The 60,948-nt window shown below is 43.2% G+C and overlaps 2 protein-coding genes across 4 annotated transcripts; one reads left to right on the top strand and one right to left on the bottom strand.

Annotated features, from left to right (window-relative positions):
* Window positions 1-10,565: 10,565 nt before the first annotated feature.
* LOC115148614 (tubulin-specific chaperone cofactor E-like protein) lies at window positions 10,566-31,714 on the bottom strand. Of its 2 annotated transcripts, none has more exons than XM_029690659.1 (8): window positions 31,580-31,714; window positions 21,392-21,545; window positions 20,377-20,531; window positions 19,733-19,914; window positions 18,915-19,177; window positions 18,211-18,337; window positions 17,725-17,841; window positions 10,566-12,702 (listed from the first exon to the last, which is right to left on the bottom strand). In XM_029690659.1, exons 2-8 carry the CDS (start codon window positions 21,531-21,533, stop codon window positions 12,345-12,347), a joined length of 1,344 nt encoding a protein of 447 aa, XP_029546519.1. In that variant the 5' UTR covers window positions 21,534-21,545; window positions 31,580-31,714; the 3' UTR covers window positions 10,566-12,344. The 2 variants fall into 2 exon arrangements, with proteins under 2 accessions (XP_029546519.1, XP_029546520.1); XM_029690660.1 differs by having other exon boundaries at window positions 20,377-20,516.
* Window positions 31,715-48,694: 16,980 nt separating this feature from the next.
* On the top strand, window positions 48,695-55,388 carry LOC115148612 (H-2 class II histocompatibility antigen, A-Q alpha chain-like). 2 transcript variants are annotated; one of them, XM_029690657.1, is made up of 4 exons: window positions 48,695-49,276; window positions 52,148-52,423; window positions 53,822-54,097; window positions 55,014-55,388. In XM_029690657.1, the coding sequence occupies exons 1-4, from the start codon at window positions 49,207-49,209 to the stop codon at window positions 55,187-55,189; spliced, it is 798 nt and encodes a 265-aa protein (XP_029546517.1). In that variant the 5' UTR covers window positions 48,695-49,206; the 3' UTR covers window positions 55,190-55,388. The 2 variants fall into 2 exon arrangements, with proteins under 2 accessions (XP_029546517.1, XP_029546516.1); XM_029690656.1 differs by having other exon boundaries at window positions 53,798-54,097.
* Window positions 55,389-60,948: the final 5,560 nt, after the last annotated feature.

Raw genomic sequence — 60,948 nt, 5'->3', positions numbered from 1 at the left:
ATTATCCATGGTCCGGAGCCTGTAGGGATAATCCATGGCAAGAAGCCTGTAGGAATGATCCATGGCCCGGAGCCTGTAGAGATGATCCATGGTACGAAGCCTCCAGTGATGATCCATGGCGCGGAACCTGTAGAGATGATCCATGGCATGGAGCCTGCAGCAACGGTCCCTAGTCCGGAACATATAATGACGCTCCTCAGTCCGGAGCCTCCGGCAACGCTCCTCAGTCCGGAGCCTCCGGCGACGCTCCTCAGTCCGGAGCCTCCGGCGGCGGTCTGCAGCCCAGAGTCTTCGGCGGCGGTCTGCAGCCCAGAGTCTTCAGCGGCAGTCTGCAGCCCAGAGATTTCAGCGGCGGCCTTTAGCCTAGAGTCTTCAGCGGCGGTTGGCAGTCCAAAGCTTCCGGCGATAATCCACGGTCTGGTTCCTCCGGACACACAGAAGCGGGGGGGATCAGCGGGCGGTGGGGGTGCTATGCCCCGAACCAGAGCCGCCTCCAAGTACAGATGCCCACCCGGACCCTCCCCTATAGGTTCAGGTTTACGGCCGGGAGTCCGCACCTTTGGGGGGGTACTGTCACGCTATGACCTAAGAGAGCTGTTTTTCTCTGTTTAGTTAGGTCAGGGTGTGATATGGGTGGGCATTCTATGTTTTTTGTTTCTATGTTTTAGTTCTAGTTTTTCTATTTCTATGTTGTTGTTTTTTGGGTTGATCTCCAAATGGAGGCAGCTGGTCCTCGTTACCTCTGCTTGGAGATCATATTTAAGTTGGGGTTTTTCTTCCTGGGTTTTGTGGGTGATTATCTTTTGAGTAGTATTTATTTCTCTCTGCGTCAAGGTTTGTTGTTTTCGTTATTCAAGTTATTTGTGTATTGCAACGTTTCACGGAATAATAAATATGTGGAACTACAACCATGCTGCATTTCGGTCCGATCCTTTCGACAGCCGTGACAAGGGTCCTTCAGCAAGAGTGAATTTTAGGATAATAGCTTACTTGTAAATACTGAAATACTACATTTCTTGTGATGGTTGTATTGTATAAAATACATTCATAATAATATATTTATTTCTACTTTCTGTCTGTCGCTCTCTCTCTCTCGTGTGTGTGGACATGTTTAACTATACCTGTGACCTGACATTTTGTTAGTCCCCACAAGGTCAAATGCTATTTTTAGGGGGTTTAGGTTTAAAGTATAATTAGTGTTAGAATTAGGTTTAGCGTTAGGAGTTAGTGTAACATTATCCTCAACGTGATCTCTGAGGAATGTGATGTGAATTAATTATCTCTTCCAAATCTACATGGTCATCTCTTTAATGCGTGTACAGTATTCAGCCTGATGGTAAATTGTGTTCAGGTGTGCCAAGGTTAGTGGACCCTGGTGAAAGAGGATCATTGTTCAGTCATCGCCCTGTCATCATGCCTTGTCAACACAGAGATTACCACAACCCCTATTTTCACTCCTTCAGTTCCCCCACACGTTGTCTGACAGGCATTTACTCCATAATGTTTCAACAGAACAGTTGAGATAAAGGCTGGGGACTGCACTGAGGGTTGTAACATAAACGGGCTCTTCTAGTGGTGTAAACACAACCCCTCTGGGGTCACAATCCAGTGCCCTAAACTTCTGACTGTATCAGGAGGAGTCTACTCTAGCAACAACAAATAGAACAGAAAACAATTGTAGAAAATCATCCAATTCATGCCAATTACATTTAGCAGAACATTCAAATAATGCAGCATTATTGCCATGCATCTTCAAGACATAAATAGATTAGGGACTGTTGGCTAATGCTCATGAGATACGAAATGACAGACTGATTAACTTCTAAATCACATCTTCATTAGCACATACATGTTGTCAAGTCAAAAACTATAGTGCCAGATGCTCAGCAGTAGGCATTGTTATAACATGCAACATCAAATCCTAATACAGTATTAACTAATGACACAGAGATGACATTATTCTAAGACCAAATGCCAAGGATGGCACTGTCATCTTCCCTGTGCGACATCACCATACACATGTTCATAAAGCAGAATGAAGTCCTCTTTGCTCTCATGTCCTGATTTCCTAAGAGCTGAACTGGGTGAGGCTATAAACTGTCATGAAACCTTAAATACAACAAGGCTACCAGTAACAGGGATAATCCACCATGTTAGGAATTTCTGTATTATCTAAAAAAAAACCCGATGAAATTCCAAGGATAAACGAGTTTGAACACAGACCTGTACGGGAGTCAGATTCAGATGCAGCTCACCTGTCCATCAATCGGTGATGCATGTGTTGAAGGGAGAGAGAGAGAGAGAGAGCTAGAGGACGAGGTAGATAGATGGACCACTCACCTGCCTTCAGAACACGGACACTTAACCCCTCACCACTCTCATCAGGCTTCCTCCAGTACACAGATGTGTTCCATCCAACTGGGAACCATCCACAGAGTTAAAAGAAGTGAAGAGAGGACTGGAGAAAGACGGCGGGGTGGCAGTTGTTATGGTGATAATGGGAGGGGAGGGGAGGGGGGGGGGGGTGGACGTCCAAACAGAGGGGTGCTTCTCGTTCACTTCCAGCAGGATTACCGGTACTGTTAAAACAGGAGTCCCAGAAAACAGCCAAAATCCTTGCCTAGGGCATGCAATGGATATCAAAAGGAGCAGGGAGAAAGAGATTCCTTGTATGAGAGGAGCGGCAAAAATGTAAGCCCCTGCCAAAGCTCTGGAAGGAACTTTACTAAAAAAGGCAGGTGCAAATTTTACCAGGGATAGTGTTCAACTTAATCTGAGATCAGTGTTTGGGGAAAGTAGTAGGTGGGGAGGTGAGGGGGACTTTGAGTGGGCAGAGAGGGAGAGGGAAAGTGAGGGAAAGAGCAAATGAGATATCCTGGAAATGAGGGCAGAAAGACTACACAAGCAAAGGCAAATTATTGAAACCAAACCTTATTTCCCTCCAATCATGGAAGGCAAAACAGTTACATAGATGCCAGCCCCTTGGATTGGGCCCTGATTCCCCCCCTCAGCCCTGTCCGTGTCTCTGTATGGCTAAAGCTTTCCACCTGAGCAGCTCAGACCCAGCCAATTGTATTATTTTATTTGACCTTAATTTAACCAGGTAGGCTAGTTGAGAACAAGTTCTCATTTATAACTGCGACCTGTCCAAGATAAAGCAAAGCAGTGCGACACAAACAACAACATAGAGTTACACATGGGATAAACAAACATACAGTCAATAACACAATAGAAAAAAATATATACAGTGTGTGCAAATGTAGTAAGATTAGGGAGGCAAGGCAATACATAGGCCATAGTGGCGAAATAATTACAATTTAGCATTAACACTGGAGTGATAGATGTGCAGATGATGATGTGCAAATAGAGATACTGGGGTGCAAAACAGCAAAAAAAAGAACAATATGGGGATGAGGTAGTTGAATGGGCAAATTACAGATGGGCTGTGTACAGGTGCAGTGATCGGTAAGCTGCTCTGACAGCTGATGCTGATAGTTAGTGAGGGAGATATGTCTTCAGCTTCAGTGACTTTTGCAATTCGTTCCAGTCATTGGCAGCAGAGAACTGGAAGGAAAGCCGGCCAATGTAGGTATTGGCTTTGGGGATGACCAGTGAAATATACCTGCTGGAGTGCGTGCTATGGGTGGGTGTTGCTATGGTGACCAATGAGCTGAGATAAGGTGGGGCTTTACCTAGCAAATACTTATAGATGACCTGGAGCCAGTGGGTTTGACGACAAATATGAAGCGAGGGCCAGCCAACGAGAGCATACAGGTCGCAGTGGTGGGTAGTATATGGGGCTTTGGTGACAAAACAGATGGCACTGTGATAGACTGCATCCAATTTGCTGAGTAGAGTGTTGGAGGCTATTTTGTAAATGACATCGCCGAAGTCGAGGATCGGTAGGATAGTCAGTTTTACGAGGGTATGTTTGGCAGCATGAGTGAAGGATGCTTTGTTGCGAAATAGGAAGCCAATTCTAGATTTAATTTTAGAATGGAGATGCTTAATGCGAGTCTGGAAGGAGAGTTTACAGTCTAACCAGACACCTAGGTATTTGTAGTTGTCCACATATTCTATGTCAAAACCGTCCAGAGTAGTGATGCTAGTCGGGCGGGCAGGTGCGGGCAGCGATCGGTTGAAGAGCATGCATTTAGTTTTACTGGCATTTAAGAGTGGTTGGAGGCCACGGAAGGAGTGTTGTATGGCATTGAAGCTCGTCTGAAGGTTTGTTAACACAGTTTCCAAAGAAGGGCCAGATGTATACAGAATGGTGTCGTCTGCGTAGAGGTAGATCAGAGAATCACCAGCAGCAAGAGCGACATCATTGATATACACAGAGAAAAGACTCAGCCCGAGAATTGAACCCTGTGGCACCCCCATAGAGACTGCCAGAGGTCCGGACAACAGGCCCTCTGATTTGAACTCTGAGAAGTAGTTGGTGAACCAGGCGAGGCAGTCATTTGAGAAACCAAGGTTATTGAGTCTGCCAATAAGAATGCGGTGATTGACTGAGTCAAAAGCTTTGGCCAGGTCAATGAAGACGGCTGCACAGTACTGTCTTGTATCGATGGCGGTTATGATATCATTTAGGACATTGAGCGTGGCTGAAGTGCACCTATGACAAGCTCGGAAACCAGATTGCATAGCGGAGAAGGTACGGTGGGATTCGAAATGGTCGGTGATCTGTTTGTTAAGTCAGGGCAGGATGGATGGATATAGGTCTGTAACAGTTTGGGTCTAGAGTGTCACCCCCTTTGAAGAGGGGGATGACCGCGGCAGCTTTCCAATCTTTAGGGATCTCAGACGATATGAAAGAGAGGTTGAACAGGCTAGTAATAGGGGTTGCAACAATTTTGGCTGAACATTTTTGAAAGAGAGGTTCCAGATTGTCTCGCCCAGGTGATTTGTCGGGGTCCAGATTTTGCCGCTCTTTCAGAACATCAGCTAAGCGGGGACGGACGGACGGGGGGGGCTTGGGCAAGTTGCTGCGGGGGTGCAGAGCTGTTGGCCGGGGTAGGGGTAGCCAGGTGGAAAGCATGGCCAGCCATAGAAAAATGCTTATTGAAATTCTCGATTATCGTAGATTTATCGGTGGTGACAGTGTTTCCTAGCCTCAGTGCAGTGGGCAGCTGGGAGGAGGTGCTCTTATTCTTCATTCTCCATTTACAGTGTCCCAAAACTTTTTGGAATTAGTGCTACAGGATGCACATTTCTGTTTGAAAAAGCTGGCCTTTGCTTTCCAAACTGACTGTGTATATTGGTTCCTGACTTCCATGAAAAGTTGCATATCGCGGGGGCTAATCGATGCTAATGCAGTACGCCACAGGATGTTTTTGTGCTGGTCAAGCAAGGGCAGTCAAGAGTGAACCAGGGGCTGTATTTGTTCTTAGTTCTACATTTTTGAATGGGGCATGCTTATTTAAGATGGTGAGGAAAGCACTTTTAAAGAACAACCAGCCATCTTCTACTGACAGGATGAGGTCATTTATTTATCTTTATCTTTAATTATCTTTATCGTTTAAGTATTTTAGGGAGCGTTTGACAGTGATGAGGGGTGGTCGTTTGACCGCGGACCCATTACGGACGCAGGCAATGAGGCGGTGATCGCTGAGATCCTGGTTGAAGACAGCAGAGGTGTATTTGGAGGGCAAGTTGGTCAGGATGATATCTATGAGGGTGCCCGTGTTTACGGATTTAGGGTTGTACCTGGTGGGTTCCATGATCATTTGTGTGAGATTGTAGGACGGCCGGGGTGTTAAGCATATCCCAGTTTAGGTCACCTAACAGTACGAGCTCTGAAGATAGATGGGGGGCAATCAATTCACATATGTTGTCCAGGGCACAGCTGGGGGCAGAAGGCAGTCTATAACAAGCGGCAACAGTGAGAGACTTATTTCTGGAAAGGTGGATTTTTAAAAGTAGAAGCTCGAACTGTTTGGGCACAGACCTGGATAGTAAGACAGTACTCTGCAGGCTAACTCTGCCCCCTTTGTCAGTTCTATCTTGACGGAAAATGTTGTAGTTTGGGGTGGAAATTTCTGAATTTTTGGTGGCCTTCCTAAGCCAGGATTCAGACAAGGCTAGGACATCAGTGAATGTGGAGTGTGCTAAAGCAGTGAATTCAACAAACTTAGGGAGGAGGCTTCTGATGTTCACATGCATGAAACCAAGGCTTTTACGGTTACAGAAGTCAACAAATGAGAACGCATGGGGAGTAGGTGTAGTACTGGGGGCTACAGGGCCTGCCAAAGCAGCCATGTCTCGCTTTGGGGTATTTTATGGACAAAAAGAGAGAGAAAAACCACACACAGGCTAAAACCCTGCTTTTTCAAGACCTTGGGTAGTTCTACTTACAGAATTAACATGAGTCACTTTGGACACACTGTGTTCTTCTCTTTAATTAGGAATGGCCTCATTTACATGGGAACACAGCGTACCTCATTTCCATAGATTCTGAAGAGATTAGGCATGAAAGAAATGGCAGGTGGATCTGTTCTGATAGGGTCTGGGAAGGAGAGGTGACTCAGTCGGGTCTTTGTTGCAAGGAGGACAGTGGAGGTAACTGGAGCGAGGGGGAGCATGTCGTGTCAAAGGCTGCAGGACTGAGGGCTGACCTGGGGCTCCCATTGACCAGTGTAGGGGCTCTTTGTGGTGGATTATTTTACTCCTCCCATGCATTGTTGTGTAAATGCATATACTCTTTACCAACCTGTGAAAAGAGAGCGACACACCAAAGGGGACAACAAAAAACCATGATCCCAGTGGGCCGGCCGGTACCGGGATCCTCCTGTGCTAACGGCCGGTGTTTTGGGAAATGTTGAGGATGGGGAGAAGTAGGAGGAATTAAGATGGGGACAATAGGCCTGATTTTCTCACTTAAACTCCCAATCTTGCATGGACTCACTCACTCACTCACTCACTCACTCACACACACACACAATTCATTAGCCAACATGATAGTTGTATTTTTTTTATTTAACCTTTTATTTAACTAAGCAAGTCAATTAAGAGGCAAAAGGCCTCTTGCGGGGACGGGGGCCTGGGATTAAAAAAAATATATATACAATATAAATAAAGGACAAAACACACATCACAACAAGAGAGACAACACAACACTTCCATAAAGAGAGACCTAAGACAACAATTTAGCAAGGCTGCAACACATGACAACACAGCATGGTTAGTGAGAGGGTGAAGGTATTTCACTCCCTCTCCCTCCATTTAGCTCACTGGGAATGGGGACAGCGTTGTATAATCGGTTGTTACATACTGAGCTCAGCTGAGGTGACATTGCATATTTGCCCCATGTAAGGTAGCACACATCTATGCCTCAATGAAGAACATATATTTCCAGGAACAGTCTTGCTGACAAGGAGGTTTACTTCTAAATGGTCTGATTGTAGTTCCAATTGTTAAAACTTGAGAAAATAAAATAGTAATGATTGAAACGGACTGATCAGTTACATCAACAGTTTCTGTGGGACCACCCAGTGACAGGTGAGGGTATTTTGTGGGAATAAAGTCTGGCGCATTGAACATCAAAAGTTCTGGAGAGCCCATCAAGCTTGACCTTCCAAAAAAAGGTCCTAAACTGGATTCCGGGTGAGCTCAGTGCGACAGTCATTCAATCCCCAGAGTGGGCCACTCCATATCAACCCTCTAACCTCCGCCCTATGCCCAGCAGTTAGCCTTGCCTTACCCTCCTCTCCTCTTCTTTCCTCCACAATGTAGAACCTCCTTGTGGTAACCCAAACCTCACATTCCCAAACGACTCCTACTCCTGGGCACACAATGGGCTCCGTTCAGCCCTTACTGCCCTTGCTTCTGCTCCATAATGCAATGGGGGAGATCAGGATACAGCCTCCCCGGGCCAGGTCTTGGGTACGGGACAAGGGCGCGAAGAGGTACCGCAACATCTCGACCCCCACCACCTCCCAACTTCGGCGTGACCCTGCATTAGGGGGACAGCCCTGTTGTCACAGCCTGGTAACCCCAAGCCAGCCCAGTCTTCCCTCTGTAGAGGAACTTGAACTTGTGGCCCTGGTGCTCCAGTCAGAGAAGGCCCAGGCCGAGGGGACCTCAGCCCCATCTGTTGCGTAGTGACAGAGCCTTTGCTGGGACTGGAGGTTGGGATTGGGAGCCGGCGGGCTGGGTGCTTTAAGCAAACACCCAGAATTGGCTGAGTGTGACATCAGCCAAATGTGTCTTGTGTGGTTCACACCCTGCCTGGAAGATGAGGAGGGGAGGAGGAGCTTTCGGCACCTCCAGGCTTGGTGACACCAATTAAGCCTGATTATCTTGTAGCCAAGTTGTTGCAGTGATCTGGGCGGTTGTGATACTGGACTGTCTCGGCTCCAGTTGGAAGACTTGTGCTCCATGGTGGTGACTTCAGTACGTACATTACCGTTCAAAAGTTTGGGGTCACTTAGAAATGTCCTTGTTTTTGAAAGAAAAGCTATTTTTTTGCCTATTAAAATAACATCAAATTGATCAGAAATACAGTGTAGATGTTGAAAATGACTATTGTAGCTGGAAACGGCTGTTTTTTTTAATGGAATATCTACATAGGCGTACAGAGGCCCATTATCAGCAACCATCACTCCTGTGTTCCAATGGCACATTGTGTTAGCTAATCAAAGTTAATAATTTTAAAAGGATAATTGATCATTAGAAAACACTTTTGCAATTATGTTAGCACAGCTGAAAACCGTTGTTCTGATTAAAGAAGCAATAAAACTGGCCTTCCTAAGACTAGTTGAAAATCTGGAGCATCAGCATCTGGCGACAGTTCCCCGTCCAGAGCTTCCGGCGACAGAGACGGCCTCCAGTCCGGAGCCGCCAGAGACGGCCTCCAGTCCGGAGCCGCCAGAGACGGCCACCAGTCCGGAGCCGCCAGAGTCGCCCTCCAGTCCGGAGCTGCCAGAGTGGGTGCTCAGTCCGGAGCTGCCAGAGTCGGTGCCCAATCCTGGGTCGGCGGCGAGGGTCCCCGCTGCAGAGGCGCCACCTAAGTGGGCCGTGCCAGAGGTGGAGCGGGGTCTGCGTCCCTCACCGGAGCCGCCACCACGGAGAAAAGCCCACCCAGACCCTCCCCTATAGGTTCAGGTTTTGCGGCCGGAGTCCGCACCTTTGGGGGGGGGGGGGGTACTGGCACGCCCTGGTCATAGAGAGGTTTTTTATTCTCTATTTTGGGTAGGCCAGGGTGTGACTAGGGTGGGCATTCTATGTTCCTTTTTCTATGTTCTTTATTTTCTATGTTTTGGCCGGGTATGGTTCTCAATTAGGGACAGCTGTCTATCGTTGTCTCTGATTGGGAACCATACTTAGGTAGCCCTTTTCCCTCCTTGTGTTGTGGGAAGTTGACTTTGTTTATGGCCCATAGCCTTTAGCTTCACGGTTTGTTGGGTAGTGTTTATTGTTTTTCTAATAAAAAGAATATGTATGCTCACCACGCTGCACCTTGGTCCTCTCCTTTCAACCGACGTGACAATCAGCATTTGTGGATTCGATTACAGGCTCAAAATGGCCAGAAACAAAGACTGTTCTTCTGAAACTCGTCAGTCTATTCTTGTTCTGAGAAATGAAGACTATTCCATGCGAGAAATTGCCAAGAAACTGAAGATCTAGTACAACGCTGTGTACTACTCCCTTTACAGAACAGCGCAAACTGGCTCTAACCAGAATAGAAAGAGGAGTGGGAGGCCCTGGTGCACAACTGAGCAAGAGGACAATTACATCTTAGTGTCTAGTTAGAGACACAGACGCGTCACAAGTCCTCAACTGGCAGTTTCATTAAATAATACCCGCAAAACAACAGTCTCAACGTCAACAGTGAAGAGGCGACTCCGGGATGCTGGCCTTCTAGGCAGAGTTGCAAAGAAAAAGCCATATCTCAGACTGGCCAATAAGAATAAAAGATTAAGATGGGCAAAAGAACACAGACACTGGACAGAGGAACTCTGCCTAGAAGGCCAGCATCCCGGAGTCGCCTCTTCACTGTTGACGTTGAGACTGGTGTTTTGCGGGTACTATTTAATAAAGATGCCAGAATCCTTCCAGATCCTTGACATCATTCGTCTGCGCTTATGGACTGCCCTCTTCATTTCAAACCACAGGTTTTCAAGTCCGGAGACTGACATGGCCATTGCGTGGCCATAGAGCTTTATTTTCATACTAGTAATTACCAGTTGGAGGGGTGTTCAAGTGGATTTTTACACCTTCCCACTTGGTTATGAACAAAGCACGTATATTAAAAAGTAACGCTTTATTCCTCTTTAGTCTGATATTTACTTGGAAATAATATGAGGCAATCCTAATTATACTGTTTAACATTTTTATCCTGGTTTCTTTGGCATTCACTGATACAAACACCACTACTTACCACCTGGTGGAAGTAACCAACTATGTTGAATTCTTTGAAGTACTGTGTGTGTGTGTACAGTGAGTAGCAGAAAATACCCATTGTTATCCCGTAGGTAAATACCATCTGAAAAGGGGCTGTAAAATAAAGCATTATCAACATAAAGTAAAAGAAACCATTACATTATCACCACAATAAAGCAAAATTAAATGTTTTAAATAGATTTATCCGATAAATGCATTTACATATAGCAAGATTATTTTACAGGGTCTTAGACAGACGTGTATTACAGTGCTATGCATAAAGTCAGATTTAACAACAGTCGGCAGGTAAACATATGTCCATAAATTATCTCTGTGTGTACAGTAAGTTGGATTTTAAGCAAAGATAAAAGGGAAAACATTTCTTCAAACTGGAGGCATTGAAGCTTTCAGAAAAAAATCTGAATCACTTTGATAATTATCAATCTGATCATCTTCCCCCAAAAATATAACATAAAAACAGTATATACACACTATGTACTATAGCATACGCTCTTATCGTAGGTCCCTCAAGTTTAAGTTACAAGTCCATGCAATGCTCCATAGTAAATGACGGATCACTATTAAAAAAATCCAACCACGATCCCAGCCCACATACACTATATTGCATACTTTACCATTACCAACCATGCGAACACAACATGAACGGATCAAGAAACACCTGTGATGTGCCTAAAATAATTCCCAAAAGGTCAAGATCCATCTACTTTTCTAAACAAAGCCTAGTGCTGACAGACTGAGGGCCACGTTCATTTAGCTTTTGCACCGGTATAATACGTAAAGTAAAAAGATCAAAGAGGATTTCAGATTAAAAAGGGAAATATAATTGGTAGGGTGATTGGTAAATAAACACAGTTTCATCGTCACCTTGGTTTACTGATTTCTCCCATGTATAAGAAGAGTAGCTAACCTCTGACGCAAAAGCAGAGTGAAATTGACTTTGGACTGGACAGCATTTCTCACATCTTTCCACCAATTGGAGGTCTCTGAATCTGAAGACACCTATTAGACAACATGAACCAATGGGAGAGCACAAATTCTGGGGCCACATTGGACACTGGTTCCAGTAAGAGGTGTTGGGTGTGTGAGATGGATGTGAGGTGTGGATGACGGGGAGAGAGCAAGAGGTGAGGAAGGCCATAGCCCGTTGGGTGAACCCATTGTAATCCAAGTGACTGTGACACAGCAGCCGGTATGTGGTTACTCAGTGAGGCTGGCCTGGGGTTCCCCCCCTCTCCCTCCAACACCCACTCCCTCTCTCTCTCATCCCCCTCAGCAGGGGAGAGAGCTGGTCCCTTGTGGAATCAGACAGCAGGAAGACCTACAGCAACCTGAGCGCACCTCCCCTTCTCCAGATCCCCCTCTCTCTCCACCTTTAACAGCAACTGCCCACCAACCCCTTCTACTTGGCCTTGTCTTTTCTCTTTCCGCCAGGTCGCCTGAGTGAGTTGGGGTCAGTGATGTTCCGTGTGGTCTCTGTGTGTCACAAGCTCTATCATCCTCAAAGCTCAATGAAGCGTCTCTCTCAGCGCACCACCCCCTGTGATTCTGACTCAGGGGTTATCTTTGGATATCTGAAGCACGTGATTTAATACTGGGGTGAGAGAGGGAGGGTATGCTAATTGTGCTAACATTACTTAAAAACAAATATTTCTGATAAAATACTATTCTGGGCTCTATTTTGACAAACCAAATACAATGGAAAATCTCAGTGGTGTGACGTGCCACCAGCGTCTGACAATAGCAATGCTTCGCACCAAGCCAAAAATAGAGCCCTCAGTGTGATAGCGTGCGTGTAGCATACATGTGTAAATATATATTTATACACAGTAAGGTGCTTTACAATCAATGTAATTGGTAAAAAATTAAATAAAAGCCAGCGTAGACAGTTGGTGTCCAGAAGCTGGTCAGTCTATAAAGTCCTGCACACACACACACACATCTTAGGAGTCCAAGGAGGTGGACGAGATGGTACGGCTCTTAGTCTTGGGCACCACCAGGATCTCATCCCCGTCTTGGATCATGTACGAGTGGAGTGCCCGACTGCCGTACTTCATCTCCTCAGGTCCCAGCGCGGAGCCTAGCTCGCGGGCGATGTAGTACAGTCGCATGCCATTGGCTGGCAGGTCCACCAGAGCCCTGAGCTCCTTCTTGAGCTCCCCGACTGTCTGCTCCAAACGCAAGCTTAGAGTCTCCGTCCGCTCGCCCCAGCGCACCTCCAGCATGGCCATGCAGCGTGGACGCAAGTCTACCTCGGCCAGCGGGGCAAGCCGTCCGTACTTGGACACCAGGACATGGTACCTGTGGAGACGAGACAGAATGGATGGTAGGTTAGGATTTGTCATTTGGTTGAGAAAATGTTGGTTATTGGTCATTTTTGGCAGCCGCTCTTATACATACATTATGGCAGGGATTCCCTAACTTTTTTGGCCCGTGACCCAATTTCTATTTAAAAATACATTTGACCCCACCATGTGAAAAAAGTGATATAATAAATGGCCAATGCTTACTTTTTTAATTGGGGCTATGACACCCTATTAGAGCCTTTTGTAGGCCACCGGATCAATCCCCCACCCACATTTGGAAAGTATTCAGACCCCTTCACTTTTTCCACATTTGTTACATTACAGTCTCATTCTAAAATGGATGAATTAAAAAAAAAAAAAAATTGTCCGGAATTGTCCGTAGAGCTCCGAGACAGGATTGTGTCGAGGCACAGATCTGAGGAAAGGTACCAAAACGTTTCTGCAGCATTGAAGGTCCCCAAGAACACAATGGCCTCTATAATTCCTAAATGGAAGAAGTTTGGAACAACAAAGACTCTTCCGAGAGCAATCAGGGGAGAAGGGCCTTGGTCAGGTAGGTGACCAAGAACGTGATGTAGCGCCAGAGTTCCTCTGTGGAGATGGTAGAAACTTCCAGAAGGACGACCATCTCTGCAGCACTCCACCAATCAGGCCTTTATGGTAGAGCGGCCAGATGGAAGCAACTCCTCAGTAAAAAAGGCACATGACAGCCCGCTTGGAGTTTGCCAAAAGGTACTTAAAGGACTCTCAGACCATGAGAAACAAGATTCTCTGATCTGATGAAACCAAGATTGAACTCTTTGGCCTGAATGCCAAGCGTCACGTCTGGAGGAAACCTGGCACCATCCCTACAGTGAAGCACGGTGGTGGCCATCATGCTGTGGGGATGTTTTTCAGCAGCAGGACTGGGAGAATTGCGTGTAGATTGATGTGGGGATTAAAAAATAATAATAATTATGAGCTGTATTGCCGGTCTTTGTAATTTGTTTATTTTCATTTGCGCTCGTTAGCATATTTAACTAGCAGCCTCCATGTAAATTCGATATTACTTATGCAAATGTTGTTAGCATTCTGGTAATAGACGCCCAATTATGTTTTTGGCTGTTTTTTTGGCGCCCCCTTGTGTACTAAGCTGGTAATACCATAAATCCCAGGGTGAGAGAAGGACAGGCTGACGACATGAAAATCTGGATACCACCCAATCCTACTGTGTACCCATATCTATACCCACACATGCAGTCAGAGCCGGCCCTAGACTTTTGGGGGCCATAAGATAAATGTATTTGCGTTTCAGAGTTAATTTCCTGCAGATCTACACATTTTGCCATTGGGCAGAGAAAAGACCAGGCAATTTTATAACTAATTTCATGCAATTTTACTCATTTTGCGATGGGACAGAGAGAAAAATTTGCAATTTTACAGCTACTTTCCTGACATTTTACACATTTTGCCATTAGGTGGAGAGAAATGTTTGCAGTTTTTAATATGATATCTTATGGAGAGTGACTAACAAAATCAATGGGGCCCCCCGGTTGTTAATTAGACCATGATTACCACAAGTTTACAAGACTAACTTACAATAAAATCAAATAAAAGTCAGCTATGGGCTAATTGAGTGACTGTCAGTGACTGACATACCAAGAGAAACTGCTGACGCACAACCTCACCCCACAGAGGTCCCCCCCACCACACACTTTTTTAAAAAGTATTTGGAAATTGATCTGTGGGCCTATAAAAAGGGAGGCTGCGGGCCACATGTTAGTTTGGTATTTTATTAGGATCCCCATTATCTGTTGCAAAAGCAGCAGCTACACAAAACATAACAGTACAGCTCCCACAATCTTATTATCCTTGGACTAACCGCTATCCAAGAAAACAGCTTTCTCTGACACTGTGGGGGTAAATTGGAACAAATGTGTGTGAGTGTATGAGTGCGTGTGTATATTTGATAAGAGTGGTGTGTGCTCGTTCGGGAAACACAGCGAGCTCTCTACCTCTCTCTCAGCCGTGAGAAAGCGCTCACCCATCTTGAGGGAACGCTGAGTTAGAGAGAAGGAACGATTAAATCAAATCCCAGAGAAAAGCCTATTTTCAAAGCTACTGTAACAGTTGGGCCAATCAAACCAATTTCCCCTTCCCTCGCTGAAAACCCCGCCTGGCCAGGATTTCAGTGTGGGTGTGTGTGTGTGTAGCCAGGGTTTCAGTGTGGGTGTGTGTGTGTAGCCAGGGTTTCAGTGTGGGTGTGTGTGTGTGTAGTCGGGGTTTCAGTGTGGGTGTGTAGCCAGGGAATCAGTGTGGGTGTGTGTGTGTAGCCAGGGTTTCAGTGTGGGTGTGTAGCCAGGGTTTCAGTATGGGTGTGTAGCCAGGGTTTCAGTATGGGTGTGTAGCCAGGGTTTCAGTGTGGGTGTGTGTGTGTAGCCAGGGTTTCAGTATGGGTGTGTAGCCAGGGTTTCAGTATGGGTGTGTAGCCAGGGTTTCGGTGTGGGTGTGTAGCCAGGGTTTCAGTATGGGTGTGTAGCCAGGGTTTCGGTGTGGGTGTGTAGCCAGGGTTTCGGTGTGGGTGTGTGTGTGTAGCCAGGGTTTCAGTATGGGTGTGTAGCCAGGGTTTCAGTATGGGTGTGTAGCCAGGGTTTCAGTGTGGGTGTGTAGCCAGGGTTTCAGTATGGGTGTGTAGCCAGGGTTTTGGTGTGGGTGTGTAGCCAGGGTTTCAGTATGGGTGTGTAGCCAGGGTTTCAGTATGGGTGTGTAGCCAGGGTTTCAGTATGGGTGTGTAGCCAGGGTTTCAGTATGGGTGTGTAGCCAGGGTTTCGGTGTGGGTGTGTAGCCAGGGTTTCAGTATGGGTGTGTAGCCAGGGTTTCAGTATGGGTGTGTAGCCAGGGTTTCAGTATGGGTGTGTAGCCAGGGTTTCAGTATGGGTGTGTAGCCAGGGTTTCAGTGTGGGTGTGTGTGTGTAGCCAGGGTTTCAGTGTGGGTGTGTGTGTGTAGCCAGGGTTTCAGTATGGGTGTGTAGCCAGGGTTTCAGTATGGGTGTGTAGCCAGGGTTTCAGTATGGGTGTGTAGCCAGGGTTTCGGTGTGGGTGTGTAGCCAGGGTTTCAGTGTGGGTGTGTGTGTGTAGCCAGGGTTTCAGTATGGGTGTGTGTGTGTAGCCAGGGTTTCAGTATGGGTGTGTAGCCAGGGTTTCAGTATGGGTGTGTAGCCAGGGTTTCAGTATGGGTGTGTAGCCAGGGTTTCAGTATGGGTGTGTAGCCAGGGTTTCAGTGTGGGTGTGTAGCCAGGGTTTCAGTGTGGGTGTGTGTGTGTGTAGCCAGGGTTTCAGCCTAAAGCGGCAAGCGCCACCACCATGGGAATTCTCCTCTAACCCCTCAGTCAATGCAGAAAGTGCCATTCTGTGAGAAACCCATTTTTCATTCACTCAAAGGTCTTATTTAATGTGGAAACTTGTAGATTGCACCCCTGTAAATTATATTTAGAGAGTGAGGTATGGTAATGCTAAATGCAATTTTTAATGGTCCTAGCTTAGTGTGGTGCCTGAACAAAGTGGTGGCATTAATTTAATACCTATGTTTCTATACACAGCAAAATGTATTGGGTCCAGGGGAGCCTAGTGGGAGAAGTTATAGGAGGACGGGCTTATTGTAATGGCTGGAATGGAATGAAATAAACAGAATGGAGTCAAACACAATTCCCATGTTTGACTCCGTTCCATTAATACCATTCCAGCCATTACAATGAGCCCATCCTCCTATAACTCATGCCACCAGCCTCCTCTGTTTGTGGCTAATACCTTACCTTGTAACTACCCTAGATCTCTGATGTTATATGCCTCTCTCTCTCTCTCTCTCTCTTTAATCCAAATCAGCTGCTTAGTCACTTCCCCGGTATGCCCTCAATTCCTCTTCTCTGTCTCTTACTAATTACCCCACGCCGCATCTCACCCTTCTCTTCACACCATAAGCCCCTTCATCTCTCCCTTCTACCCTTCTCTGTAGCCCCTGCTTTCCTTCTCTCTCCTTATCTCAAGCCCAATCCTCTCCCTTCTATCCTTACCCATCCTCTCTCATAGCACCTCCGCCGAAAGGGGATAGCCCGGCCGCCTAAGTCCTTCCCAGTGCTCACTGACCGCATCCAACACACTCTCACACACGTCCACATGTGTACCCACACACGAGCACACACAAAGAAACGGGCTTAGACCCAAGAGCAAGTAAATGCTTTCTCTCTCTCCTTGCTTTTAAAATGCAAAGAGAAAAAGAAAACCTATAGAGAATGGTCGGTGGCTTTGAGACACTTCCATTGCAGTACCCTTATTCATCTGAGACACTGTGTCGGTTTGGAGTCAAGTTTTGGGCTACATCAGCTCCGGTTACACACGGAATTGAGTCAACCTCTCGATCCCCCCCCTAAGAAAGAAAAAAAAGAAAAAAAAAGAGGGTGAACAAGCGAAGGAGGAGGTCAAAAACATCTACCTGCCACCTTGTGTATCGGTATTCCGATCTGAGTATTCCAAGGCACAAAGAACTCATTGAGCGGGCAGAGACTGGCGCCATTGTCTCGCAAATGTTACTTTCCCCCAGTCAGGGACCACGCTCTTCCCCCGCAAATCCCTCCCTTGCATTCTCCTAAGGTTAAGTGGAATGTGGCTGGCGAAAAGCGTGGGCCAATCAGTTTTCCAGCATTGGCCCAAACCAAACCTACCCCCCCAGCCCCCCGAAATTTCCCATCACCGGAAGTCCTGAGATGACAATATGTTACAGGATATTAGGTGTGTAAGAACACTGGGGGGAGTTAACATAAGGAGAAAGACGTAGGAGGTAGCTGAGAGGTAGTGAATCAAAGTGATTCCCGTACATTGTTAAGGTACAGTAGGTGTCTCAGATGAGGGCTCTTGCTATTATGAACCAGAGATAAGTTTTACATGAGGTTGTTCTTATCAGAAGAAAAACGTGTGTATGCGCCTGTTTTACAGTTCCTCTGACAAAGCTCCACCTCAACAAACTAGCGTGTGTCAACAGTACCTATGAGGCAGCGTCTCTTCAGGAAAGTCCAGGTAGTGTCTGATGAAGAACCTCTCAGCGTCTTCCCTCTCCTCTTCCGTCACCACGCTCCCGTTCAACACAGATACACACGGCAACCTGCAAAAAGGACAAAGAATATGTATGAGTGTGTGTGACGTGTGTCAAATCAAACAGGTGTGTATTCAATTGTGTGTGTGCCTCTTCAAAAGGTATCTTAAATAATCCCACAGCACTTGCCCTCCCCGACCCGATTAAAAAAACGAATAAATAAATCACATCCTACCGTTGTATTTGCACTAACACCAACACATGTCTTTGCTTACTAGCACTGACTTTGCTGATAGCGGCTTTATTGAGGAAAGGTTTTACTTACTATGACTGTGCAATGTGGTTGTCTTACCTAGCTACCTTAAGATTAATGCACTGTCACTTTGGATAAGAGCGTCTGCTAAATGACTAAAATGTAAAATGTGTGTGTGTACTCACTGTGCCACGGTGAGGCTGCGTCTCTCTTTGTTTGTGTAGGGCTGCAGTAAAGGAAGCCCCATCAGCCTCACCTCCTCCAGCTTAGGGAAGAAATTCAGCCTTTCTATGTCCTCCCATCGTTTCAGCCCTTTAAGAAACGCGCACACACGCCCACGAGTTAGGATTTGGAAAATATCAGTACTCATTCTCTATGGAATCCCAGGATACAGTATTGAATATGGTGTATGGAAGTAGTACAATACATCCATTTTCACATATATTTTCTGAGGTGTGTGTGTACATTAATTTAATTTATTTAGCATAAATAACATTTAAAAAAACACTTGAAATGCCAAATATACATTTAAAATACATTGGAATGTAAAAGAACTTAAGCCCTTCTCACTAGACCTACTTATTTTTAAAGGGTTCCCTGTCCGGCAGAGTGGAAAGAGAGAGGTACAGAAGCAGAGGAGTAGTAAGAACCGGAGAAAAGGGAAGAAATCGGGAATGGAAAGAGTATAACTGGGTAGAGGAAAAAGAGGGATATTTGTCTGTATGCTCATGCTGTGTGTGTGTGTGCGAATCATCATGCTGTGTGTGTGTGTGTGCGAATCATCATGCTGTGTACGAGTATGTTTGCGTATGTGTATCTTCGAGCTACGCATGTGTGCATGCTCTATGAGCATGCTTGTGTACATGTGCGCGACCCTCCCTTCGCATACCTGAGTTGTTGAGGTTGATGCTGCGCAGGTTAGGAAACAGGCACTGCAGTGTGTCCTGGGGTGTGTCCTCCTCCACAGAGCCCAGTTTGTTGTTGGACAACACCAGGTTTTGCAGGCCCGGGTACATGGGCCCAAACTTACGCACCTCGTCCCACTCCTGTAGCTGGTTGTCTGTGATCTGAAGCAGGCGCAGGGAGGGGCAGGGAACCGGGGATTCGGCCACTTGGTCGTACTCGTTCAGACAAAGGAAGAGCTCCTCTAACCTACAGGGGCCGATAGTATAAGCATCAAAAAGAGGTAGCTATGTGTAAATGGAATCGAAATACAAGGTATGAGATATGAGTAGGGTGAAGTTGCCTCTAGATGCTGATCTTTGGTCCATTTTACATTTTCCCTAATAATGGGTAAGGTTAGGATTGGGGGAAGGGAAGCTGATCCCCAGAGGTATGAGATACATGGAACTACAGTATCCAGGACATACCTGAACATGATACACGGAAATATAATACATGCCTTAAACCCAAAATGGACTACGCACCACTTGTTTTGGTATACAGCGATGGGACAGGGCTAGGGAAATGTAACCCCTCAAATTCATAGACATGTATATGGCGTTGAAATACATGTTAAATATGGATACAAGTAAATATAATACATGCCTGGACAAGCCTGAACTTGAGAAGATCAAAGGTTTAATGGCAAAAACACACAAAACACATAGACAAATACAAATAGCTAAATACTAAAATACAAAACAGACACATTCATGTATTCACGTGTGCCATGTGATTCGCAGTCCAGTGTCTGTCATGACTTACTCAGGGGTCTGGCGTGTGAGTGTGTGTACCGTGTCCCAAGTGACACGCGTGTTGATGAGAACCAGGCGGCGGACCCGGAAGAACACCTCAGCCAGGCCTGGCTCCAGCTCAATCCCACTCAGAGGGTTCATACTCAGGTTAAGGAAGTCCAGGTTGGGGATGTTAGACACAATCGTGCAGATCTCGCAACCCAAAAAAAACAGATTGGAGCTATCACACTTACTGACTGACTGTACTGGCAACCCAATTGTAGATAGTATACACGATGTTGCATATCTGGCAACCCAAAGACAGAATGGCGCAATTGGAACTGACTGACAGATGAAGGTCTTGTTTGTTGAATGATGTCTCTGGGCAATTGTTTTGGGTGATGTGGTAGGTAGCCGCTAGTGGATACAGTCCATTTCTTTTAGCATTGTTACATGCTTATTTCATGCTAGCCAGGAGATGCTGGACATTACAAAATAATCAACTATTGGACTTTAAAAAAAACTTTCTGGATAAAACAACACCCTAGATGTGTAGAAAATAAGGCAAAACACTGTGTAGTGCCAGCCTTCCTGCTGATAGCTAGCTGCTGATAAATGAATGGTGCATAACATGACAGCCAGGCTGAGGAGGATGAGGAGAACTACAGTACCCACCTCCCCCCAGTCTTGTAGCTGGTTGTGGGACAGGTCCAGCTCCACCACATGGGCACAAAAGGTGGCCACCTCAGCTTCGTCCCCAGCTTTACTGATGCCACAGCCGTCCAGGACCAGCACACTCGGCAGATTCAGACGATCTGGAGAGAGACAATCTTTCTAGCGAATAATTGTTCTTTATTGAAATCACATTCACAATACATGATGGACAAAAGCCTGGTATCACTTATTGTTATTACTCGTTTACATCACTACATAGGCAGTGTCCTTGGGGATAAGCTAAGGCATGAGAGAATGACTCATATATAAGGGATACAAGTAGGCCTACATGCAGTTCGCGGTATTCCTGGGTAACTAGAAGATGATAACTTGTGTGATTACCTTGTATAATGCATATGAGTAGACCTACATATATCTTACCTCTTAATTATGTTTTTCTGAGAAAAAAGGTAAGTAGGTTGTAGTGTGGCCTTTGACTCTTCTGCTTTGAGGAATAACAACTTTTTCAGACATGTTCATCAGACTATAAATCATCTTCCACGCACCAACACAGTTTAGCAGGGAGCGAAACAAATGCAAGAGAGAAATCACTGCCTTCAAAATGGTCATCGGAAGTGGGAAACCTCCCAGTTAGGATGTCGTAAATTCGACATGATTGTGTCGGAATAATTCCTCATCCAATGAGATTAACTCTATGTAGATGAGCTAGCTAACGTTGCTAATGATAAAGTTAATTAGCTTGCTTAACGTTGACAACAGAGTCAAACTAGCTACATGATCCATATTGACAAGTTTGACAATGTCAAAAATGTATTTGCTTCGTCACCTTTTGATTGAAAAGCTGAAAGGTCAGTGACAATATGTCACAACTCAGGTAAAACTATCTCCAACATTCCCACTCGGAAATCCAACTTGGGAGGGCCGTCAAGTGGTTGTTGCCCAATCGGAACCTCGTATTTCCCACTTCTGATGAGCATTTGAAGGCAGCATAAGATATAGCGCCTTGACCGCTCACCTTTAATGGGCGACCCCTGTGGACTGGAAAGCACTACGACGCCCATGCCGTTCCCACGGCAGTATGGGAAATTCTCTGGGTTGTACTTCTCACTGACCACCTGGACGAAGGTGCGCAGCGCCTCTTCATCAGAGGACTCCATGGCCCCAGCTGTCTGATGAGAGAGGGAGAGAAATGAGTGGAAGACATACTTCAAATCAAATATTATTTGTCACATGCTCCGAATACAACAGGTGTATAAAAACAGGGAAAATAAAAAAGTGGTCAGATGAAGCACATGCTAAACTACTGGACTCTTTTGCTAGCACAGACTGGAATATATTCTGGGATTCCTCCGATGGCATTGAGGAATACACCACATCAGTCACTGGCTTCATCAATAAGTGCATCGATGATGTCGTCCCCACAGTGACCGTACATACATACATACCCCAACTAGAAGCCATGGATTACAGGCAACATCCACACTGAGCTAAGGGTAGAGCTGCCGCATTCAAGGAGCGGTACTCTAACACGGAAGGTTATAAGAAATCCCGCTATGCCCTCCGACCAACCATCAAACAGGCAAAGCGTCAATACAGGACTAAGATTGAATCCTACTATACCGGCTCTGACGCTCGTTGGATGTGGCCGGGCTTGCAAACTATTACAGACTACAAAGGGAAGCACAGCCGCGAGCTGCCCAGTGACACGAGCCTACCAGACGAGCTAAATTGCTTCGAGGCAAGCAACAATGAAACATGCATGAGAGCATCAGCAGTTCCGATCGACTATGTGATCACGCTCTCCGTAGCCGATGTGAGTAAGACCTTTAAACAGGTCAACATTCATAAGGCCGCTGGGCCAGACGGATTACCAGGATGTGTACTCCAAGCATGTGCTGACCAACTGGCATGTGTCTTCACTGACATTTTCAACCTGTCCCTGACTGAGTCTGTAATACCAGACCACCATAGTCCCTGTGGCCAAGAACACTAAGGTAACCTGCCTAAATGACTACCGACCCGTATCACTCACGTCTGTAGCCATGAAGTGCTTTGAAAGGTTGGTCATGGCTCACATCAACACCCTTATCCCAGAAACCACTACAGATGGTAGTGTGCACAGCCCAGTACATCACTGGAGCCAAGCTTCCTGCCATCCAGGACCTTTATACCAGGCAGTGTCAGAGGAAGGCCTCCAGCCACCCTAGTCATAGACTGTTCTCTCTACTACCGCACGGCAAGTGATACCGGAGCACCAAGTCTAGGTCAATTACCTTGACTAACCGGTGCCCCCGCACATTGACTCTGTACCGGTACCCCCTGTATATTGCCTCGCTACTGTTATTTTACTTCTGCGCTTTAATTATTAGTTACTTAACACTTATTTTTCTTAAAACTGCATTGTTGGTTAAGGGCGTGTAAGTAAGCATTTCACTGTAAGGTGTTCACTGGCCCTGTTCTATTCGGCGCATGTGACAAATAAAATTTGATTTGTGTAGACTTTACTGTGAACTGCTTACGAGCCCTTTCCCAACAACACAGAGTTAGAAAGTATGAAAAATTTGCTAAATAAAAAGAAATAGTAACACAATAAAATAACAAGGCTATATTAGCTATATATTTTTTAAATATTTTCCAAAGTACTGCCATGCATAATAGAGATAGATATGTGATCGTATACAAATGTAAGCTAGGTTTGAAATGTAAAAACAATTGTCAAATATATCTGTTTGGGCTTCTTGCGGTCCATTTCCAATCTACAAATTATTTGTAAATATGTTAAAGCACATAGCTTTAGTTACATGTCTTTTCTGCTGACTTGTCTGCTGCTAGCCTACATGCTAACAAGTCAAATCTTGTTCATGCTACAACACATTGATTTGAGTTGGTGTGGACCACAGACAGACAGCCCTGGGTTGTAGTGTGGTGAGGACTCTCTCTCTCTCTCAGGCCGACAAGAAAGAAAAAGAGAGCCTGTGTTACATGAGCTAAAAGAGTGACCCAATTATCCTTCCACATTGTGACATGATCTCAATTAAGTAACCATTAAATAGAATTACCTATTTCAGTAGTGACAACGATTCAATCTAGTCTAATGTTCTTCAACATATCCTGTCTGACTCTCATTTGATTTCACTTAACCTGCATAAAGTTTGCCCAACAGTCTATTTGGTGTGGCAAAAGAAAAGCCCATGCACTTTCTCCAACTGTCATGTAGTGCTACTGGGTGCGTAGGCTTTAGTGCCAGCCCAGCACTGTTTCAATTTCAAATAAACAACAAATCATGGTCTTCAGTCGGACTCTGAACCACAATTAGTTGAATCAGGGCCTGGTGTGTTTCTTCTGGGCTGGAACAAAAGTATACATACTCAGTGGCTCTCCAGGTCTGGAGATAGAGAGCTCTCACCCCTGCTGTAAGGACACAGAGTTCTGATTCTTACAGTGCTTCCTAAATTATCAGACTGATCGGTTTCACTATCTGGTTGGGTTAAGTTCTGTCTGCAAACTGATTCTCTGGCCTGGACCCGTCTGAACTCACAATACCCTTTTCACACTACACTGTATAATGCTGACCAGGGCTGGGCGATATATCAAGTTTTTTCATTATATTCGAGTTTATATTTTAGCGCGATATGGAAAATGCCTGTATCGCAAGAATCGAGGTTCTGTTATAATGTTGTAACGTTTTACAAATGCAGCATCTCACTGTCTCTTCTCTGTCAGCCCAATGTCGAATCATGTCCCAATTGCATGACAACACATGCACAGAGGTTATCCACCAATCACAACCCTAGACAGCCTTTCACAAATTGTAACCACGGCGGAGAAGCGGCGGAAAGAGTTCCACCAAAATGGAAAGTGGGGAAGCCAGCTCAGCCTCTCGTGAGGATGAAATCATCCCCAAAAAGAGCAGCAATGTTTTTTCAGTAATATGGAAGTGGTTCGGGTTTAAGAGGTCTGATGTTCAGCAAACGAATGTCCTGTGCAAAATGTGTCGAAAGACAATTGCTACGAAAAGCAGCAGCACAACCAACCTCTTCCATCACCCGCAACTGAAACACACGGTGGAATGGGAGGAACGCGTGAGACTACGCAATGCCGATTCCAGTCGCCCAATTCCCAAAACGTCTGCTAAAAGACAAACTACCATAGCCGCATCCTTTTCAAACGTAATCCCTTATGACAAGAAAAGTTTGAGGTGGAAGGAGATAACGGATGCAGTGACCTATTACATAGCGAAAGATATGGTTCCAATCTTTACAGTAGAAAAGCCAGACTTTAAAAAGCTTCTAGATACAGTTGACCACAAAGATCAGCTGCCAAGCCGCAAGTACTTCACGGAAGAAGCCCTGCCTCGATTATACACTGCCACCTGCGAAAGAGAAGCTGAGAAGTGTGGGGTTATTTTTCGGTTTTATGCTTCTGCAGATATTGAATGTGCAACTATAATTATGGTTTATAATATATCAGAACTTAAACAGGACAGCATAATGGGTAGACAAAGAGAACATTGTGTAACAAGGTGTAGGCAGCTGACTTAGTGATAGGAGGTTGTGAAACCCATCACAAGGGGAGCATGTGAGGAACAGATAGAGTGGAGAAACAACTGTATAAGTAAATCACTGGAAATTGAGTGGTTGCTGACTCTTGAGTATACACTAAGAAGATAAGATCCAACGCCTGGCAACATGTGATGCGCCAGGAGGCTTGGACCAGCTAGTGCGCCTGCGATAGGCTGAGTAAGTCTAAACCACGCTCAGCCTCTACTCTGATAGGCCCACTCTGAGCGGGCCTATCTCTGTCAGAGTATTAAAGAAGAACTTTGTGCTTAAACAGTGAGTTCTCTGTATACCCTGCGAGGTGGTGCAGTGAGCCCGTATATACGAACATCATATTTACCATTTGTACCATCATTCTATTTACTTAAAGATGAATTAAATAATCATTGCAAAACTAAGTTGCATGGTTTGTTTATATCCTAATACCAGATTCGATTGACGCAACCCAACACTAGTGTTTCTTGTTTTTCCACCACAGCCGATCTATGGTCGAGCAGAACGTCAGAGCCATACCTAAGTTTGACAGTCCACTACTTAAATGAAGACTGGAAATTGCAAAATGTCTGCCTCCAGACATCTTACTTATCCAATGATCATACGGGTGAAGTAATAGCACTGGGCCTCAAGGACTCTCTGGCATCGTGGAAGATGAGCGAAGACCGACAGGTGTGCATGACAACTGACAGCGGGAGCAACATGATAAAAGCATTGCGCTTGAAGAACTGGACCTGCCTGCAGTGGTTTGGGCACATGCTTCACCTCGCCATCGGATAATTAAAGTGCATTCAAAACAGTTATGCTCAGGCCAGCTGGAGGCTAATGTTTTAGTAGTTGTGTCATTCTGCCAATCCAATAGCAAATAACCACAGGCTGTTTTAATTATAAAAAATGAACTAAATTAATACATTTTCAATCAAAATGATTATATAAATTAAAATCCATGTGTACGCGTGTGTATGCTGGGTGTGTTATCGTGTGTGTGTGTATGCGTGTGTCTGTGCCATTTGTTTGTCTCTTTACAGTCCCCGCTGTTCCATATGGTATATTTTTATCTGTTCTTTTATCAGATTTTACAGCTTGCATGAGTACCTTGATGTGGAATAGAGATCCTTGTAGTCATGGCTCTATGTAGTACTGTGCGCCTCCCATAGTCTGTTCTGGACTTGGGGAATGTGAAGAGACCTCTGGTGGCATGTCTTGTGGTGTATGCATGGGTGTCTGAGCTGTACGCTAGTAGTTCACACAGACAGCTGGGTGCATTCAGGTAGCTAATAAAATAGCGGCAGGTAGCCTAGTGGTTAGAGCGTTGGGCCAGTAACCGAAAGGTTGCTGGATCAAATCCCCGAGCTGACAAGGTAAAAATCTGTCATTCTGCCCCTGAACAAGGCAGTTAACCCACTGTTCCTCAGTAAGGCATCATTCTAAATAAGAAATTGTTCTTAACTGGCTTGCCTAGTTAAATAAAGGTAAAAAAAAATAATTATTCAATAGGTCAGCCCTTCTCACAAATACAAGTAGTGATGAAGTCAATCACTCCTCTACTTTGAGCCAGGAGAAATTGACATGCATATTCTCTGTATACATTTAAGGGCCAGATGTGCTGCCCTGTTCGGGGCTAATTTAAATGTTACTAAGTCCCTCTTTGTGACAAGGTCCGACAAAACTAGGGCCTGTAGGACCTGCCTTGTTGATAGTGTTTTAAGAAGGCAGAGCATGGCCGATTACTTCGGGCCAATTTCAAGTTTTCATAACAATCGATAATCTGCATTTTTGGACGCTGATTATGGCCGATTACATTGCACTCCACGAGGAGACTGCGTGGCAGGCTGACAACCTGTTACGCGAGTGCAGCAGGGGCCAAGTTAAGTTGCTAGCCAGCATTAAACTTTCTTATAAAAAAAAACAATCAATCTTAACATAATCACTAGTTCACTACACATGGTTGATGATATTACTAGTTTAACTAGCGTGTCCTGGTTGCAAATAATCAATGCGGTGCCTGTTAATTTATCATCGAATCACAGCCTACTTCGCCAAACGGGTGATGATTTAATAAGCGCATTCGCGAAAAAAGCACTGTCGTTGCACCAATGTACCTAACCATAAACATCAATGCCTTTCTTAAAATCAATACACGAGTATATTTTTTTAAACCTGCATATTTAGTTATGGATGCCACCCGTTCGATAAAATATGAAACGGTTCCGTATTCACTGAAAGAATAAACGTTTTGTTTTCGAAATTATAGTTTCCGGATTTGACCATATTGATGACCTAAGGCTGGTATTTCAGTGTGTTTATTATATTATAATTAAGTCTATGATTTGATATTTCATAGAGCAGTCTGACTGAGAGGTGGTAGCCAGCAGCAGGCTCGTAAGCATTCATTCAAGCAGCACTTTCCTGCGTTTGCCAGCAGCTCTCCGCAATGCTTGAAGCAAAGCGCTGTTTATGACTTCAAGCCTATCAACTCCCGAGATTAGGCTGGCAATACTATAGTGCCTATAAGAACATCCAATAGTCAAAGGTATATGAAATACAAATGGTATAGAGAGAAAAAGTCCTATAATAACTACAACCTAAAACTTCTTAACAGGGAATTTTGAAGACTCATGTTAAAAGGAACCACCAGCTTTCATATGTTCTCATGTTCTGAGCAAGGAACTTAAACGTTAGCTTTTTTTTACATGGCACATATTGCACTTTTACCTTCTTCTCCAACACTTTGTTTTTGCATTATTTAAACATGTTTCATTTTTTATTTGAGATTAAATTTATTTTCATTTATGTATTATATTAAGTTAAAATAAAAGTGTTCATTTAGTATTGTTGTAATTGTCATTATTACAAATATATATATACACACATGTAATAGTGGCAATTACAACAATACTGAATGAACACTTTTATTTTAACTTAATATAATACATAAATGAAAATTAATTTAGTCTCAAATAAAAAATGAAACATGTTCAATTTGGTTTAAATAATACAAAAACACAGTGTTGGAGAGGAAAGTCGGCCGATATAGATATATATATATATAAAAAAGAAAAACATTTTTTAAATAAATAAAATAGGCCGATTCATCGGTATCGGCTTTTTTTGGTCCTCCAATAATCAGTATCGACGTTGAAAAATCATAATCTGTCGACCTCTAATACATAGGCACACAGGCTTTACTCAGAGCCAGTGGCAGGTCATTAGTAAAGATTTTTAAAAAGTAAGGGCCCTAGAAAGCTGCCCTGGGGAATGCCTGTCCACCTGGATTATGTTGGAGAGGCTTCCAGTATTATGTTAGACAAGTAACTTTCGATCTACAATATAGCAGGGGATGTAAAGCTGCACTGAAGTCTAACAAAACAGCTCCCACAATATTTGTATTATCAATTTCTGTCAGCCAATCATCAGTCATTTGTGTAAGTGCCGTACATTTTGAATGCCCTTCCTTATAAGCGTGGTGAAAATCTGTTGTTAAAAGGGTTAACTGTGAAATTGAATTGTATCTAAGGGTTGGTAACAGGCTGATTGGCTGGCTAATTGAGTCAGTAAAGGGTGCTTTGCTATTCTAGGGTAGCGGAATTACTTTTGCTTCCCTCCAGGCCTCAGTAATTGTCCATCTTGTAGTCCTAGATTGAAGAGATGGCAAATAGGAGTGCCAATAGCGTATGCTGTCATCCTCAGTAATTTCCCATCCAAGTTATCAGACCAAGGTGGCTTGTAATTGTTGATGGACAAACAAACCATCTGTACTGACAAATCATGGGTTTCACCACACCGGCAACAAAACAACACGGTGCTCAGTATACTTCACTCCCGCAATAAGGAAAGGGAAGTAGCTAGATAGTGTAGCCAATATAAGGGCAGGGTGAAGGCTAAAGCACATTTATTGTAGTGATTTTTACTAATAATGAGGAGCAACCAGATGCAGCACTTGACACATTTGTGAAATTGCTTATTCCAGTAACTAATATGCATTCAACCATTAAGAAAATTACTAAAAACAGTTAAATCCACGTGGATTGATGAGGAATCGAAAAATTGTAGGCTGAGCTACAATGCTACAGTTGTCAACAACTGTTGTCTCTGACACAACCATTAGATGGAGCTGAAAATGTACAATTACGTTATATTTTCATAAAAAAAACAATTACTCATAAAACAGAATGAATCTGAACACTTACAATTCCCAACTTCGGCAGACAAATTTCTAATTCTCGATTAAGTTTCTATAACCACCCTTACCGAACCTTAACCATGTTACATTTTAACATAAATGGGGTAGGGATGTGCAAAGGATCTCGGATGGCACAGACCGGGCGCGCAGGGAGCAGCAACGGCATCATTATGTCATCCAAAAACATGGCAGACATTGGATTAATATAAAATGTTAATATCGTCGGCTGTGAGTGATGAACATTTTTGGGGATCTCTGCTACAATTATTTGAATAATTCAATTCATGTTTTGTGCACAAAGGTGATGACTTAAGAGTCTTAGAGAAGTCAGATTTTAAATGTCTATGTGGCCGTCAATGGAAATTGTCTTTCTGGTTCGGGCGTCAGTTAAACTGCAGTACTGAAGCAGAACTGTATGAGCAGTCGAAAACGTGATTCTATACCGGAACCGTGGGCCACACAAGCAAAGGCTATGTTCGAGAGGATCAAAACCGCAATGTATCATGGGTAAATTGTGACCGACTAACCTACAAATAATAATGAGTCGATATTTATGATGAAAGGTGATTTGTAAATAATAATACATTTAATTTGTAAAGCACTTTCATACACCCAAGGCGCTGAAGAAAATAACTATCCAAAACTATCCAAAAGCAACAATCAAAGCTGTCGTCATGGACAGATCTGATTGTTGGACAGATCTGATGGACAGGAGAACAGAATTGACATAGGCCCTTGAAAGCTTTACTGAACAGCTCAGTCTTTAGCTGTGCCTTAATAAGGATTAAACAAGACCAGAGACTCTGCAGCCTGACCAGGGTTGCCATGTTCGCACTTTTCCTGAAAAAATCTGGCTACTTTCAGAACGATGTCGCAGGTGAAAATGTATTGGTCGCAGGTGGCAGGTTTTTGGACTACTTCTAAATTGCACCGAAGCCACCATGGCATTTCTCTTAGATATATATTTCATTGTGACCTGCTGCTGACTATCAGGCAGCGAGTAGGCTGTTCCTGAGTGAGTGAATGTTGGGGAGGGTTGAGGGGTATGTTGCATTGGTTGAGAGATTGCTGCAGCAGAGGCAACTGAGTCACGGAGACTTTTTACCAGTTGTAGGTAGGCTATTTAGATTGGTCATTATGGAGACACCCTCTTTCCATAAAATATATTAACCCGCTAGAACTAATATAACGGGGACAAAGCATTTGATAAGGACTTTAGGCGCACTAGAGCTATTTAGATGAATTCGCTCAGAGGTGGTTTAAAGTAAACTGCATTCTAATGTTGACTTTTCTTATGGATAACCATATCAATCAAATGGGTTTTACTCATGCTCAGTTCCTGGGTCTGGAGCGCTGCGAGAGTGGACATTTGAAATGGAAGTTACGGAACTCCCTCGCATGCTTCTGTTATGGGGAAAAAGTCCACAATAAAAATGACATTAAATGTGGAGAATGATAGGCTGTATTTGATGGGAAATGATCTGGCAAGTTTAATGAGGGCAAATGATATTTTCTCCTGTGGCATATTCTTAAACTAGCAAGAATTACTTTTTTAATGGTAAACGAATTTAGCTTGTTAGCCTACCTGGTTAAAAATGACGTCAATAAACCCCGAATTCTCACGATAACTTTATGGAAAAGGGGTTTCATGGGTAAATGTGGCAACTCTCTTGCGGCAACAAAAAAACTGGGCTAGTTTTCAGGCCTTGTGGGCAGGTTGAGGGGTCATTGGGCTTTACATTTTAGCTTGACATGGCAACCCTGGCCCTGACAGTGACTGAAAGTGTGTTCCACAGCCAAGGAGCTGCACAACCTAAATCTCGGTCACCCATAGTTTTTAGACTGCTGTTGGGCTGCTGAAGGTAGATGGAGTGGCAAAGGGTGCGTGTGGGGTGCCCATGGGGTAGGATGAGTTCAGACATTTACTTGGTTCCAGAGTTGTGGACAGCTTGGTAACTGTGAACCAGGATTTTGAAGTCAATGTGTAAGTATAATTGATAATAATAGATCAGTCAGTTGGCAGTCGCTAGATCACTGGAAAGGGCTCATCATCAAGACTAGCTGAACCGAATCTGTTCGTCTCCACTCGACTCTCGCTGTGCAACAAACGTCATCAATTTGTACATTTGGGAACCAGGTGTGTCCATATTATAGCCTCTTCAGGGTAGAAGGCAATCTACGATAGAACAAGTATTAAATGGATGGGCAATGAGACGTCATTGTTACATTGTTATAAACAATGGCATAATGTATCCGTTTTTGTATTCTGAACTGGTTGGTTGTTTTTTGATACTGTGCGACCACCAATTCTTTTAATTGAGAATCTGGTTCCGAAAACAGTAGCTACTTGGACGGGTAAAGAAATGCTCATGTACTTAGGGCATATATTGCACCTCAATCAATGGTGCATAACAATAATAATTGGACCACATCTCTTTCGAAAAGGCATTGTGAAAACATTCCTTACCTTTCTCTGTCGTTTCCTTCGAATGGTTATTATTGTTATTCAGACCGCTGTGAAGCAGGCTAGAAAAAAATAAGTACTTCCGGGTCACGGGATTTTTTTTATTCCTTCAGAATAAAAGTCACGTCCGGTATACTTTGTAAATGAATAATTATGGCGAACATTTGCTAAATTATCTATAATTTATGCTAGTTATCATAGAATGATGTAAAGAATTTCTATAAGATATACTTTTGTCTACTCATGTCATTTTTCCTCCTGAGGCACAGCAATTCATTTTTGTCATCCCTAGTGAACATTAGTTCTTGTTCCGTATCTCTGAGGCCATACGAGCCACTGTCCTGTTGTCCCTTTGAGAGGACACTGGCGTTTTCAATAATATCACGTGTTGGGGTGTGACCTTGACATAAGAGCTTATCCGCTGTTGTGGACACCCTGATATCACAACTATGTCTTTCACCTACTTTTCACCCATTGACTGTAATGACAATTACAATGAAATATATATATATATATATATATATATATATACAATCTTGGTAACCCCAAGTGTTTTTTTACATTGGACATACATATTGCACCATACAAAATGATCTGTACGTTGTGTTGCAGTAAAAGGTGAGTCTATTATAGTTTCCAAATCCACAGATACTTTTGTATGGTGCAATGTGTATGTCCAATATGAAAAAACAATTGGATTTAAGTTGATGGGCCACTCTCTAGGGCCGACAAATGAGCAGTGACGATCCTCTGGTTGTAACTCTGTGGATCTGGAAAATAGAAGTGCTCCTGAGTAGAATGGACCAGCTTTTACTGCGACACAATGTACAGATAATTTTGTACGGTGCAATATGAACACTGAACAAAAATATAAACGCAACATGCAACAATTTCAAGGCTTTTACTGAGTTACAGTTCATATAAGGAAATCAGTCAATTTAAATAAATTCATTAGGCCCTAAACTATGGATTTCACATTACTGGAAATACAGATACACTATATATACAAAAGTATGTGGACAGCCCTTCAAATCAGTGGATATAGCCACACCCGTTGCTGACAGGTGTATACAATTGAGCAAACAGCCATTCAATCTCGATAGACAAACACTGGCAGTAGAATGGCCTTACTGAAGAGCTCAGTGACATTCAATGTGGCACTGTCATAGGAAGACACTTTTCCAACAAGTCAGTTCGTCAAATTTCTGCCCTGCTAGAGATGCCGTGGTCAAATATAATTGCTGTAATTGTGAAGAGGAAACGTCTAGGAGCAACAACGGCTCAGCCACGTAGGCCACACAAGCTCACAGAACGGGGCCGCCGAGTGATGAAGCACGTAGCGCATAAAAATCGTCTGCACTAGGTGGCAACGCTCACTACCGAGTTCCAAACTGCCTCTGGAAGCAACTTCAGCACAAGAACTGTTCTTCGGGGGATTCATTAAGTGGGTTTCCATGGCCAAGCAGCCACACAGAATCCTAAGATCATCATGCGCAGAGCCAAGTGGCGGCTGGACTGGTGTAAAGCTCGCTGCCAACACGTTACATGTTGCATTTATATTTTGGTTCAGTGTATGTCCAATATGAAAAACGGATTGGATTTAAGCCATTAGGCTACTATTTAAGTGTCACGACTTCCGCCGAAGTTGGTTCCTCTCCTTGTTCGGGCATTGTTCGACGGTCGGCGTCGCCAGTCTTCTAGCCAACATCGATCAACTTTTAATTTTCCATTTGTTTTGTCTTGTCTTCCCACACACCTGGTTTCAATTCCATCATTACATGTTGTGTATTTAACCCTCTGTTGCCCCCATGTCCTTGTCCGGAATTGTTTATTGTAGGTGCTTGTGCACGTTATGTCTGGTGTGCGATGGGGTTTGTACCCATTTATTGATTGTTCTGTTTTCCAGTGGTTTTTATTATTAAACTGCACCGTTGTAAACACAGTTTTTGCTCTCCTGCGCCTGACTTCTCTGTCGCCAGTACGCACCCCTTACATTAAGGGCCGCAGAATGAGCAGTGGCGCTTCTTGGGTTGTACACTCTGTGGATTTGGAAACTAGAGGTGTTCCTCAGTAGAATGGACCCCCCTTTTACTGTAAAACAATGTACAGGAAATTGTGTACTACGGTGCATTATTTCCATTATGAAAAATGTACTGAATATGAATGGGCTAAATAACAATGCGATTTAAAAGTGTTTTGACTATTATATTAATAATATTATTAATATTGTTACTACTATTATTATTAATAGTAGTAGCATTATTAATAATGTTTTGTTATTTGTATTACTGTTGGTAACGGAATTCCTTTTTTAATATTGTTAAACAAAATTCTAAGTCTGCTAATAGCTGAGGTCATGGCCTTAGTCTTGCTAGGTCCTGCTTAGGTCAGTGGTTCCCAAACTGTGGGGCGCCCGAGGTGTAGGCATTTTCTTTTAAAGAAACTCAGTCCAGCTTTACACTTAGTCTTGAAAGTTGTAATAGTAGAAATTGGGTAGTGCATCATTAGTTCCTCGTGTAATGTTAGTTATTGCATACCTTAGAGAGCTATTTATAACTTGTCAGAAATGTCCAGATCAACTAGCCCATGTCAGCTAACAGTTTTTTATAAAAAAATGTTTGCTGACGGGCTAGTGGATCTGGTAGTGTTTGTTGAATGACAACAACAACTTAATTGAAGAATCCCTACAGCTGACCAATCACTGACAAAGGGACGTGGACTTTGGCTTCCGACTTCGGCTACCGACTTCGAGAAAACATGTAGTGTGCACTAACAACCCAAAAAAACCTTGCCGAATACCAAAATTAACAAAAACGGCACAAAATGCCGTCAATATAATATATGCACAAACTGTCCCGAACTGTTTCGGGTGGGAAGCATTCAGACACCTTTACAAGGATGACATGTCCTGAACAGAATCAGCCTATGTTTGTTGTATTGTGAAGAAAATTAGCTGCGGAACAGGCACTTGAACGCACTCATGATTCCATTCTATGCGCATTAAAGTTATAATCGGTTTGTCTGAAGTGCCTTTTGAAAGCCTAACACTGTGAGATCGGAATTCATAACTTAGTTAGTCATGTTGGCAATAGAATAAGCATTCAAATGATGCCCACCTGACCCAGATTGCGATTTATAATGGAACGTTTTTGGATTATGTAAACAACTACAGTAATTGTGTGACGTGGGGACGTAGGGCTGTTTGCCAAACAAAACAATTACAAGTGTGCTTACTTCAGTTCCTCAATGGCAAAGCTAGGAGAGCTAAAAAAACACCTTTATAGTTGAAGGGTCTTTCCTTGAGTCATAAAAGTCCATTGAAATTACTTAGGAAATGTACACAGTTTGGAGAAGTGTGTGGCCACTTGGAGACACAAGTTAGACCTCACTCAAACCCTTGTAATCCTTATTTCTTATCTTTCACCTACGCTAAAATGTAATTAATATTCTTACTTTGTTACTGAATGTATCCAGAGTATTTTTTTATTTTGTTTTTGACAAATGCTGTCAAAAGTACAGTAAATGTAAAATGCACATAAAATCAACAGTGGAAATGTTTGGATTCAGTCTTTTCAGGGGAACTGTTGTGTCCTCACCTTCTGGTCTGATAATTTCCCCATAATCTCTTCCCCATGTTCTCTTTCAAATGCTGCCATGGTCAGGTATATGCTTTTTATAGTTCTTCTGTTAGAAACATTTAATTTTGGCCCTGTACATATAGGCCAATTTCCACGATGTCACGTCCTGACCAGTAAAAGGTGTTATTTGTTATTGTAGTTTGGTCAGGGCATGGCAGGGGGTGTTTGTTTAATTTTTTTTTTTTTTTTGGTTTATGTCCTATATTTTCTATTTCGATGTGTTTATCTAGTTTTCTATTTCTATGTTGGGTATTTGGTAATGACCTCCAATTAGAGGCAGCTGGTTGTCGTTGTCTCTAATTGGAGGCCATATTTAGTCAGGTCAGTTTCCTCTTGTGTTTGTGGGTGGTTGTTTCCGGTATAGTCTGTGCACCTTACTGGACTGTTTTCGTTGTTTGTTTGTTTATTTTGATTCAGTGTTTTTTTCTTTAATAAAGTAAGAAGATGATCAATATACCCGCTGCGTTTTGGTCCCCCTTCAACGACGCTTATGACACACGAGTGTAAGGGCTAAACAAAAGTCCCCCAGGAGAAGATACTATCTCAATAGATGTCCTAATTTGCTAGTTAGCTAACTTACCAAAGAGGTTTTCATTACATTTCATATTCATATATTGTAAATGATGATAAACTACTACATGCATTTTGATTGTTGACATTTAGTGCTGTTTGCTGTAATACTTTTTGTTGACATGTTGAAATGAATCCCATTCATCATTTCAGTTGATTTGAAATTTAAAATGAAAGGTAGAAATATCATATGTTGAAATTCTTCTTGTAGTTGGTGTGAATGCCATGTATTATCATTAAGTCCCTCTGCAGTCGATATGAGAAGAACTGAGTAGTTTTCTTAGTTATAACAAGAATGACACATCAAAGACTTTTCTTCAATGAAGTGCCTTATGTCCTAATAGAAATAACAATAACAACCTCCTATTTCTCAACACAGATCTAGAGAACCAGTGCAAAGCGTTCAGGGTGAATGCGGCCGACGCCATGCCTGGCAGTGACTGGACACCATTTGAGAAGAACCGCTTCTACGGACATCGTGATTGTAGGAGGTGCGTGGTGGGCTGGTCCATCGTCTACTGGCTGAAGCAGAAGATGATTCTGGATGGGGTGCTGGTGGTGGAGAGGGATCCCACTGTGAGTAGCCTAGGCTGTGTCATGTGACCTCACTCATGTCCTCCAAATACATCTGAGACTCCTGTCTACCAGCGCTTTGGATAAGTTTGTGCCTATGCCAATGTCACAGCATTGTGGAACATAGAAGCCATGTACACACTACTGAGCAAAGCAAAACCAAGCCAACTGAGCTGAATATTGATTGTGTTGATTTTGGTGATGCTGTGTTTCAGGTTTTAGGTACGCCACAAACACAATGACTACTGCAGAAGGTGACAAGGTGGATTTCAGAAGATTCAAATATGCTAATGCAGGTATGACTCCTGATTTGTTCAAGGACACTTTTCACTAAACATTAACTCTCCAATTAAGTTTCAAGTTTTAATGTTACATGCACAAGTACAGTGAAATGCCTTTCTTGCAAACTCAAATCCCAACAATGCAATAATCAATAACAATGTAATACTAGAAATAAAAAACACGAGAAATAAGAACAAATATGAAAAACACAATAAGTAAGTAAGAATAATAAATACAGGGTCAGTTCCAATACCATATTTACAATGTTCAGAGATGTGGAGTGATGGAAGTACAGTGGAAGTACAGTGAATTCGGAAAGTATTCAGACCCCTTGGATTTTTCCACATTTTGTTACGTTACAGAATTATTCTAAATTGGATTTTAAAAAACATTTTTTTTGCAAATGTCTTAAAATGTATTAAAAATGAAAAATGAAAAATCACATTTACATAAGTATTTAGACCCTTTACTTAGTACTTTGTTGAAGCACCTTTAGCAGCGATTACAGCCTTGAGTCTTCTTGGGTATGACGCTACAAGCTTAACACACCTGTATTTGGGGAGTTTCGCCCATTATTTTCTGCAGATTCTCTCAAGCTCTGTCAGGTTGGATGGGGAGCATCGCTGCACAGCTATTTTCAGGTCTCTCCAGAGATGTTTGATCGGGTTTAAGTCCGGGTTCTTGCTGGGCCACTCAAGGATATTCAGAGACTTGTCCCAAAGCCACACCTGCGTTGTCTTAGCTGTGTACTTAGGGTTGTTGTCCTGTTGGAAGGTGAATCTTCACCCCAGTCTGAGGTCTTGAGTGCTCTGGGGAAGATTTTCATCAAGGATCTCTCTGTACTTTGCTCCGTTCATCTTTCCCTCAATCCTGACTAGTCTCCATGTCCCTGCCGCTGAAAAACATCCCCACAGCATGATGGTGCGACCACTATACTTCACTGTAGGGATGGTGCCAGGTTTCCTCCAAACTCCAAGCGGGCTGTCATATGCCTATTACTGAGAAATGGCTTCCGTTTGGCCACTCTACCATAAAGGCCTGATTGGTGGAGTGCTGCAGAGATGGTTGACCTTCTGGAAGGTTCTCCCATCTCCACAGAGGAACTCTGGAGCTCTGTCAGAGTGACCATCTGGTTGTTGGTCACCCCCCTGATCAAGGCCCTTCTCCCCCGATTGCTCAGTTTGGCCAGCTCTAGGAAGAGTCTTGGTGGTTCCAAACTTCTTCCATTTAAGAATGATGGAGGACACTGTGTTCTTGGGGACCTTCAATGCTGCAGACATTTTTTTTTACCCTTCCCCAGATCTGTGCCTGGACACAATCCTGTCTCGGAGCTCTACGGACAATTCCTTCAACCTCATGGCTTGGTTTCTTCTCTGATATGCACTGTCAACTGTGGGACCTTATATAGACAGGTGTGTGCCTTTCCAAATCATGTCCACTCAATTGAATTTCATACAGGCGGACTTCAATCAAGTTGTACGAACATCTCAAGGATGATCAATGGAAGCAGGATGCACCTTAGCTCAATTTCAATTCTCATAGCAAAGGGTCTGAATACTGATGTAAATAAGGTATTTGTGTTTTTCATTTGTAATACATTTGCAAAAAATTCTAAACCTGTTTTCGCTTTGCCGTTATGGGGTGTTGTGTGTAGATTGATGAGGAAACAAATGAATTGAATTTTAGAAAAATGCTGTAATGTAACAAAATGTGGAAAAAGTCAACAGGTCTGAATAATTTCTGAATGCACGGTAGATATGTGTAGGGGTAAGATGACTAGGCAACAGCATATAAGATAAACAGAGTACCCACTGTGACTATTAAAACCTACCCTACCCAGAAACCGTGGATAGATGGTAGCATTCGTGCGAAACTGAAAGCGCGAACCACCTCATTTAACCATGGCAAGGTGACTGGTAATATGGCAGAATATAAATAGTGTAGTTATTCACTCCACAACGCAATCAAACAAGCTAAACATCAGTATAGAGATGAAGTTGAGTCACAATTCAACGGCTCAGACACGATACGTATGTGGCAGGGACGACAGACATTCATGGACTACAAAAGGAAAACCAGCCATAATTTTACATAATTGTGTATACACTTACATAGATACAGAGATCGAGACGAAAAAATGCTCAACCTCCAGATGAGTATGAGGGGGGGGGGGAGTTTAAGTTCAATTCTTACAAGCTTGTTTGGCTGGTAGCATATTCCTTAGGTGTTTGGGTCTGCTGGTGAACCATGAAGTGCATGACACTGGAATAGCGCATAGTCTTTAGCTTGTTTATTGCTAGGTTTCCATTCAATTGGCAACAGATTTTCATGTGAATATTCATTTCTTTTATTAAAAACAACATGCCATTTCAGAGTTTCCTATAGGAAAATGGCAGGGAAGATTTTAATTAACCAGACATTTGAGAAATTGAATGGACAGCCGTATGCATTCAGATCCAACCTGGTGCAGCCAGTGCCATCAATAAACAAGGGATGTTGGCCAATTGACCAAATGGGGGGTACTTTCCTAAAACAATAATTGTCCACGTCACGGTTCAGCTGTCAGAGATTTGAGCACTAAATGTGTCAGGGCATTGCAAAGCCTATAGGCTTAGGTGTCCACTGTATGATATCAATATTTGTATAAATGTATACATAGCCTATATAAAGGAAGAGAAGCTTAGGGTTAGCCCCAGAGAGAGAGACAGAGAAAGAGAGAAATATGTCGGTGGCATGGTACGACACCAACATGTATTTCTTTATGTCAGATGGCTACTGCTTCTGCTACACAGATATAGACGTACAGAAGGAGGGTCATTTGTAAATTTTTGATCCAAATATTTTGTATAAAGCTAAGCATTATATTGTTAGATTATAGGAGTAACTCTGGTAGGCTTGAAACATTCTTCCTCACCTCAAGTTCAACTGTCATAGTCAGTTGGACTGCCGGGGCGCACTGCCTTCATATCATAGGCCTGCAGTAGCTTAAGCTTAATAATAGCCACACCATACCAAACCTTCACAAAAGTTTCTAAACTTTATTAGGATAATATCAAAAGTAAGTCAAGCCATTGTTTATAGGGATAATATGACCAGAATAGCAAATGTAAACCAGGGAAATAGCACACTATCCTCAAATCAAATCAAATGTTATTGATCACATACACATGGATATCAGATGTTATTGCGAGTGTAGCGAAATGCTTGTGCTTCTAGTTCCAACAGTGCAGAAATATCTAACATGTAATCTAACAATTTCACAACAACTACCTAATACACACAAATCTAAGTAAAGGAATGGAATACATAAAAAATTATTGAACCTTTATTTAACTAGACAATAAGAATATATACATATAAATATTGTCACGTCCTGACCATAGAGTGCTCTTATTTTCTATGGTAGAGTAGGTCAGGGCGTGACTGGGGGGGTTTTCTAGTTTATTTTTTCTATGTTGGTTTTTGTATGATTCCTAATTAGAGGCAGCTGGTCATCGTTGTCTCTAATTGGGGATCATATTTAAGTAGTTGTTTTTCCCACCTGTGTTTGTGGGAGATTATTTTGAGTTAGTGCATGTTGCACCTCTGTCGTCACGGTTTGTGATTTGTTTATAGTTTATTGTTCGTTTGGCTAAGTTTCACAATATAATAAAGATGTGGAACGATTCTCACGCTGTACCTTGGTCCGTTTCTACAAACGATCTTGACAAATATATGGATGAGCAATGACAGAGCGGCATAGGCAAGATGCAATAGATGGTATAAAATATAGTATATACCGTGGCAGATGGTAGGGAGAGGTGAGGGGAGTGGTTATTAAAGGGAGATATCTTGCAGCCCGCTGGCTCCACACCCGAGCCTAATATGGACTTCCTGCCCCAACGAGGCGAGGCTGTTGTTCGTTAAGCCAAGGAGTGCTTGGTGATAAAGGAGGAAGCAGCCTGCACAAAGGGGAGGAGTAAGGAGAGAACAAAGTGCGTTATGAAGAGTGGGAGAAGAGAGAACAATATCTGTGTGATTACCCATTGTGACGTGGACTGTCGGATTACGCCCCTTGTGTACCGAACCGGATTGGCTGAGAACCCGAGTGTGAGGATTACCCCTGGAGAACGGAACAAACAACGAGAACGGCTTGCGGACTGTGAAGCATTTGCTGAATTCCCCCCTTCTTCTCCCAGTGTACCTAAATCCCTAATAAACTCCCAATTTGCATTCTAGTTGTGCTACTGGTGCATGTTTTGTTATTGAACTTGGTGATGTGGAAACCCCACACCCTTGAGCCTTCTACAATACATATGAGATGAGTGATACAAGATATGTAAACATTACTAAGTGGCATTATTAAAGTGACTAGTGATCCATTTATTAAATTGGCCAATGATTTTAAGACTGTATGTAGGCAGCAGCCTCTGCGTTAGTGATGGCTGTTTAACAGTCTGATGGCCTTGAGATAGAAGTTGTTTTTCAGTCTCTCGATCCCAGCTTTGATTCACCTGCACTGACTTCTCCTTCTGGATGGTAGTGGCTGAACAGGCAGTGGCTCGGGTGGTTGTCCTTGATGATCTGTAAGGCCTTCCTGTGACATCGGGTGCTGTAGGTGTCCTGGAGGGCAGGTAGTTTGCCCCCGGTGATGCGTTGTACAGACCACACCACCCTCTTGCGGTTGTGGGTGTTGCAGTTACCGTACCAGGCGGTGATACAGCACGTCAGGATGCTCTCAATTGTGCATCTGTAAAAGTTTGAGGGTTTTAGGTGACAAGCCAAATTTCTTCAGCCTCCTGAGGTTGAAGAGGCGCTGTTGCACCTTCTTCACAACACTGTCTGTGTGGGTTGACCATTTCAGTTTGTCCGTGATGTGTACGCCGAGGAACTTAACACTTTCCACCTTCTACACTGCTGTCCTGTCTGTTGATAGAGGGGTGCTTCCTCTGCTGTTTCCTGAAGTCCACGATCACCTCCTTTGTTTTGTTGACGTTGAGTGAGAGGTTGTTTTCCTGACACCACACTCCGAGTGCCCTCACATCCTCTCGTCGTTGTTGGTAATCAAGCTCACTACTGTTGTGTTGTCTGCAAACTTGATGATTGAGTTGGAGGCGTGCATGGCCACGCAGTCATGGCTGAACAGGAAGGGAAGGGGCTGAGCACACACCCTTGTGGGACCCCAGTGTTGAGGATCAGCGAAGTGGAGGTGTTGTTTCCTACCTTCATCACCTGGGGCGGCCAGTCAGGAAGTCCAGGACCCAATTGGAGGGTGGGGTTGAGACCCAGGGCCTCAAGCTTAATGATGAGCTTGGAGGGTACTATGGTATTGAATGCTGAGCTATAGTCAATGAATAGCATTCTTACTCTTGTCCAGATGGGATAGGGCAGTGTGATGGTGATTGCATCATCTGTGGACCTATTGGGGTGGTAAGCAAATTGAAGTGGGTCTAGGGTGACAGGTAAGGTGGAGGTGATATGATCCTTGCCTAGTTTCTCAAAGCACTTCATGATGACAGAAGTGAGTGCTACGGGGCAATAGTCATTAAGTTCAGTTACCTTTGCCTTCTTGGGTGCAGGAACAGTGGTGGCCATCTTGAAGCATGTGGGGATAGCAGACTGGGAGAGGGTGAGATTGAATATGTCCGTAAACACACCAACTAGCTGGTCTGTGCATGCTCTGAGGACGCGGCTAGGGATGCCGTCTGGGCCGGCAGCCTTGTGAGGGTTAATACATTTAAATGTCTTACTCATGTCAGACACGGAGAAGGAGAGCTCACAGTCCTTGGTAGCGGGCTGTGTTGGTGGCACTGTATTATCCTCAAAGCAGGCAAAGAAGGTGTGTAGTTTGTCTGGAAGCAAGACGTCGGTGGCCGTGACCGTGACGTGGCTGGTTTTCTTTTTGTAGTCCGTGATTGTCTGTAGACCCTGCCACATACGTCTCGTGTCTGAGCCGATGGATTGCGACTCCACTTTGTCTCTATACTGACATTTGGCTTGTTTGTTTGCCTCGGAGGGAATAACTACACTCTTTGTATTCGGCCATAATCTCAAATCACCTTTTCATGGTTAAATGCGGTGGATCGCACTTTCAGTTTACTGACATTTCGCTTGTTTGATTGCCTGTTTACACTGTTTGTATTCGGCCATATTCCCTGTCAACTTACCATGGTTTGCACTTTCAGTTTTGCTCGAATGCCACCATCTATCCACCGTTTCTTATAAACTCACTCACCGAATCAGCGTATATGTCGATATTATTCTCTGAGGCTACCGGGAACATGTCCCAGTCCGCGTGATCAAAACAATCTTGAAGTGTGGATTCCGATTGGTCAGACTAGCATTGAATAGCACTTAGCACGGGTACATCCTGTTTGAGTTTCTGCTTTTAGGAAGGGTAGAGCAAAATGGAGTCGTGGTCAGATTTAATGAAAAGGAGGGCGGGGGAGGGCCTTGTATAAATCGCGGAAGTTCAAGTAGCAGTGATCCAGTGTTTTACCAGCACGAGTGCTACAGGCAATATGCTGATCGAATTTAGGTAGCCTTGTTCTCGAAATTGCTTTGTTAAAATCCCCAGCTACAATAAATGTAGCCTCAGGATATATGGTTTCCAGTTTGCATAAAGTCCAGTGAAGTTCCTTGAGGGCTGCCGTGGTATTGGCTTGAGGGGGATATACACGGCTGTGAAAATAACCGAGGAGAATTCCCTTGGGAGATAATACGGTTGGCATTTGATTGTGGGGAATTCTAGGTCAGGTGAACAAAAAGACTTGAGTTCCTGTATGTTGTTACAATTATTCCATGAGATGTTCTTCTTCCCGGAGAGATGCTTATTCCTGTTGGCGGGACGCACAAAGAATCCAGGTGGCTGTACCAACTCCAACAGAATATCCCGAGAGAGCCATGTTTCCGTGAAACAGAGTATTACAATCCCTGATGTCTCTTTGGAAAGCAACCCTTGCCCTAATTTCATCTACCTTGTTATCTAGAGACTGGACATTAGCGAGTAATATATTTGGAAGCGGTGGGTGGTGTGCGCGCATCCGAAGTCTGACCAGAAGACTGCTCCATCTGCCTCTTCTCTGGCGCCGTTGTTTTGGTCAGCCTCTGGAAACAGTTTAAATGCCCTGGGTGGTTCGGACAAAAGATCCGCTTCGGGAAAGTCGTATTCCTGGTCGTAGTGCTGGTAAGTTGACGTCGCTCTGATATCCAATAGTTCTTCCCGGCTGTATGTAATAACACTTCATATTTTCTGGGCTAACAATGTAATAAATAATACATAAAAAACAAAATACAGCAAGGACTAGAAGCAAGGCAGCCCTCTCTGTCTGTCAGACACTAAAAAAGTGTCAATAAATAAGTTATTAACATTTTGCTGATTTATGAAGGTTCTCTCATGAACCAAAGGTTGCTGTTGGGTGTGAGAGTTATTTAAATAGGTTGATGAACCTGAAAAGCTTGTGTGTGTCAGAACCAAGATGGTTTGGAGAAGTCCAATCTGAGACCACCGCATCAGGTCCTCCTCTTCTGTTCCCATGCTGGAGACCACGGCTGGATTAAAACCTGTTACAATGGTGCCAACATTTTGTGGCTGATCTTTCAGCGGGAGAGTGGTGAATGTGTCAAAAACCTAATGGGCCAACACTACATGGTATGGCTTGTTTTGTTGTGTGTGTATTTGTTGCCTGTTTTATATGTTATTTTGGCATTAATGCGTGTCTCATATCAGTTTGTAAACAATGTAAAAAAGCAAAAAACAAACATTGAGTTAATAAAGCTGCATACAAACATGGTCTCTTTTTGGCTTTCTTGAGTAAGGCAGCTCCAAAACACAGGTGTTTCAGCCTAGCTCAGTGCTTTCTGTGGTGGTGGGGCAGCCAGCGGAAAATACAGCGCGTAGGGGTTGGTAATGTTCTCTATTTGCGCTGTGATTGGCTCAGTGTTCTGTCATTCATGGGGACACTACATCACCGCAAAATCTACGGGTAGTGCTTGAAAATTCAAGCCCCTTAAGTGCTGCCATAGTTACATTAGAAGTGCCCATCCAAGAAGGCTCAAGGTCATTGTCCACAGATAAAATATCAAATCACGTTATATCTACCGTAGCTTTGACTGGACTGATCGTGTCAACATCATACTTTCAAAATCTTAGCTAGTAAGCTAGCAGTCAACATCATGAATCAAGTTGACAATCTACTGGCAAATAATTTTCAATCCTTGTCATATGAAGAGAAATTATGAAGAGAAATCATAGATAAATTGTATCGGTGCTCATCGGCCATTGGACATAAACATTACACAACAAGTTGGAAATCGCAAATTCAACAATGAGTGGTTTGGAAGGAATCAGTGGCTAACTGCAAGCATTGCAAAGCAATCACTAGCTTGCTATTCAGTGGAGTGGGTGTGTGGTCCAAGTCTGGGTTTAAGGGTCTCTTTTCCAAGCTTAAAAGGATAAACACTCATCATTGGCCATTATGTCAATCCAGCATGACTTCTGCCGCGTTCGAAACAACTGGAAACTCGGAACTGGTGAATCTCAGAATTCAGTGAGTTCAAGACAGTGGTCCCAAAATTCTGAATCAAATGGCTAAATTATACATATTATGACCATCTTAAAACAATGCCTTATGTTTGCTTAGTAGTTATTGCGATGTAAGTGCTTAGACCTACAATGGTCAAAACTGAAAAATAGGCCACACAGGAACATTTAATGTCATCTTGGTAAGCCACTCCAGTATAGATTTGGCCTTGTGTTTTAAGATTGACCTGCTGAAAGGGAATTCATATCCCAGTGTCTGTTGGAAAGCAGACTGAACCAGGTTTTCCTCTAGGATTTTGCCTGTGCTTAGTTGGATTCCATTTATTTTTATCCTAAAAAAACTACCTAGTCCTTGCCGATGACAAGCATACCTATAACATGATGCAACCACCACCATGCTTGAAAATATGAATATTCTTTACAGTTTTACTTCAGTGACTTATTGGAAAGTGATGTTTTGTGTTGCATTTGCCCCAAACATAATGCTTTGTATTCAGGACAAAAAGTTAATTCCTTTGCTTAAAGCACATCAGAAGGCTATAAACAACTTCTCTGACAGAAAACGGCCTATGTGACATCGATATTAGTTTTTGTCATAAAGTCAGTGTCGTCCAAGTTTTTCAAGTCAGTTCGTCATGACTTACTTGAAGGTTGGGTTTTGATTTAGACTATGCTCACTTGCCAACTAACACGGGATACACAGCTGGGGTGTTTGCGCTTTTTCCAATCCTACCACATAACACACAAACAGCAGACAGTTGCCCAACAGTGCAGCGGATCAGACTTTTTTTTAACATAAGACAACACATCACGCAATTTTTACTTGCGAAATACTGGACCAAACATGTTAGCTAGATGTAAAATTGATGTAAAACTGAAACCTCCTCTGCAAAAATGCAAAAATGTATTACAGATTTTTTGAGTTATCTTATTTTGAGGAAGAGATACTGGCTTTGTTCCTATGGTGTCTCATGGGGGACAAACATTACATCAATAACTGCCACATCAAAATCCTGACACCCACTATTATTGAACACAGAATGAGTCCATGCAACTTATGTGATTTGTTAAGCACATTTTTACTCCTGAACTTATTGTCACGTCCTGACCAGTAAAAGGGGTTGTTTGTGCGTCAGCGTCAGCCCAGTCCAGTACGTCCTGTTCCTGCTCCTCGCACTAGCTCTGAGGTGCGTGTCTCTAGTTTGGCGCCTCCAAAGCCAGCCAAACTGGCCTTTAGTGCGCCTGCCCAGTCCAGTACGTCCTGTTCCTTTTCCTCGCACTAGCCCTGAGGTGTGTGTCTCTAGCTTGGCGCCTCCAAAGCCAGCCCCACGCACCAGGCCTTCAGTGCGCAGTCCCCATCCAGAGCTTCCGACGACAGTTCCCCGTCCAGAGCTTCCGGCGACAGTTCCCCGTCCAGAGCTTCCGGCGACAGTTCCCCGTCCAGAGCTTCCGGCGACAGTTCCCCGTCCAGTGCTTCCGGTGACACCCTACAGTCCGGAACCGACAGAGACGGCTTACAGTCCGGAACCGTCAGAGTCGCCCGCCAGTCCGACGCAGCCAGAGTCGCCAGCCAGTCCGGCGCAGCCAGAGTCGCCCGTTGCGAGGGTCCCCAGTCCGGGGTCGGCGGCGAGGGACCTCGCTCTAGAGGCGCCACTAAAGTGGGGTGAGCCAGTGGTGGAGCGGTGTCTGCTTCCCGCTCCTGAGCCACCTCCGTAGGGGGGAGGTTTGGGAAGAGGGGGGTGTTGCACAAGAACCGGGTGACGGTGGCCACCCTCCCTTCCCTCCCTATTTTTGGGGTTTATTTTTGTGTTTTTTTGTTTGAGGTGCATCCGGCGTCTGCACCTTTGGAGGGGGGGGGGGGGGGGTACTGTCACGTCCTGACCAGTAAAAGGGGTTGTTTGTTATTGTAGTTTGGTCAGGGCGTGGCAGGGGGTGTTTGTTTAGTGTGTTTCGGGGTTTTTTGGCCAATGTTCTATGTTAGTCGGTTTCTATGTCTGTTTATTTATTCTATTTCTATACTTAGTTTATTGGGTTGACCTTCAATTGGAGGCATCTGTTCCTCGTTGCCTCTAATTGAAGGTCCTATTTAATAGGGGTGTTTTTTCATTGGGATTTGTGGGTAGTTGTTCCTTGTATAGTCAGAGCACCTTACAGGACTGTTTTTCGTCGTTATTTTGTTCAAGTGTTTTGTTTCTTTTCTGAAATAAAAGATGTTTCACATCCCCGCTGCAGTTTGGTCCGATCCTTACGACGAACATGACACTTATTTAGGCTTGCCATAAAAGGGTTTAAATACTTGACTCAAGACATTTCAGCTTCTAATTTTAAAATTAATTTGTTAACATTTCTCAAAACAAAATTACATTTTTGCTTTATAGGGTATTCTGTGTAGATCAGTGACACAAATACTTAATTTAATTCATAACATTCAGGCTGTATCAATTTTGGGGGAAAAAGTTAAAGGTGAAATGTGAATACTTTCTGAATGTGCTGTATATGGTTCTTATCATGACACAAGGCGAGACCCAGATGCAGACACAGGAGGCAGATGGTTGGAGTCTTACAATGTTTATTAACCCAAAAAGGGGTAGGCAAGAGAATGGTCGTGTACAGGCAAAAGGTCAAAATAGGTACCGAGGTCAGAGCAGGCAGGATGATCAGGCAGGTTGGTAAGTAGTTCAGAGTCAGGCAGTGGTCAAAACCTGGAAGACTAGCAAAAGAGAATAGAAAAGGGGTACGTGGGAAAAAACACGCTGGTTGACTTGACTAAACATACAAGACGAACTGGCACAGAGAGACAGGAAACACAGGGATAAATACACTGAGGAAAATAAGCGACACCTGGAGGGGGTGGATAAAATCACAGGGACAGGTGAAACAGATCAGGGCGTCACAGTTCTAGCAGTTCTAATTTGATGTAGGCCCAACCAATGGTTGTTTGGAGCTGAACTAGGCCTACTCTTATTTTCAGGCCATCACATTCTTTGTCAACACGACTTGTTTTATCACATTCAGAACTAGCTGAAGTGTTTCAGGGCTTTAGTGAACCACGAGACGAACATCCGTTTCAGAGCAATGGAAATGTGTAATCATACAATAAAAAACACTCATTGTATTGTGATGGACATTTTATGGTGTGTATGTGATTGTATGTTTAGCACAATGCTGCTCTTGTAATAACCTGTCTTGGTTGGGTTCAAGCGAGTGACTGGTTGAGTGCACAGAGGAAACCACACTTTCATTCATAAGCAATTTGGCAGTACGTGTAATGGCTGTCGTCTGAAGTTGAAGGAGTGGACCAAAGCGCAGCGTGGTAAGTGTTCATATTTTATTTACTATGAAACACACGAACAAAAGAAACAAAAAGCCAAACAGTTCCGTCAGGTACAGAATCACTAAACAGAAAAACAACTGCCCACAAACACAGGTGGGAAAAGGCTGCCTAAGTATGATTCCCAATCAGAGACAACGATAGACAGCTGCCTCTGATTAGGAACCATACTCGGCCAAAAGAAAGAAATACATCACATAGAATGCCCACCCCACACACTCACCTAACAAAATAGAGAAATAAAACGGCTCTCTCAGGTCAGGGCGTGACAGTACGCCCAGAACATTGCTCTGCAAACTAGAAGGAGTGATACACTATGTCAGTTTCAAGGTAAGAAGCCTTCATGTGGTATCAGTCAGTCACATACAGAAACCATCTATGCTTATAACTTGTTTGTGTAGCAGTATAATATAACTGAATGGGAACATCCTCTTCAGAGTTTTCATCAAGCTTGTATTGAGTTTGTGAACCTCTCCTTGAGTTAATAAAGATTGCTTCATTTACTTTGAGTTTGAGTCCTTAGTGGTGAATTTCCACGACAGGATTTAATAACTTGGCCTGGGTGTATAAGTTTGGTGTGTGGTCACGTAAGAATGAAAGGAATTTCCATATTGGCTGCATAGCAGAAACAACACATTTGTAGTTTCCTCCTTTTCAGAGCTTCCCATCAGAGACTGAAAGAGGTAGATTCTGCAGCACTCCCTCAAACACACAGATGAGCTTAGAGATGAATTACTCTGTGATTATACTGATTCTCACTGGAGCCGTTTGCACTTCTGCAGAAAGTAAGAGTTTGATTTATGTTTTATACTGTACTAGTGTAAATGCCTTTGTTCATGTTTGATATACACTACCTGTCAAAACTTTTAGAACACGTACTCATTCAAGGGTTTTTCTTTATTTTTACTATTTTCTACATTGTAGAATAATAGTGAAGACATCAAAACTATGAAATAACACATACGGAATCATGTAGTAACCAAAAAAAGTGTTAAACAAATCAAAATAAATGTTATATTTGAGATTCTTAAAATAGCTACCCTTTGCCTTGATGACAGCTTTGCACAATCTTGGCATTCTCTCAACCAGCTTCATAAGGTTGTCACCTGGAATGCATTTCAATTAACAAGTGTTTCTTCTTAAAAGTTAATTTGTGGAATTTCTTTCCTTCTTAATGCATTTGAGCCAATCAGTTGTGTATTATGGCAAAAACAGCTCAAATAAGCAAAGAGAAACGACAGTCCATCATTACTTTAAGACATGAAGGTCAGTCAATACTGGACATTTCAAGAACTTGGAAAGTTTCTTCAAGTGAAGTCGCAAAAACCATCAAGTGCTATGATAAAACTTGCTCTCATGAGGACCGCCACAGGAATGGAAGCCCCAGAGCTACCTCTGCTGCAGAGGATAAGTTCATTAGAGTTAACAGCATCAGAAATTGCAGCCCAAATAAACACTTCACAGAGTTCAAGTTTTATTTTACCTTTATATAACTAGGCAAGTCAGTTAAGAACAAATTATTATTTTCAATGATGGCCTAGGAACAGTGGGTTAACTGCCTTGTTCAGGGGCAGTACAACAGATTTTTACCATGTCAGCTCAGGGATTTGATCTTGAAACCTTGCGGCTGCAAGATCTAACCACTAGGCTACCTGCCGCCCCGGATACATCTCAATATCAACTGTTTAGAGGAGACTGTGTGAATCAGGCCTTCATGGTCAAATTGCTGCAAAGAAACCACTTCTAAAGTACACCAATAAGAAGAAGAGACTTGCTTAAGCCAAGAAACATGAGCAATGGACATTAGACTGGTGGAAATTTGTCCTTTGGTCTGGAGTCTAAATTGGAGATTTTTGGTTCCAACCGCCGTGTCTTTGTGAGACGCAGTGTGGGTGAACGGATGATCTCCGCATGTGTATTTCCCACCGTTGTAACGGTTCCGTTATGATAGACGCTGGGAGATGAGAAGCAAGTACAGGGTGTGGATTTAATAATAAATAGACTTGAAACAAAACAATAACAGTGTCTGGACAGAAAAACACAACAACATTAATGCTGACTCCGGAATGAAAGTGACAGATATAGCGGAGGTAAATCCAGGTGAGTCCAGGTGAGTCCGATAATTAAGCGCAGGTGCGCGTAACGATGGTGGCAGGTGTGTGTAATGATGAGTGAACTGATGACCTCGAGCACCGGAGAGGGGGCGTGGGAGCAGACATGACAGTACCCCCCCCCCCCCCCGCCCCCACTAGGGGCACCACCTGGCGTCCTACCCGGGCGAGCCTGACGGGCTGGCCGAGGCGTGGGAGCTTGATGAGCCAGCTGAGGTATCCCCGATTGCGTTGGTAGCGGCACCTGGACCCGACATCACCCCCCAAAAAATTATAATAAAAATAAAAAAACATCCCTGATGCCTCCAATTGTGGAGTCTGCATTCTGTAACAGTTCCGTATTGACAGACGCTGGGAGACGAGATGCAAATACAGTGTGTGGATTTAATAATAAATAGGCATGAAACAAAACAAGAAAAGCGTCTGGACAGGAGAAACATAACATCAATGCTGACTCGGGAATGAAACTGAGGAGATGACAGATATAGGGGAGGTCAATGACGTGATGGTGTCCAGGTGAGTCACAAAATTAAGTGCAGGTGCGCATAACGACGGTGGTAGGTGTGCGTAATGATGAGTGAACTGATGACCTCGAGCACTGGAGAGGGGGAGCGGGAGCAGGCGTGACAACCGTAAAGCATGGAGGAGGAGGTGTTATGGAGTGGGGGTGCATTGCTGGTGACACTGTCTGGGATTTATTTATAATTCAAGGCACACTTAACAAGCATGGCCAACACAGCATTCTGCAGCGATACGCCATCTCATCTGGTTTGGGCTTAGTGGGACTATCCTTTGTTTTTCAACGACCCAACACATCAAATCAAATTAAATTGTATTGGTCACATACACATGGTTAGCAGATGTTAATGCAAGTGTAGCAAAATGCTTGTGCTTCTAGTTCCGACAGTGCAGTAATATCTAACAAGTAATCTAACAATTCCACAACAACTACCTAATACACACCAATCTAAGTAAAGGGATGGAATAAGAATATGACATATATATGGATGAGCGAACACACCTCAAGGCTGTGTAAGGGCTATTTTACCAAGAAGGAGAGTGATGAAGTGCTGCATCAGATGACCTGGCCTCCACTATCCCCTGACCTCAACCAAATTGAGATGGTTTGGGACGAGTCGGACCGCAGAGTGAATGAAAAGCAGCCAACAAATACTCAGCATATGTGGGACCTCCTTCAAGACTGTTGGAAAAGTATTTCAGGTGAAGCTGGTTGAGAGAATGCCAAGAGTGTGCAAAGCTTTCATTAAGGCAAAGGGTAGCTATTTTAAGAATCTTAAATATAAAATATATTTTGATTTGTTTAACACTTTTTTGCATACTACATCATTCCATATGTGTTATTTCATAGTGTTGATGTCTTCACTATTATTCTACAATGTAGAAAATAGTAAAAAATTTAGAAAAACCTTTGAATGAGTATGTGTTCCAAAACTTTTCACCGGTAGTGTAGATATTACCATCCTGGAAAAATTATATAAACCTCAGTTGATTCATTTGAAGTAATGTGCTTTCCCCCCATTTCAGTTCATCATGAAATTCACTTTATCTACGGATGCTTTGAGTCAAGTGATCCTGCGGTGGGACTTGAGATTGATGGAGATGAAGTCTTCTATGGTGACTTCAATAAAAACAGTAATACATGTCTAATAGCAGATGTAGCGTTTACATTACCTAAATTCATATCTATTACACCAGAGGATAAAGAAAGGGCTTGTGAATATGCTACCATTAGCAGAGTTTGGTGCAAAGACTGCATCGCATGGGGCAAACAGTCTGAACCGAAAATACCAAAAATCAAAGGTAAGTGAAGATTGATGGGAATGTCTCACATAAACTGATAAATAATCAGTGATTCAACATGATTTGTGCGTCTCCAAAATCAATCTTTGTCAGAGTGGTCTGTCGAGCGGAGTTACCGTAAATTCCGGACTATAAGCCGCAACTTTTTTCCCACGCTTTGAACCTCGCGGCTAATATATGGATTTTTCCCGCTTTCCTTTTTTTCTCTCAAAAAAACACATTCTGTGACGTGCTCAGTTTTTTGGCGGCATGAAGCTTTCATTAGACCAATGAAATTGCCGAACGGGTTAAGGTCAAACAACTTTTTTGTTTACTGTTTAGATTAAATCGAGCGCTCTCAAACTTCCCATCATTCTGATTACGGTAGTCATTTTGTCACCCTCATCATGGCAAAGACACGGAGAAATGCATATGATGCAGCTTTCAAGTTGAAGGCGATTGATCTGGCTGTTGGAAAAGGAAATAGAGCTGCTGCACGGGAGCTTGGTCTTAATGAGTCAATGATAAGACGTTGGAAACAGCAGCGTGAGGAATTGACTCAGTGCAAAAAGACAACTAAAGCTTACTGCTAATGTTTTATTTTTTGTTACAAGCCGTGTTTCGTTAAAGCTTGTGTAAAGTTCATTTGTTTCAATGTACCGGTAGGCACCTGCGGTTTATAGACATGTGCGTCTTATTTATGTTCAAAAAAATAAATACAAAAAATTCAGTGGGTGCGGCTTATATTCAGGTGCGCTTAATAGTCCGGAAATTACGGTAATGTCATATAATATCCATGCCAGTCTCTCTTGGCTAAGGGTTGAGGAGAGACTGACTGCATCACTTCTTCTTTTTATAAGAGACATTAATGAGTTGAAAATCCCAAACTTACACACAGCCCTGACACACACTTACCCCACCACACATGCCACCAGGGGTCTTTTCACAGTCCCTAAATCCAGAACAAATTCAAGAAAGCGTACAGTTCCATCTCATATTGCTCAAATGAACAGCAAACCTGGTTTAAAATAAACAGATAAAGCATCACCTCACAGCACAACGCCTCTCCCCTATTTGATATAGATAGTTTGTGTGTACATTAGGTGTTGATATGTAGGCTACGTGTGCCTTTTTTAAATTGATGTAGTTCTGTCCTTGATCTTTTCTTGTCTATTAATGTTCTTTATTATGTCATGTTTTGTGTTTTGTGTGGACCCAAGGAAGAGTAGATGCTGCTTTTGCAACAGCTAATGGGGATCCTAATAAAATACCAAATACCAAATATGCTATCTTTTGAGTAGGTCTATGTACAGTATCTGCCTTAATCCCAAATGAATGGGACAATAGGCGCTGACATTTCGAAAGTCTGACAAACTTAAATTTTTGTGAATACAGTTTCAGGCTTTTGTTGCCCTCTAGATGCCCCTGAGAGCACCATCTACCCCAGGGATGAGGTGGAACTGGGGGTGGAGAACACCCTCATCTGCTTTGTGAATGATTTCTTTCCCCCGCCTGTCAAAGTCAACTGGACCAAGAATGGAATGGAGGTGACTGAGGGATTGTCTCTCAGTCGTTACTATCCTAATAAAGATGGAACGTTCCACCAGTTCTCCAGCCTGAGTTTCACCCCACAAAAGGAAGACGTCTACATCTGCGCTGTGGCGCACACGGCCCTGAAGGACCCCAAAACCAGGGGTGAGAGAGGACATAATATTTTTGTACATGGTTCTATACTGAACAAAAATATAAACGCAACATGCAACAATTTCAACGAGTTACAGTTCATATAAGGAAATTAGTCAATTGAAATAAATTCATTAGGCCCTAATCTATGGATTTCACATGACTGGGAAGGCAGCGCAGATGAGTCCGGGTGGCTGGTCTTAGATAATCCCGCCAGGGAAGAAGCCGGATGTTGAGGTCCTGGGTTGGCGTGGTTACATGTGATCTGTAGTTGTGAGACCGGTTGGACATATACCAAATTCTCTAAAATTACGTTGGAGTTGGCTTATGGCAGAGAAATGAACATTAAATTCTCTGGCAACAGCTCTGGTGGACATTCTTGCAGTCAGCATGCCGACTGCATGTTCCCTCAGAACTTGAGACATCTATGGCATTGTGTTGTGTGACAAAACTGCACATTTTAGAGTGGCTTTTTATTGTCCCCAGCACAAGGTGCACCTGTGTAATGATCATGCTGTTTAATCAGCTTCTTGATATGCCACACCAGTCAGGTGGATGGATTATCTTGGCAAAGTGAAATGCTCACTAATAGGGATGTAATGAAATTTGTGGACAAAAGTTGAGAGAAATAATGTTTTGTGTATATGGAAAATGTCTGGGGTCTTTTATTTCAGCTCATGAAACATGGGACCAACACATTACATGTTGCGTTTATATTTTTGTTCATTATATTTACTTTAATATTAAACCTTAAGAAGGAACTCAAACAACTCTGAAATTGAGCTGCATCATATGCAAGCTGCATCATATGCATTTCTCCGTGTCTTTGCCATGATGAGGGTGACAAAATGAAACAAACCATTTCAAGGCAGTGTGTGATGAGTGGTTGTGTATTGTGCTGATTCTGGTGACACATCTTGTCTTCCAGAATATAAGGTCAGTGGGTCCAGTGCTGGTCCTGGTCCTGCTGTATTCTGTGGAGTGGGCCTCACTCTTGGGCTGCTGGGGGTGGCTACTGGAATATTCTTAATCTACAAAGGAAAGAGAGCCACTGAGTCTCAGGAATACAGTTGGGAAGTGAGGCACTGGACTAGAGAGATCTAGCCATTACGATTTAAGCCATTAAGTGTCATAATCATCACATTACATTCTGCGCAATATTGGTAAATCACAGTCAACAATGTACGCCATTACTCTCTGTTGATTTCTGTCTATTTGAAAAAGTGTAGAAGGTGAGTTGTATTTTTTAGAAGAAGTATATTTTTTTTACAATAAAAAATAAATAAATTGGGAGATACTGTAAGGTTCTGCTTTTCTTTTCTTAGTCAACCTTGTGTTCTTTTTCTTTGTGTTCTTGAACGTAGCCCTGTTTCCTTGTGTTCTGCAACGTAGCCCTGTCTTTCATTTTGTTCATTGATTTCTCCTGTGTTCAATTCTCATTTGGTCTCATCAGCTCCCTATTGAGTTCAGTTCTTTCTGTTTGTATGGTTGTGAGGTATTGTTTGTTTTTGACTGCCTACCTGTGTTTGACCATTGCCTGCCTGTGACCATGATTCCTGCCTCCTGTGAAGGCTTAATAATATCCTCTTTGGGCTAGGTGGGACACTAGTGCCCCACCTCGACAACATCCTGTGAAATTGCACAGCGCGAAATTCAAAATACAAAAATCGTAATATTAAACATTCATGAAAATACAAGTGTCTTACATCGTTTATAAGCTTAACTTCTTGTTAATCCAACCGCGTTGTCATATTTCAAAAAGGCTTTACTGCGAAAGCATACAATGCGATTATCTCAGGACAGCGCCCCGCATACACCAGCATTAAAAACATTTTCCAAACAAGCAGAGGCGTCACAAAAATCAGAAATAGCGATAAAATAAATCTCTTACCTGTCACGTCCTGACCATTGTGTGCTCTTATTTTCTATGGTAGAGAAGGTCAGGGCGTGACTGGGGGGTTTATTCTAGTTTAATTTTTCTCTGTTGTTTGGGTCTAGTTTTTGGTTTTCTATGTTGTTTTTTTTGGATGATCCCCAATTAGAGGCAGCTGGTCATCGTTGTCTCTAATTGGGGATCATATTTAAGTAGTTGTTTTTCCCACCTTTGTTTTGTGGGAGATCATTTTGAGTTAGTGCATGTAGCACCTCTTCGTCACGGTTTGTTGTTTTGTTTATGGTTTATTGTATGTCTTGCATAGTTTCACATTATAATAAAATATGTGGAACGATATTCACGCTGCGCCTTGGTCCGTTCCTACACACAAACGTGACATTATCTTTGAAGATCTTCTTCCGTTTGCAATCCCAATGGTCCCAGCTATACAACAAATGGTTGTTTTGTTCGATAAAGTCCTTCTTTATATCCCAAAAAAGTCAGTTTAGTTGGCGCGTTTGATTCAGTAATCCACCCGTTCCACTCGTTCAACATGCAGACAAAGGAATCCCAAAAGTTACCGGAAAACTTCGTTCAAACAAGTCAAACTACATTTCTAACCAATCCTCTGGTACCCTAATATGTAAATAAACTATCAAATTTAAGACGGAATGTAGTATGTTCAATACCGGAGATAAATAATGAAGTGTGCGCCCTCACCCAGGCGTGCAACAAGACTACAGTCCAAATGAGAGCCACCTTGAAAAACTACAACTACTCGGTCATTTAAAAAAAAAATAAGCTGAAACCCTTTCTAAAGACTGTTGACATCCAGTGGAAGCCATAGGAACTGCAATCTTGGAGGAATTCCTTTGAATATCCCATAGACAAGCATTGGAATGGCCTGTGACCTCCCCAAAATAATTCTGGATGGATTCTCCTTGGGTTTTCACCTGCCATATCAGTTCTGTTATACTCACAGACATTACTGTAACAGTTTTAGAAACTCCAGAGTGTTTTCTATCCAATGCTTCCAATTCTATGCATATCCTAGCTTCTGGGCCTGAGTAACAGGCAGTTTACTTTGGACACATCATTCATCCGAGCTACCGAATACTGCCCCCTAGCCTTAAACATCTGCCGCACTCTGCACGTGAATCTACACCTTTTTCTCCCTGAGTATTCATTACAGATACAGTACCTGTCAAAAGTTTGGACACACCTACTCATTCAAGGGTTTTTTCTTGTAGTTACCAAAAAAGTGTTAAACAAATAAATATATATATACAGTGGGGAGAACAAGTATTTGATACACTGCTGATTTTGCAGATTTTCCTACTTACAAAGCATGTAGAGGTAATTTTTATCATAGGTACACTTCAACTGTGAGAGATGGAATCTAAAACAAAAATCCAGAAAATCACATTGTATGATTTTTAAGTAATTCATTTGCATTTTATTGCATGACATAAGTATTTGATCACCTACCAACCAGTAAGAATTCCGGCTCTCACAGACCTGTTAGTTTTTCTTTAAGAAGCCCTCCTCTTCTCCACTCATTACCTGTATTAACTGCACCTGTTTGAACTCGTTACCTGTATAAAAGACACCTGTCCACACACTCAATCAAACAGACTCCAACCTCTCCACAAAGGCCAAGACCAGAGAGCTGTGTAAGGACATCAGGGATAAAATTGTAGACCTGCACAAGGCTGGGATGGGCTACAGGACAATAGGCAAGCAGCTTGGTGAGAAGGCAACAACTGTTGGCGTAATTATTAGAAAATGGAAGAAGTTCAAGATGACGGTCAATCACCCTCGGTCTGGGGCTCCATGCAAGATCTCAACTCGTGGGGTATAATGATCATGAGGAAGGTGAGGGATCAGCCCAGAACTACATGGCAGGACCTGGTCAATGACCTGAAGAGAGCTGGGACCACAGTCTCAAAGAAAACCATTAGTAACACACTACGCCGTCATGGATTAAAATCCTGCAGCGCACGCAAGGTCCCCCTGCTCAAGCCAGCGCATGTCCAGGCCCGTCTGAAGTTTGCCAATGACCATCTGGATGATCCAGAGGAGGAATGGGAGAAGGTTATGTGGTCTGATGAGACAAAAATTGAGCTTTTTGGTCTAAACTCCACTCGCCGTGTTTGGAGGAAGAAGAAGGATGAGTACAACCCGAAGAACACCATCCCAACCATGAAGCATGGAGGTGGAAACATCATTCTTTGGGGATGCTTTTCTGCAAAGGGGACAGGACGACTGCACCGTATTGAGGGGAGGATGGATGGGGCCATGTATCGCAAGATCTTGGCCAACAACCTTCTTCCCTCAGTAAGAGCATTGAAGATGGGTCGTGGCTGGGTCTTCCAGCATGACAATGACCCGAAACACACAGCCAGGGCAACTAAGGAGTGGCTCCGTAAGAAGCATCTCAAGGTCCTGGAGTGGCCTAGCCAGTCTCCAGACCTGAACCCAATAGAAAATCTTTGGAGGGAGCTGAAAGTCCGTATTGCCCTGCGACAGCCCCGAAACCTGAAGGATCTGGAGAAGGTCTGTATGGAGGAGTGGGCCAAAATCCCTGCTGCAGTGCGTGCAAACCTGGTCAAGAACTACAGGAAATGTATGATCTCTGTAATTGCAAACAAAGGTTTCTGTACCAAATATTAAGTTCTGCTTTTCTGATGTATCAAATACTTATGTCATGCAATAAAATACAAATGAATTACTTAAAAATCATACAATGTGATTTTCTGGATTTTTGTTTTAGATTCCGTCTCTCACAGTTGAAGTGTACCTATGATAAAAATTAAAGACCTCTACATGCTTTGTAAGTAGGAAAACCTGCAAAATCGGCAGTGTATAAAATACTTGTTCTCCCCACTATATATATATATATAATATTTGAGATTCTCAAAGTAGCCACCCTTAGCCTGGATGACATCTTTGCACACTCTTGGCCTTCTCTCAACCAGCTTCACATGGAATGCTTTTCCAACTGTCTTGAAGGAGTTCCCACATATGCTGAGCACTTGTTGGCTGCTTTTCCTTCACTCTGCGGTCCAACTCATCACAAACCATCTCAATTGGGTTAAGGTCGGGTGATGGTGGAGGCCAGGTCATCTGATGCAGCACTCTCGTCACTCTCCTTCTTGATCAAATAACCCTTACATAGCCTGGAGGTGTGTTGAGTCATTGTCCTGTTGAACAACAAATGATAGTCCCACTAAGCCCAAACCAGATGTGGTAGCCATGCTGGTTAAGTGTGCCTTCTAAATAAATCACTGACAGTGTCACACGCAAAGCACCCCCACACCATCACACCTCCTCCTCCATGCTTCACAGTGGGAACCACACATGCGGAGATCATCCGTTCACCTATTCTGCGTCTCACTGAGGCACGTCGGTTAGAACCAAAAATCTCAAATTTGGACTCATCAGACCAGATTTCCACCGGTCTAATGTCCATTGCTCATGTTTCTTGGCCCAAGCAAGTCTCGTCTTCTTACTGGTCTTTTAGTAGTGGTTTATTTGCAGCAATTCAACCATGAACCCTGATTCACAGTCTCCTCTGTACAGTTGATGTTGAGATGTGTCTGTTACTTGAACTCTGTGAAGCATTTATTTGGGCTGCAATTTCTGAGGTGGGAAACTAATGAACTTATCCTCTGCTGCAGAGGTAACTCTGGGACTTCCTTTCCTGTGGCGTTTCTCATGAGCCAGTTTCATCATAGCGCTTGATGGTTTTTGTGACCACTTGAAGAAACTTTCAAAGTTCTTGAAATGTTCTGTATTGACTGACCTTCAATTCTTAAATTAATGATGGACTGTCATTTCACTTTGCTTATTTGAGATGTTCTTGCCATAATTTGGACTTGGTCTTTTACCAAATAGGGCTATCTTCTGTCTACCACCGCTACCTTGTCACAACACAACTGATTGGCTCAAACACATTAAGAAGGAAAGAAATTCCACAAATTAACAAGGCACACCTGTTAATTGAAATGCATTCCAGGTGACTACCTCATGAAACTGGTTGAGAGAATGCCAAGAGTGTGCAAAGCTGTTATCAAGGCGAAGGCTGGCTACTTTGAAGAATCTGTTTGTTTAATACTTTTTTGGTTACTACATGATTTCATTTGTGTTATTTCATAGTTTCGATGTCTTCACTATTATTCTACAATGTAGACAATAGTATATATAATGAAAAACCCTTGAATGAGTAGGTGTGTCCAAACTTTTGACTAGTACTATACATTCCGAAGCTTATTCAAATGTAAATGTTCTGACCTACAAAAACATTTGACCACTGCTATGTTTTTTTTCTGGAATTAATTTCATTATGTGTTGGGCTTTTTGTGTGAGCGAGGTTTGAAAGTACTGAACTTTCAACAGTGCATTACATTACACAGCAGTGTGTCCTGGATGAGGGTGTTAATAACAAAACTGCAGTCCCACTGTGTGTGCTGAGTCATCCAGTATTTTGCTGTGGAGTGTTTGTTTGTTTTCTTTTCCCATTTCTATGTTTTGTTTGTCTTAATTCGAAGCAAGGTCATTGATGGAGAATGGTTGCAAGTGCTGTCCTCCATGTATTAATATAATAATATTCGCCCTAGATTACATTTGTTCGGATTAGATTTGGCCTCATGGATACTTCCTGGTTTTCAATTGGTGGCTTCCTTTCTGAGAAATCTATTTTGTGAATTTAACAGTAACAAACAGGACCCTCTTTTTGTGGTGTGCAGTGAGTTAAAAGTATGTTCCTGAATTAAGTTCTGAACATTAGGGGATTTTTAGCGACATTTGTAGCTTCCCGAAATCTCATGAAACTTTCTCCTCCACGTTCACGTGACTGGTGCTTCCCCTTGCAGATGCTTCCCCTTGCAGGGGAACTAACTCTGAGAAGTAAACATGTTTATGTTGATTCTCTCCCCCATCCACAGATTTGCCATAGTAAATACTACAGTAAGTTTAATTTTTTTATTTT

This window comes from Salmo trutta, chromosome 15 (genome assembly GCF_901001165.1).
Source record: "Salmo trutta chromosome 15, fSalTru1.1, whole genome shotgun sequence".
In the NCBI taxonomy this organism is placed as follows: Eukaryota; Metazoa; Chordata; class Actinopteri; order Salmoniformes; family Salmonidae; genus Salmo; species Salmo trutta.
The sequence above is the reverse complement of the archived record's forward strand: the minus strand, read 5'-3'. Positions and strand labels throughout refer to the sequence as shown.

What these genes read in the sequence shown, in the direction of transcription:
- LOC115148614 (XM_029690659.1), bottom strand. Translation starts at nt 21,533, where the DNA reads ATGGAGTCCTCTGATGAAGAGGCGCTGCGCACCTTCGTCCAGGTGGTC. An exon ending in AGCTACAAGACTGGGGGGAG is followed by an intron (nt 19,915 to 20,376) that starts GTGGGTACTGTA and finishes TTGGGTTGCGAG; the next exon opens with ATCTGCACGATTGTGTCTAA. An exon ending in GAAGAGACGCTGCCTCATAG is followed by an intron (nt 12,703 to 17,724) that starts GTACTGTTGACA and finishes TCGTCTCCACAG; the next exon opens with GTACCATGTCCTGGTGTCCA.
- LOC115148612 (XM_029690656.1), top strand. Translation starts at nt 49,207, where the DNA reads ATGAGCTTAGAGATGAATTACTCTGTGATTATACTGATTCTCACTGGA. An exon ending in CGTTTGCACTTCTGCAGAAA is followed by an intron (nt 49,277 to 52,147) that starts GTAAGAGTTTGA and finishes CCCCCATTTCAG; the next exon opens with TTCATCATGAAATTCACTTT. An exon ending in GAAAATACCAAAAATCAAAG is followed by an intron (nt 52,424 to 53,797) that starts GTAAGTGAAGAT and finishes TTGTGAATACAG; the next exon opens with TTTCAGGCTTTTGTTGCCCT.